Source organism: Choloepus didactylus, chromosome 4, assembly GCF_015220235.1.
Source record: "Choloepus didactylus isolate mChoDid1 chromosome 4, mChoDid1.pri, whole genome shotgun sequence".
NCBI classification, from domain to species: Eukaryota; Metazoa; Chordata; class Mammalia; order Pilosa; family Megalonychidae; genus Choloepus; species Choloepus didactylus.
Genome location: NC_051310.1, coordinates 40,337,065 through 40,409,153, shown reverse-complemented (window position 1 = coordinate 40,409,153; position 72,089 = coordinate 40,337,065). Strand labels below are relative to the sequence as shown.

The 72,089-nt window shown below is 37.9% G+C and overlaps 1 protein-coding gene across 1 annotated transcript; it reads right to left on the bottom strand.

Annotated features, from left to right (window-relative positions):
- Nucleotides 1–31,821: 31,821 nt before the first annotated feature.
- Nucleotides 31,822–71,873, bottom strand: LOC119531292 (cytochrome c oxidase assembly protein COX16 homolog, mitochondrial). The gene is made up of 4 exons (XM_037832411.1): nt 71,689–71,873; nt 69,391–69,462; nt 34,824–34,886; nt 31,822–32,183 (listed from the first exon to the last, which is right to left on the bottom strand). Exons 1-4 carry the CDS (start codon nt 71,755–71,757, stop codon nt 32,067–32,069), a joined length of 321 nt encoding a protein of 106 aa, XP_037688339.1. The 5' UTR covers nt 71,758–71,873; the 3' UTR covers nt 31,822–32,066.
- Nucleotides 71,874–72,089: the final 216 nt, after the last annotated feature.

Sequence of the window (72,089 nt, the reverse complement as noted above, 5' to 3'; positions counted from 1 at the left end):
TGATGAGGCTACTTCAGTTAAGGTGTGATCTACCTCAATTAGGATGGGTCTTAATCCTATTACTGGAATCTTTTATCAAGAAATTCAGAAAAGAAAGAGAAAGCCACAGAAGCAAGACACTGAAATCAAAAAAACCTGGAAGAGAAGGGAGAGACCAGCTGATACCACCATGTGCTTTACCATGTGGAGGAGCCAAGGATTGCAGCTGCCAGTCTTTAGGAAGATGATGACTTGACTGGACATTTTCTCAGCCTCAAAACCATGGGCAAATAAATTCCCACTGTTTAACCCAACCCACTTCATGGTATTTGCTTTGAGTAGCCTAGGAAACTAAAACAGAAAAACCACATTCAGGCATGAGGAATAGTGCTGTTGGCTATGTGTTCAATGTTAATGAATCAACACTTTATTTAATGAGCTCCAATTATTTGCCCCTCAATCTTAAATTTTAACTTACTTAAATTTATTTTCAGAGGCTTTATTTAAATATTGCTTGTGCCAGTTTGAATGTATTATGTCCCCCCAAACACCATTATCTTTGATGTAATCTTCTGTGGGCAAACCTATCAGTGTTAATTAGACTATAATTCTTTGAGTGTTTCCATGGAGATATGCCCCATCCAACTGTGGGTGATGACTGACTGGATAATTTCCATGGAGGTGTTGGCCCGCCCATTCAGGGTGGGTCTGAATTAAATTTCTGAAGCACTGTATAAGATCAGACAGAAGGAACAAGCTGCTACAGCCAAGAGGTACACTTGGAAGAAAGCACAGGAGCTGCAGATGAGAGACATTTTGAAGACGGCCGTTGAAATCAGACTCTTGCTCCAGAGAAGCTAAGAGAGGACAAATATCCCAAGTGCAACTAAGAGTGACATTTTTGAGGAACTGCAGCCTAGAGAGGAATGTCCTGGGAGAAAGCCATTTTGAAACCAGAACTCTGGAGCAGACGCCATCCACGTGCCTTCCCAGCTAACAGGTTTTCCAGACACCATTGGCCATTGTCCAGTGAAGGTATCTGATTGCTGATGTGTTACCTTGGACATTTTATGGGCTTAAGACTGTAACTCTGTAACCAAATAAACCCCCTTTTACAAAAGCCAATCCATTTCTGGTGTTTTGCATTCCGGCAGCATTAGCAAACTAGAACATTGCTCTATAATGTTCTGAAGACAAAGATACTGTTTTTAGATGGAGTTAAATGGATGCAGTCTCTAAAAGGCTAGTGAAACAAAGAACTTCATAGAGAATCAATTTCTTCCTAGGAAGTTATGCAGATTTAAGGAGGAAGCAAAAGATATAAAGTGTCTTTAAAAAGAAATACCCATAAAACAAAGTTATGTATTAATCAGGTGATGCAAAAGTTGTGAACAGAGGCTCGTGGAAACCTAACATTGTATTTGCCCTAGGAGCAATGGTTCAGTATCTGTTAATTCAGTGCTTTCATTGACTTTATAGGCCATAATTACTGCAAATAAAAAAGAGCCAACTGGGGTGATGTCATCAACATGGTGACATAAGACAGCTACTGAAAACCTCTCCCCAGAGATTCAGCAAAAAAAGGACAAATCTCACTTGTTCAGAACTCTGGAGGAAGGTAAAGACTGGAGAAGGATCCCACAAATGCTGAATCAAAGAAAGAGAAAAATATCAGACAGGAAACTTCCATCCCAAACTGACTGGTCCTCTCCCCTGCCCTTCATTCAATATCATACAGCTCGGGAACTGCTCAAAGGCAGCATCCAGGATCCCTCCCACCTCCACTGGGGACACAGACTATAAAATCTCTCACAGCAGTGAGTCAGATACCCACATACAAACAGACACAGAGAAACAAGGCCACGTGGACCCACGGCAGGAGTCAAACTGCTGGGGAGGGCAGAATACAAAAGGGCAGCAAGGAAGAACTTCCAAACAGAGGATTAGAGAAGAAATTGCAGAATCTTCCCCCAAAGCAGCAAGTAGCCAGGCAGAAGCTGTCTGAATCAGCTGGGGATCTGGGGGACAGGAGGAGGCATTTCAAGGCCCAGGCCAGTGAGGGATGAAGAGTCTGAGAAAATGACAGAGACTGTAACTCCTGGTGCCCACCCCCCACCCTCGAGGGAAAGAGCAATGGGTGGCCCAATCCTTTAGCCTGGGGGACAGCTGCAGACTGGGACAGCTGTGGGAGTCCTCCACCCCAAGTACAGTGAGGGGACAGCCCCACACTGAGCTAGATTTTGGCAGTCTAAGTGAGAGCACAGGAACTGAGCAGTGTCAGCCCCACCTGTTCAATACTGTGGGGCTCCAGGAGGTAAACAGCTTGTGAGCATGAATAAGTACCTGAAGAGAACCATCTACTGGGAAGGCTGGAAAGTGAAGGAATAAACAGCAGGGCTTTTCAGAGCCTCTCCAGACCCTGTCCCTGGCCCATCAGAGCTGGTCTTCACCACATGCATGGGTACCTGGCCCTGTTTGGGCTGAGAAATACTGACAACCCAACTGTCAAAGCAGTGGATTTTTGTCAAATGCTTTTTATACAGTTATTGCCTTTTATTCTATTAATACATTGTATCACATTAATTCATTTTTGGATATTAAACCACACCCTTATGTGCCTGGATAAATTTTATTTGGTCCTAGTGCATAATCCTTTTTGTATGTTGTTGGATTGTGTTTACTAGCAATTTGCTTAGAATTTTTGCAACTATAGTCTTAAGGAAAATTGTTTGGGACTTTTCTTTTCTGGTGATGTCTTTGGTTTTGGTATCGGGGAAATATTGGCCTCATATAATGAGTTGGGAAGTGTTCCCTCCTCTACTATTTTCTAAAAGAGTTTGTGAAGTATTGGTATTAATTATTTTTCAAGTATTTGGTAGAACTCACCAATTAAGCTAGCTGGTCCTGAGCCTTTCTTTGGGAGAAATTTTTTGATTACTAATTCAATCTCTTTACTTGTTGCTGGTCTATTCAGATTTTCTGTTTCTTCTTGAGTCAATTTAAAAATTTTTCTCTTTTTATAGGAATTCGTCCATTTAAGGTAAGCTACTTTTTTGGCATATAGCTTTTCACAGTACTCACTTATTATCTTTTACACTTCTGTAAGGTCAGTAATGATGTCCCTTCTTTCATTCTTTATTTTAGTACCTTTAGTCTTCTTTCTTTTCTTCTTGGTCAATCTTGCTAAACCCTCATCAATTTGTTGATCCTTTCAAAGAACCAACTTTTGATTCTGTTGATTTTGTTTGCTTTAAAAAACACTCCCTATTTCTACACTAATTGTTATTATTTCCTTCCCACTGCTTATTGTAGGTTTAGTTTAGTATTTTTTTTTCTGGTTTCTTAATATAAAATGTTTGATTATTGAGATCTTTATTCCTTTTTAACATAGGAATTCACAACTATAAATTTCCCTCGAAGTACTGCTTTATCTACATCCCTTAAGTTTGGCATGTGGTGTTTTAATAAATTTCACTCACCTTAAAATATTTCTGATTTCTCTGACAAGTTGGATGTTTAGGACTGGGTTGTTTATTTTTCACATATTTGTGAAATTTCCAAAATTTCCTCTACCTTGATTTCTAATTTACTTCCATTATGTTCACAGAGCATGCTTTGCCTTATTGCCATTATTTTAAATTTACTTAGGCTTGTTTTTAGCCTAGGATAGGACTTATCCTGGAGAATGTTCTGTGTACACTTGAGAAGGATGTGTATTCTGTTATTGTTGGGTGGTGTATTCTATACATGTCTGTTAGGTCTAGTTGTTTTATAATGTTGTTCCTTTTTCTAGTTCCTTGTTGAACTTCTGCCTAGTTGTTCTATCCTTTATTGAAAGTGGGGTATTGAAGTCTCCAATTCTTACTGTTGAATTGTCTAGTTCTCAATCACTTTTTGTTCCCATATTTTTGCACTCTATGGTTAGTTGCCTATTGTTGTATATTGTTATATCTTCTTGAAGGACTGACACTTTTAATCATTATAAAATATTCTTCTTTTTCTCTAGTAACATCATTTGCCTTAAAGCCTATTTATTCTTTATATTAGTATAACCATCCCAGCTGTCCTTTGGCTACTGTTTGCATATTATTTTCATCTTTTCCTTTCAACAAATTTATGTCTTTGAATCTAAAGTGAGTTTCATAGACAGCATATAGTTGGATCACATTTTTATCTATTTTCTCAATCCCTGCCTTTTAATTAGAGAATTTAATCCATTTGTGTTTAATGTAATTATTGATAAGTTAAGACTTCTGCTATTTTACTATTTGTTTTCTATGTGTCTTATGTACTTTTTGTTTTTTCTTCCTTTGCAAACTATGTTGTATTAAATGGGTATTTTCTAGTGTAACATTTAATTCCTTTTATGATATTTAACCATATTTTGCATTTTTAAGGATTGCTCTAGAGCTTGTGATATTATCAGAATCTACTTCATATATATACTAACTTAATTTCAATAAGAGATAGAAAAGTTTCTCTATTAAGTTTAAGTTCCTTATCCTTTTAGGGAGACTGCTATTGTAAAATATATTACATCTATATATGTTTCAAATCCAATAATACAGTTATAATTATTGCTTTAGGCAATATTATGTATTTTAAAGAAGCTAACAGAAGAAAAGATAAAAACATATTTATAGACTTTTTATAACAGCATTTTATTTACTGTTTTTGATTTGTTTCATTTCCTATATGAATTCAAGTTACCATGTGGTGTCAATTCCTTATTCAAATAAAGCTTCATTCTCACCCCTTTCTTTTTCTTTTCTTTTGACTTTTCCCCCCTTTATTACAGAAGTTGTGGGTCTACAAAACAATCATGCATAAAATACAGGATTCCCGTATACCATCCTATTGTCAACACCTGGCACTAGTATGGAAAATTTGTTACAATTCATTTGTTACAATTGAAAACATGTTCTTATAATTGTACTTATACAACCTAACATCTCCATTTTTACCACATATATATTTCACTGCTATTAAATGTGTTCACAATACTGGGCTACCTTTACCACCATCCGTTACCAAAACATTTCCGTTGATCCAAATAGGAAACCCTATACATTTAAAATTTTAACTTCCCATTCTCTATACTGACCCCATCCCCTGGTAAGCTATATTCTGAATTCTGACTTTGCGAGTTCGCTTATTCTAATTATTTCATGTCAGTGAGATCATATAATATATGTCCTTTTCTGTCTGGCTTATTTCAGACAACATGATGGCTTTCAAGTTCCTCCATGTTGTCATCTTTATCAGAACTTCATTCCTTTCATGGCTGAAACATATTCCATTGTATGTATATACCACATTTTATTTCTCCATTCATCAGCTGATAGACACTTGGTTGCTTCCATAATTTCATAATTGTGAAAACTGTTGCTGTGAACTTCAGTGTACAAATATATCTTTGAGTCCCTGCTTTCAATTCTTTTGAGTAAATATCTAGTGGTCATATTTGTGGGCCATATGGTGTGCCTGTTTGAAACTGTTATGAACCCCAGAAGAGCCATGATCTTTTAACCCAATCTTGTTGTGTGGAACCTTTTGATTTAGTATTCCATGGAGATGTGACTCACCCAACTGTGGGTGAGATCTTCAATTAAATTATTTTCATGGAAATATAACCCTGCCCATTCCATGTTGGTCTTGATTAGTTAGCTGGAGTACTTAAGAGAAGCTAAGAGCTGACACAGACCGGATGCTTGGAGATGCTTGGGGATACAGACAGAAAGAAGCTTGGAGATGCTAAGCTAAGAGTTGAAGCCCAGAGTTTGCCATGGAGAAGCTAAGAGAGGACTACCAGACCCTTAAAGAAAGACACCATGGGGGTACAAGCAAAGATGCACAGGAGCTGAGAGAGAGAAGCTAAGAGAGACAGAAGCCAAAGCAAGGATGTACAGAGGCTGAGAAGAGAGAAGCTAAGAGAGACAGAAGTCCAGAGACATTTTGGAGAAATCTATTTTGAAATGCAACCCAGGAGCAAAGGACCAGCAGATGGCATCCATGTGTCTTCCTAGCTGACAGAGATGTTCCAGACACCATTGGCCTTCCTTCGGTGAAGGCTTAAACTTCGGTGAAGTCTCTTGTTGATGCCTGAGTTTGGATGCTTTTATGGCCTTAGAACTTAGGTTATTTGTAACTGTTCAGTTTGCTAATGCTGCTGTTATGCAAAATACCAGAAATGGATTGACTTTTTTAAAGGGCAGTTATTTGGTTACAAATTTATAGTCCTAAGGCATAAAAGTGTCCAAACTAAGACATTAACAATAGGATACCTTAACTGAAGAATGGCCAATGGTATCCCCAAAACCGCTGATAGCTGGGAAGTCACATGGCTGGCGTCTGCTGATTGGGGTTCCAGTTTCAAAATGGCTTTCTCCAAAATGTCTCTGGGCTTGTCTCTCTTAGCTTCTTCAGATCCTGTGCATCTAAGCATCAGGGGTCCTCTCTTAGCTTCTCCAGAGCAAACTCTAGACTAGCATTTCCAAATGTCTCCAGGCTCTAAGCTCTCCAAAATGTCCCACTCAGCTACCTCTGAGCTCCTTCTGTTTGTGAGCTCTTTTAAAGGACACCAGTGATTAAATCAAGACCCACCCTGAATGAGTGGGGTCCATACCTCCATGGAAATAATTTAATCAAATGTTTAACTCACAGTTGATTGAGCCACATCTCCATGGAAACAGCCAATCAGGAGATTCCAACCTAATCAACACTAATACATCTGCCCCTACAAGATTGCATTAAAGAACATGGCTTCTGGATGAAATAATACATCCAAACTGGCACAGTAACCTAATAAATCCCCTTTACAAAAGCCAATCCATTTCTGCTATTTTGTATAATGACAGCATTAGCAAACTGGAACATATGGTAATTCTATACTTAACTTTCTGAGGGATGGCCAAACTTTCATAGTGGCTGAACCATTTTACATTGCCACCAGCAATGATGGAGTGTTTCTATTTCTCCATAACCTCTCCAACACTTATACTGTTCAGTTTTTTAAATAGCAGTCATTGTAATGAATGAGAAATGGTATATCATTGTGGTTTTGATTTGCATTTTCCTGATGATGAATGATGTGCATCTTTTCATGTGCTTTTTGGCCATTTGTATATCATGTCTTTTGCCCATTTTTAAATTGGGTTGTTTTCATTTTGTTTTTAAGTTGAAGGATTTCTTTATGTATTTGGATGTTTAACCTTTATTGGATATATGGTTTCCAAATATTTTTCCCATTTTGTAGATTGCTGTTTTACTTTCATGATAAAGTCCTTTGAGGTGCAAAAGTTATAATTTTAAACATGCTCAATTTATCTACTTTTTCCTTTTTTGCTTGAGCTTTCGGTGTATAAACTAAGAAACATTACCTAACACATGGTCCTGAAGATGCTTCATTATGTTTTCCTCTCGGATTTTGTAGTTCTGGCTCTTATATTTAGGTCCTTGATCCATTTTTAGTTGATTTTTGTAGGAAGTGTGTGGTAGGGGTCCTCCTCCTTTTTTTGGCAAATGGAGATCCAGTATTCTCAGCAACATTGGTTGAAGAAACTATTCTTTCCCAATTGAGTGGTCTTGGCCATCTTGTCAAGAATCAGCTGGCCATAAATGTGCGGGGTGATTTCTGAACTCTCAATTCAATTCCATTGATCTTTATGTCTGTCTTAGTCCCAGTACCTTTCTGTTTTGATTACTATGGCTTTGTAATAAGTTTTAAGATTGTGCAATGTGAGTCCTTCAACTTTTTCTTTGTAAAGAAGGCTTTGTTTCTTCTGGGCCCCTTACCTTCCATATAAATTTGATGATTGGCTTTTCCATTTCTGCAAAGAAGGTTGTTAGAATTTTGATTGGGGTTGCAATCAATCCATATATTGCTTTAGGTAGGATTGACATCTTAACAATATTTATTGTTCTAATCCATGAACATAGAATGTCCTTCATTTATTTAAGTCTTCTTTGATTTATTTAGCAATGTTTAGTACTTTTCTCTATACAAGTCCTTTACATCCTTGATTCTTTTAGTTGCTATTGTAAATGGAATTTTTGTCTTGATTTCTTCTTCTGATTGTTAATTGATAGTATATATAAACACCATTGATTTGTGGGTGTTGATCTTGTACCCCACCAATTGGCTGAATTCATTTATTAGCCTTTGGAGATCTGCTGTGGCTTTTTCATTATTTTCTCTATATAGGATCATGTCATCTGCAAATAGGGGAAGTTTTATTTCTTCCTTCCCAATTTGGATGCAACAGCACATTGAAAGAATTATACACTATGATCAAGTAGGTTTTATCCCAGGTATATGCAAGGTGGTTCAACATAAAATCAATTAATGTAATACACCTTATTAACAAAATGAAGGGGAAAAACCTACATGATCATCTCTATTGACACAGGAAAGTCATTTGACAAAAGCCAGCATCCCTTCTTGATAAAAACTTTTAGAACACTAGGAATAGAAGGAAACTTTCTCAACAGATTGAAGGGCATGTATGAAAAACCCACAGCTAACATTATGCTCAATGGGGAAAGAATGAAAGCTTCCTCTCTAAGATATGGAAAAAGACAAGGATACCCACTATCATCTCTGTTATTCAATATTATACTGGAAGCTCCAGGTACAAAAATTCAGCCAGAAGAAGAAATAAAAGGGCCTCTTTTCCAGCTGGAACCGTGGAGGGTGTCGAAGAGAAGAAGAAAATTCTGGCTATGCTGGAAACCCTTAAGAAAAAGCAAAGGGATTTTGCTGAACTGAAGATCAAATGCTTGAGAAAGTTTACCCAAAAGATGCTTCAGAAGGCAAGGAGGAAGCTTATCTATGAAAAAGCCAAGCATTTTCACAAGGAATATAGGCAGATTTACAGAACCAAGATTCGAATGGCTAGAATGGCAAGAAAAGCTGGCAATGTCTATGTACCTGTGGAACCCAAATTGGCATTTGTCATAAGGATCAGAGGTATCAACAGAGTGAGCCCAAAGGGCTAAAAAGTGTTGCAGCTTCTTTGCCTTCACCAAATCTTCAATTGCACCTTTGCTGAGCTCAACTAGGCCTCAATTAACATACTGAGAATTGTGGAAGCATATATTGCATGGGATACCTGAACCTGAAGTCAGTGAATGAACTGATCTGTAAGCATGGTTTGGCAAAATCAATAAGAAGTGGGTTGCCTTGACAGAAAGCTCTTTGATTGTACAATCTCTTGGTAAATATGGCATCATCTGCATGAACGACCTGATTCATAAAATCTATACTGTTGGGAAATGCTTCAAAGAAACAAACAAGTTCCTGTGGCCCTTCAAATTATCTTCTCCATGTGTGTGTGTGTGTGTGTGTGTGAAAAAAAGACCACTCAGTTTGTAGAAGGAGTAGATGCTGGCAACAGGGAAGACCAGATCAATAGGTTTATTAATAGGATGAACTGAGGTGTCTACTATGATTATTGTTATAATCTGATCAGTTAATAAACAGTGACTGCTTTAAAATTATATAAAAAAGAAATAAAAGGTATCCAAATTTGAAAGGAGAAAGCAAAATTTTCACTATTTACAGATGACATGATCCTATATGGAGAAAGTCCTGAATGAGCTACAACAAAGCTACTAGAGCTACTAAATGAATTCAGCAAAATGGCGGCATACAAGATCAACATGCAAAAATAAGTAGGGTTTCTATACACTAGTAATGAGCACTCTGAGGAGGAAATTATGAATAAAATTCCATTTATAATAGCAACTAAAAGAATCAAGTATCTAATAATAAATTTAGCCAAGGGTGTAAAGGATTTGTATACAGAAAAGTATAAAACATTGCTAAATTATCAAAGAAGATCTAAATAAATGAAAGGACATTCCATGTTCATTGATTGGAAGACTAAATATTGTTAATATGTCAATTCTACCCAAAATGATTTACAGATTCCATGCAATCCCAATCAAATTCCAACATCCTACTTTGCACAAATGGCAAACTCAATTATCAAATTTACTGGGAAGGGTAAGGGCCCCCAAATAGCCAAAGGCAACCTGAAAAAAGAAAAATGAAGTGGGAGGACTCAAACCTTTGATTTTAAACCATATTACAAAGCTACGGTGGTCAAAACAACATAGTATAGGCACAGGATAGATATATTTACCTATGAAATAATATTTAGAGTTCAGAAATAGACCCTCATATCTATGGCCAATTGATTTCTTTAATTAAATTCAGTATTGAGATACATTCACACACCATACAATCATCTGTTGTGTACAACCAACTGTTCACAGTACCATCATATAGTTATGCATTCATAATTATTTTTGACCACAGTCTATTTTTGACCACTTTTCTTACACAAGAAAGAATCAGAATAAGAATAAGAAATAGAAGTAAAAAAGAACACCCAAATAATCCCCCATCCCACCCTATTTTTCATTCAGTCTTTGTCCCCATTCTTCTATTCATCCATCGATACACTGAATAAAAGGAGTACGATCCACAAGGTTTTCACAATCACACTGCCACCCCTTGTAAGCTACACTGTTATAAAATCATCTTCAAGAGTCAAGGCTACTGGGTTGGAGTTTGATAATTTCAGGTATATATTTCTAGCTATCCCAATACATTAAAACCTAAAAAGTGTTGTCTATATGGTGTGTACTATGGCCAATTGATTTTTGGCAAGACTGCCAAGTCCTCTCAATTGGGAAAGAATAGTCTCTTCAACAAATGGTGCTGGAAGAATTGGTTATCCATATGCAAAAGAAGGAAAGAGGACCCCTAATTCACACCGTATACAAAAATTAACTCAAAATGGCTCAAAGACCTAACTATAAGAACCAGAACTTAAATTCCTAGAAGAAATTGTGGGGAAGCATCTTCATGATCTTATATTAGGCATGGTTTCTTGGACTTTACACCCAAAGCACAAGCAATAAAAGATAAAATAGAAAAATGTATCCTCCTCAAAATTAACTATTTTGCGCAAAAAAAAAAAAAAAAAAAGACTTTGTCATGAAAAAAAAAAAAAACAAACCCTACTCAATGGGAGAAACTATTTGCAAAACACCTATCTGATAAGGGTTTAATATCCAGAATATATAAATAAATACTACTACTCAACAATAAAAAGAAAACAACACAATTTAAAAATGGACAAAAGACTTGAATAGACATTTCTCTGAGGATGATAAACAAATTGCTAAAAAGCACATGAAAAGATGTTCAACGTTAGCTATTAGGGAAATGCATGTCAAAATCACAATGAGATATCATTTCACATCCACTAGAATGGCTACTCTTAAAGAAAATACAGAAAACTAAAAGTGTTGGAGAGGATGTGGATAAATGGGAACAACCATTCACTGCTGGTGGATATGTAAAATGGTGCAGCCACTGTTGAAGAGAGTTTGGCAGTTCCAAAGAAAGCTAACTATAGAATTACCATATGTGCTGGTTTGGATCCATTATGTACCCCAGAAAAGACTATGTTCTTTTAATCCAATCTTGTGGGGGCAGACCTATTGTGGGTGGGAACTTTTGATTAGGTTGATTCCATGGAAATGTGACCCCACCCATTCAAGGTAGGTCTTAATCCACTTGCTGGAGTCCTCTATGAGAGGATAAAAGGCAGAGACACTTAGGAGAGAGTTCAGAGAAGCTAAGATATGTAACCCAGAGTTTGCCCATGGGAGGCAAAGTTTGCCTTCCAGGAGAAGCTAAGAGAGAAGCTAAGACAGAAGCTCAGAGACATTTTCAAGAAAGCCATGGAAACCAGAAGCTAAACTCAAGAGAGGACCAGCAGACTTTGGCCTTGTTCCTTCTCATGTGACAGAGGAACCCCAGATGCCATCGGCCTTTCTTCAGAGAAGGTATCGTTCTGTTGATGCCTTAATTGGGACATTTTCATGGCCTTAGATCTGTAAATTTGTGAACTAATAAACTACTATTGTAAGAGCCAATACATTTCTGATATATTGCACTTCAGCAGCTTTAGTAAACCAAAACATCATATGACCCAGCCATCCTGATACTAGGTATGTACCCAGAAGAACTGAAAGCAGGGACTTGAACAAATACTTGCACACCAATGTTCATAGCAACATTATTCACAATTGCCAAAAGATGGAGGCAACCCAAGTGTCCATCAACAGAAGAATGGATAAACAAAATGTGGTATATCCATACAATGGAATATTATTCAGCTGAAAATACAAATAAAGTCCCGGTGCATGTGAAAACATGGATGAACTTTGAGGACATTATGTGAATGAAATATGCCAGACATAAAAGGACAAATATTTTATGATGTCACTGATATGGACTAATTATAATAAATAAACTCATAGAGTTAGAATCTAGAATATACATTACCCAGGGGATAGACTGGGGTTAGAGAATGTGGAGTGAATGCTTAATGTGAACAGAGTTTCTGTTTAGGTTGATTGTACAAGTTTGGAAATGGATGGTGGTGATGATAGCACATTATTGTGGGTGTTTTTAATAGCACTGAATTATATAGGTGAATGTGGTTAAAGGTGAAACTTTAGGTCATATATGTTACTAGAATAAAAATTAAAAGATAAAGCACAGGAATGTAAAACACAGTGAATCCTAGTGTAGACAATGGACTATAATTTATAGTACAAGTATAAGAATCTTCTCTCATGAATCATAACAAATGTATGGCACTAGTAGAAGGTGTTAATAATAGGGTGGTTTATGGAAAAAATACACCTAATGAAAACTATGTGTGATAGTTAATAGTACTATTTTAATAATGTTTCATCAATCATAGTAAAGGTAAATACTGTTAAAAAGAATCAGTACAATTACAAAAAATGTGCTATCATCAATTGTAACAAACGTTCCACACCAATGCAAGGTGTTGGGTGGGATGGTGTATGGGAATCCTGTATTTTGTGCATGATTGGTCTGTAAACCCACAACTTCTCTAATAAAAAAATTTTTAACAAAAGAAGGGGTGCTGTATTTTGCCAAATGTCTTTTCTGAATCAATTGTGATGACCATGTGGTTTTTCCCCTTCATTCTGTTAACGAGGTGTATTACATTAATTGATTTTATGTTGAACCACCCTTGCATACCAGGGATGAATACCACTTGAATATGGTGTATAATTCTTTTAATGTGCCGTTGGATTTTATTTGCTGGTATTTTGTTGAGGACTCTTGCATCTACATTCATAAGAGATATTTGTCTGTGATTTTCTTGTGGTGTCTTTATCTGGCTTTGGTATGAGGGTGATGTTTGCCTCACAGAATGAATTGGATTACATTTGTGCCTCTTCAGTTTTCTAGAAGAGATTGAGCAGAATTGGAGTTAAGTCTTTTTGGAATGTTTGGTAAAATTCCCCTGTAAAGGTATCTGGTCCTGGACTTTTCTTTGTTGGGAGGTTTTTGATGACTGATTCAGTTTCTTTACTAGCATTGGTTTGTTGAGATCTTGTATTTCTTCCTGAGTCACTGCAGGTATTTTGTGTGTTTCTAAGAGTTTGTCCATTTCATCCAGATTATCTAATTTATTGGCATATAGTTGTTCTTAGTATCCTCTTATAGTCCTTTTTATTTCAGCAGGATTGGTAGTAATGTCCCCATTTTCATTTCTGTTTTTTGTTATTTGTATCCTCCTTCTTTCTCAATTTAGCTAAAAGTTTGTCAATTTTATTGATCTTTTCAAAAAACCAACTTTTTGTTTTGTTGATTCTCTTTACTGTTTTTTTTTTAAATATTTTATTTCATTTACTCTACTGTAGCCTTTGTTATTTTTCTGCTCACTTTGGGTTTGGTTTGCTCTTCCCTTTCTAATTCTTCCAGTTTTGTGGTTAGGCATCTGATTTGAAGTTTTTCTTCTTTTTTAAAGTAAGCATTTAAAGCTTACATTTCCCTTTCAGCACTGCCTTCACTGAATACTATAAGTTTTGGTATGTTGTATTTTCATTTTTATTCACCTCAAGATATTTCCTAATTTTTCTTGTTGTTTCCTCTTTAACCCCTTGGTTGTTTAAGAGTATGTTGTTTAAATTCCATATATTTGTGAATTTTCCATGTCTACCTCTGATGTTGACTCTAGCTTCATTCTATAGTTGTCTGAGAATATATATTGTATGATTTTAATATTTTCAAATTTATCAGGACTTGTTTTGTAACCTAACGTATGGTCTATCTTGAGGAATAATCCATGTGCATTCAAGAAAAGTATATTCTGTTTTTGTTGGGTGAAGTGTTCTATACATGCCTGTTAGGTCTAGTTGGTTTAGAGTATTGTTCAAGTTTTATATTTCCCTATTGATTTTCTGACTAGATATTCTGTCCATATTGAAAGTGTTGTATTAAAGTCACCTACTATTAATGTAGAACCATCAATTTCTCCCAATATTTGCTTCATATTTTGGGGGCTCTGTTGTTAGATGCATATATATTTATAAGTGTTGCATTTTCTTGTTGAATTGACCCCTTTATCAATATATAATGACCATTTTCATCCCTTATAACTGTTTTTGACTTAGTTTATTTTGTCTGATGTATAGCTACCCCAGTTCTCTTTCGGTTACTACTTGCATGGTATTTTTTTCCATTCTTTCACTTTCAACCTACTTGTACCATTTAATTTAAGGTTAGTCTTATAGAGAGTATATATTTGGGTCATGCCTTTTTATCCATTCTGCCAACCTATGCCTTTTGACTGGTGAGTTTAATCCCTTTATGTTTAAAGTCACTATTGATAATGCAGGACTTTTTCTGCCTTTTGCTATATAGCCTTGTAAGTCTTATAACTTTTTGTCCTGAAATTCTTCAGTAAATGCCTACTTTCACATTTATTTGATTTTGTGTGTTGTACCATATTGAGTGCCTTCTCTTTTCTGCTTGGATACATTTTACATCTATTTTCCTTGTGGTTACCATAGGGTTAAAATTTAACGTCCTAAATATAGAATAATCATATTTGATTTGATACCAACTTGACTTCAATAGTACACCCATATACTTTTCCTTTAACCCTCTATCCCACCTTTTATTTGTACTCATTACCATTTTTATCTTTATACATTGTATGTTCAAAACCAAACATTTATCATTATTTTATGCATTTGCATTTTAGCACCTGTAGGAAGTAAGATTGGCATTACATAACAAACAATACACTACATAATACTGGCATTTATAATTACCCAGATGGTTACCTTTACCATAGGTCTTTATTTCTTTATGCTGCTATGAACCGCTGTCTAGTATCCTTTCCTTTCAGTCTGAAGAATTCCCTTTAGCATTGCTTGTAGGGCAGGTTTAGTGGTAAGGAACTCCCTCAGCTTTTGTTTAACTGGGAATGTCTTAATCTCTCCCTCATCTTTGAAACATGGTCTTGTCGGATATAAAATTCTTGGCTAGCAGTTTTTCTTCAGCACTTTAAGTATTTCATCACACTGCCTTCTTGACTCCATGGTTTGTTATGAGCAATTGAAACTCAATCTAATGAGGACTCCCTTGTATGTAACACATTGTTTTCCTCTTGTAGCTTTCAGAACTCCCTCCTTGTCCTTTGCATTTGATAATGTAATCAATATATGATGAGGTGTATTTTTTTTTTATGTGTATCCTGTTTGGCATTCTCTGAGCTTCTTGAATGTGCATGTTTATGTCTTTTGCTGAGTTTGGGAAGTTCTCCCTCATTATTTCTTTGACTATTCCTTCTGCCCCTTTCTGTCTTACTTTTCCTGTTGGGACTTCCCATAATGCATGTGTTGGTACACTTGATGGTATCTCAAAGGTGTCTTATCCTATTGTTGCTTTTCATGATTCTTTTTTTTTTTTTTTTTTTTCTGCTCTTCAGCCTGACTCATTTCAGTTTGCTTGTCTTTGGGTTCACTGATTCTTTCTCTTGCCAGCTCCAATCTGCTCTTGAAACTCTCCTGGGAATTTCTCATTTCATTTATTGTAGTCTTCAACTCCAGTAGTTCTGTTTGGTTCCTTATTAGAACTTCTAACTCTTTACTAAGATTCTCATATTTCTTATTCATTGTTTTTCTCACATCCTTTAGTGCTTTCTCTGAGTTTTCCTTCTTTCACATTTTTAAGATCTTTTATTTAAAGTCTTTATTTGATATGTTCACATTCTGGTCTTTCTCACTGGTATTTTCTGGATTTTTATCCTCTTCCTCTGGATAGGCCATTATTTCCTGTTTCTTTGACTTGTTCCCCTTTGTCACACACCTTACATTTTAATATTCTAAAATGTAAATCTGTTAAATGAAGTCTGTTTCTTGATTTTGTAACTAGCTAGTGATAAGACAGAGATTTTCTTGAGCTTCAGCCCTCCTATCTGGAAGGTCTACTCAAGGCAAATGCAGTGTGCAGGGTCCTGGACCCTGTCTTTTCTGATCCTGTATCTTATCCTGTGCTTGTGCTTGTTAGTTATTTTGGAGTTCCCCTTTTACAGGGGTCTTTCTCCTGGGTGTTTAAAGCAGACAAGCCTTTGCCCCAGACAGTGGGCCTCTATAGATTCTTGCATTCCTTTTGTTTTGTCAATCAGCTTTCACTTGGAGGGAAAATCCTGAGATGATAGAGCATGCCAAGAGGAGTTTCCCACCTCAGTCTTTGTTAGCTGAAACGGCCAGGAACCCACAAAGGAGGCACAGACAGACTCCAAAGTGCCCTGAGTAGGGGATCAGAAAAGTCACCAAGAGTTTCTTCTACAGCTCACCAAAACTGAGCTTTCTTGACTTGCCCAGCAAATGCAGCCCTTCAACTAATTCTCCCCTGCAACCCTAAAGAAATGTGGTATCTTTAAGTCTGCTGTGCCACTGCCTTTGTCCCAGAGCCCAGTGGTTTTCTCCTTAAGTTCTTGGATTGACCTTTTCTCTTTGTCTGAATCCAGCTACAGCAGATTGTATTAGTATTTGCACAGATTCTACCTAAGCCAACAAGGAAGGAGCTAAGGCAATTATATCTTTCATAACAATAACACATTAAATTGCCCAAAGATTCCTACTCACAGGATCTTATTAGCTTTACCTTTCTATTGTGAAGCCTGCCCAAACCTATTCCCTGTAGCTGAATGTCTTTGCCTTCCACAAGTTTGTGTACAATAATTATTTGGGCACTTGTATCCAACTGAGCCATAAATATTTGAATCCCTAAGTTTTTCAAAATTCCCCAGTAAACTTGAACATGTAATATGGTATTCACTCTCCTTTGTGGACAGGGAGATCTTGTCCCCACCTCTAAATAACTTTCTTCTTATAGCAGCTAAGGTCAAGGTATAGAAGGAGGGAGGGGTCATAGAGCATGGAGGAAAAGAGTGGCTCCATATCCTTAAACAAGACTTCACATTTACTTTTGGTTTTGAATGGCATTACAGTGGCTCATAGCTCAATCAAACTAATTTCAAATATTTTCATCCCACCCATTGCTCTATATTGATTTGAGAGGTCCTCATGGCTGACATCATCTATTTTGATTCAGCAGTCATGGCTACACTGCCTTCTGGATGGGTCCCTGGGGTTAATGCCCTCTGGCTGGCTCAATCTTGGCTCATACAGCAGCAATCTTCTTTTAGGTGTTGTACAACTTAATCTAGGACATCTGCTTCCCCATTTCCAAGATAACATCTCTTAAGTTCTTTCTCAATATCAACATAAGGGATAGGTGAGTTTACCAGGGTAGCTGAGCTAACTACAAGAATTTATATAAATTTCTTTGGGCCAGATTTGTTATTTTCCAGTAGGTCACCTTGATCAGTGTGTAAACCTAGTGTGGAATCGTAAAAGCCTAAATACTAGTCAATGCTTCACCAGTGGTTTTCCATAAGAGTTTGTGTGTCACAGGGAGATCTTCCTAAGAGTAAAAAAGCTCACTTGTGGCAGCCAAGAGCCACTGTAAAAAAAATTCCTGGACCGTTTACTGACATATCCATATAGATCTAAGTTTGGAATGATAGATTCAGGAAGGGTTGAGTCATAAGATAGCCCAGCTGTAGTCATTCTTCCTTAACAAGTATAATGCCCCCTGCCCCCTCATTTCCCAAGAGAACTAACAAATTTCTACAATTCACCTGGTTTCTGCTCATAGCACTTCTGAATTTCCCTCTTTCACCTAAGTGTATATATGTATCTCTGCAACTGCTGTCTGAAATGTGGCAAACTTCCTGCTGCCAGGAATCTTAGTAGCAGTTATTATAATGGAGCAGACATAGGCCTGACCTCCAGAATAGCAAGAAAATGCCTCTCCCAGAGGAAAGTTAACAATGAGAACCTACTTTCCAGTACTTGGCTTGCAACCATTCTCTCAACTGTTCCTCATTAACAGGCAAGAAGTGGAGGGCATTTACTGATCAGTTGACTATACATTTCAATCAACACATTTGAAATCAATTACTATGGACTCTCTTCAGTATTGTTAATCAGCCCACAAGGCTCTCAATTATTACTCTTTCAGATAGCTATATCTCAGCATAACACTCTCATCATCAAAATTGTCAAGAACTGTTAAGGGTCTGAGATTTTACCCTACTTTAAAGGTAACTTTAAAGCATCCTGGTTTCATGGATGCTTGTAGAAGACATGAGACTCCTGAATCAGATATGGACAGTTTTTTACTCACAGCAATAGCAGTAGCCAAGAGTATCAACATTTCTGCATTGGTTCCCTGAGCCCCAATTCCCACAGGGCAATGTGAAGAGAGTCATATAATATCTGCACATTTGGTAGGTGGTATTACAGAAGAAAAACCCTGAGCTTAGGGAACCCAAGTATTTCATATTAGGCAGAAAGCATGCCTGCTCTTTGCTCTGGATGGAGACATTATCTTTATTATTTCTACCTCCAAGGCTGTTTGCTATTCAAACATCCTTGAAAAAATAGTCCAGAACGAGGGACGGTCAGTGCCTTATTCACAAGATGTACCAAAATGTAAGTGATGCATGAAAAATTATTTCCTGATAACATAAGGTCCAATTTATTTTTTAAGAGAATCTTACACTGGACTTAGCAACATGGTCAGTGATAATGACTTTGCCAAGAGCAATATGGAGGTCATTGCTGTGATATTGCCAAGAGCTCTCTGGGATGCCGCATGCCTCAGGCCACCACCATATAGACTAGGCCAGATATACATGCTCCCAGCATGTGCATGAGTATCACTCTGTTCCCTCTGGAACAGGGACTGGAGATCTGCATGAAATCATGGGCTGGCTCCACATTAAGCCAGTGAGGAGATGGGAATGGGGCCAGCCAGGGCACCAAGAGCCTACTTCTTTTCAGAATTCTCTTTCTTCATTTGGTGTTCACTTTGTTACTGTTGTCCTTTAACTGCTTTTTGGAACCTTGAGAAAGACGTTTCTACTAGTTCTTGCTGGTTGTTCAAAGCTTCTGTGGGAGAATGGAGCCCTGCCATCCTGATCGGGGAAGGTAAGGGTGTAGTCTTGAGGTAGAATTTCTCTTCCTTGGAATTCTCAGTTCCAACTAATTTTATGAGACCAACCCACATTATTGAGGGTAATCTCCTTCACTTAAAGTCAACTGATTGTGGATACTAATCCCATCTACAAAATACCTTCATTGCAACATCTAGGCCAGTGTTTGACCAAACAACTGGACACCATAACCTAGACAAGTTGAAACATAAATTAACTTTTATAGAGTATTGGATAACCTAAATGCCTAACAGAAAGGATTTGGGATATATAAATTATGATAATCCATATAATATAATATCCAGCCTTTTAAAAATATAAAATTTATCTAAGGGTATTATATTGCTGAACTGAAAAATGTCAAATTACAAAACAGTATGATACCATTAAAAGTTTACTGGTCTTTTCTGTGTTAAGGTGGAGGAACAGGATTTTCACTTTTTTCTTTATAAAGTTTAAAAAGATTTTTCTCTTTTGAGTATGAGGAGGTAATTTTTTTTAAAACTTTTACCTTTTTTGTGGAACATTTGTGAGCTGAGTCCTGGGCATCTCAGGGTCTTGGGCTGGGGAAGGGAAGGGAATTCATATATATATTTTAAAATATTTGTTTAATTAATTGGTAATTGAAGTATACTGCTAAAAAGGGTAAAGTAGGAATCAAGCTTTATTTTTTTTCCATATGGGTAGCTTGTTGCAGCTTTAGGATGAGAGTCTAAAGCTCAATAAATTGCTGATAGAGAAGCTAAAGCCTTTTTCCTTAAGTAGCTGAACACTTTTCTTTTAGTGAACGAGCCATAATGTGTGGCTCTTTTAATGATTATCACATACTGAGATGTTTGGCATATTTCATAAGTTGTTATTTTCTTTTTCTTTTTAATTTGGTAAGAAAAGAAAAAATTCTAATTGCCTTGTTTCGCAGATAATAAAATTGAAACTTACGAACTTGAAGAAAGATGGCCAAAGTGTTATTCTTGGCTTTACCCAGTGCAAACTTGGTTGGGCAAGTCACTTAATTCTTGCTCTTCAATTTCCTCCTCTGTTGAAAGGAGATTTTATTTGCTTGACTCACAGGGTTTTCATGAAGACCATCTAAAAGAATGCTTTGTCCACTTGGTCTAGTTTATGGACGGATGAGTAGAAAAATAGGGGAAGGAAACAGGCAGACAAAGGTACCCAGTGTTCTTTTTTGCTTCAATTGCTCTTTTTCACTCTAATTGTTATTCTTGTTGTTTTTGTGTATGTAAAAAATAAATAAATAAATAAATAAATAAAAGAATGCTTTGTAAAAATGCCATGTGAGGTCATGTATAGGTATGAAGTTGTTGTAGTATTTGGTAAAGATGATAATGGTTGTGGCAGTAACCACGTAAGGATAAGTGGTAATGATGTGCTAGATTGTTTCCTGGGGACTGGGTAAACTGCAAAACAGATTTCTGTACATTCAGTATGTGCAAAAGGGGTTAAATAGCAGGCCTGAGGCTGCTGTCTTTGGAAAGGTCTGCTGGCCAGATTGACCCTTGGCTGGCATCTAGGAACGTGGATTTCATTCCCTGACTGATAGAGGTGACTCATTATGCCTAGACTGGGCAGAGTGTGGCTTATGCTGAGCATCTACTTTCCTTCCGGGAGTCTGAAATTTTGGTATGTGCTGATCAGAGGAAGTTTACATTATCAGCCACCAATAAAACCCTTGGGCAATAAGTCTCTGTAGTGGGCTCTCCTGGGCCCAACATGGTGCTGCATTTTCATTGTTGGGGGAGGAAGGCATTCTGTGGGAACCCTCAAGGGGAGAACATAAGGAAGCCTATATTGGATTCCCCCAGACTCTACTGGTATCCCTTTTCCTTACAATTTGCTACTTATCCTTACTATGTTACTGTAATAAATCTTAGCCATGAGTACAAGTATATGTTGACTCCTGTGAGTTCTTCTAGTGATTCTCCCCGGGCTAATCTTGGGGACCTCTGACACAGAGTGCATGTTTGGGTTTACTTTGAAAAGATGAATGATAATAATCTATGGGATCCTGTATTTCTTTCACCACATATATCATATATCTGGTGCTTTCTTGTCTATCTAGTGACTCTGTCTAAATTGGTGTTCATGTAAGGACACCATAGATGTACTGTTTTTGCTATTCTGTTTGGACTGTTTCCTTTCTTTGCTTCTGATGCTGGATCAGAAAGTTCTTTTGGTTTGTCTGGGTTTTCACAAATCTGATTTGATGTTGTGAAGCTTAAAGAATTGTAATTGGAGTATGTTTCCGTTTGCTAAAGTTGCTGGAATGCAATATACCAGAAATAGAGATTTATTAGTTTACAAATTTGCAGTTCTAAGGCCATGAAAATGTCCCAATTAAGGCACCAACAGGATGATTCCTGAACTCTGAAGGCAGGCCACTGCCATCCAGGACACCTGTGTCACATGGGAAGGCACATGGCTGGTGTCTGCTGGTCCTTCTCTCTCATGTTTCATTGCTTCCAGTTTCTGGCTTCAGTGGCTTCCTCTTAGCTTCTCTGGGGTTTCTCTGAGCTCTCTGGGTTTTTTCACTGTGTCCTTTATCCTCTCATAAAGGACTCCAGTAAAAGGATTAAGACTCACCTTGAATAGGATGGGTCACATCTCCATTGAAACAACCTAACCAAAAGGTCCCACCCATAATAATTGGTCTACACCAAAAGGAATGGATTAAAAGAACATAGCTTTTTCTGGGGTATATAATGGCTTCAAACTAACACAGAATATAACATGATAAACATGAGGAAATGTGTACATAGTATTCTGAGGCAGCCTGATTTTGGACATTCTTTTTTTTTTTCAGTGCTAATTTATCTTTGGTCCAATTCTTAATCTTTAAAATGAGGTTAATTACATAAAAGGGAATTCTGAAATGTAAAGAATTTAGCCATTTTCTCTCTATTCACTAGAAAATTTGAGTATGATTTAATTTAATGATCCTAATAAAACAGTGCAATTGTTCCCTATAGGACAATTTTTTTCCATTATGAATAATGAAAACTATCTTTTTTGTATTTATTATATGATAAAACATTCTTTTACATATAGTATTATTTCCATTCAACAGAAAAGAAATCTGAGGCACAGAGAGTCTAAATTATTTGCCTAAGGTCACATAAGTATTTGGGAAAAGTTATGATTCTCATCCAGGAAATACTGACTCTTATGTCCATTCTCTTTACCCTAGTTTACTGAGCTTCTACGATTTCGCACTTATTGCCAAATTAAGGTTAAGTTTTGTACAAGAACTCTTTGGTTTATTCAACTAAAAGCATGCCTTTTTGTTTTTTGTTTTTGCCTGTGGCAACATAAGTGATTTTTGTATTTTTTTTTCAAGTGATATGTTGTTACCTTAGCAGATCTCATTAGTATGTGGAAAAGTAAAGAGTGTCAAAGGCCAATTAAATTTTCATAGAAACAGTGTCCTGGACCAAGTGGGACTTTGCTGCTGAGAGACCAAAGAAGATGCCAGGCATGTTCAGAGGCATGAACTTTTTATTCGGGGCTTACTTACAAGGAAAAATGGAAGTTGAGTCACGTTGCCGTGAATTCAGGAGCTTCTCTGAATGGATTCAGGAGCTGCTCTGAATGGCAGTGGGTTCAGAGCTCAATGTGAGGGTACTCTGCCCTTTGGGGGGGCTGAATGAGCTGGTTCTAAAGGCTTGATATTCTAATGGGTATGAGAGCGTAAGGTGGGAGCAGGGGACTTGCAACGTATGGCGGGATTGATTGTAATCAACAGTGAGGAGGGGAGGATTATAGATTATCTTGTAGATAACAGTATCTCAGGGAGTCTCAGGGAGGAGGTAATTATAGATTACATTTCCTGATTTTACTAGGAAAATAGGTCAAACCTTAACTGACCTAGGTCACGCAAGCTGCTGTGTGCAGTCTTCAAGGCCCTTGGGGAAGGCCCTGGGCCCGGGGTTCCCACGAACAGTAAATGTTTAATAGTATACACAATTCATATGAGGGAAAAGAACAACTCTCAGATGTTTTAAGAGGATTATGTTAGCATTTCAGATTGAGCACAGATTCTTAGATTTCTTCCTTGCTTTATCTAGCATTTTCTGTTGTCTATATGTAAAATCAAATTTAAAATAATCTGATTCTTGAAGTGTGATAAACTATGTGTTCATATTAGAAAGTAGAGATTAAACTGATCCTTAAGAGGTTTATACTGAATTAAAGGTGGGAAGCAAGTAATATAAAAATCATATCCAATAACGTATCAGAAAGATTTCAGATAGCTGATTGTTCCTTTTCAGTTTTGCTTTATGTTGGTTTCAGAGTCTAGAATAATGGGGAAAAATGTAAATTATGAACTATGGGTAAGTTAATAAAGTATAAATTTGCTCAGAAGCTTTGCTGACTGTACATACTTCATTTCCCATGATCTCCGTGAAGTCCTGCTGGCCTAATGACAATTCCAATTTTAGTGCTGCTAAGAATCTGTATTTCTAGTCCAACTGCATCATTTTATAGATTTCTAGCAGAAAATATGGCATTGTGATTAAGAATCACATATGTAAGTTCAAATCCACCTGTCTCACATATTTGCCTTGTGATATTGGGCAAGTTAATTAATCAGTGGCTTAACATCCTTATGTTTTCTGGGAATAGGGCTAAAAAGTGATGAACAAAAAAAACCTTTACCACTGATTTAAAAAATATGTACTTGACCTTCAAAAGTCATGTTAATTTTTCATGTAAATAAAAAGTTTACATAAAAATTATGAATAAAGCAAGTATTAAGGACTATTTTTCTATTCAGTTATTTAAAGTTTTAGCTGTTTTAGGGAACGAAAAGATTAGATGTGCAAAAACACTGAGCGAGAGCAGTTTGTCCCTCTAGCAAAGTCCATACTAAAATAATCTCTAATGACATGGCAGGAATAGATAATTGGAATAGTCAATTTTACAGTCATTTTTTTTTAATTGAAGCATTATTCCATATACATTTAATGCTATTTTCATGTTTTTGGATTTAAATATACCATTTTTCTGTGTGATTTCTTTATTTCTCAATTATTTTATGTTCCCCATTTGCTCCTTTCTTGTCTTCTTTTGGATTATTTATGTTGTGCTAGTTTGGAGCTATTATTTACCCCAGAAAAGGCCATGTTCCTTTTTTTTTTTTTTTTTTTTTTTTTGAAATAAATTCAAAGTTATATGAACAGTTGCAAAAACAATACTAGCCCCATACACAGAATTCCATCATACACTCACCCCCCCTCCCCCCGGTAGCGCAATCCACCAACTTCAACTTGCTGTCACATTGCTATTTCTTTCCCTCCCTCCCTATCATCCATCATCTATTGCTCTGTCGTCTGAACATATGAGAGCTAGCTGCACACATCCTTGAGCATTCACTATAATTCACGTATACACTTCCCATGAACAAGAACATCCTTTCATGCAATCCCATTAAGCGCAGCTAAGAAGTACAATAGATTCAACAATGATAAAAAGCTTACATTCTATATTTCCTTTTCCATATGTCTCAACTGTGTCCCTTTGAGCCACCTGTCCTCTATCCTCTTGGCCCATCCAAGTTCATCCTTAGTATTCAATTGTCATCTAGTTAGACTGACTTTTTTTTTTTCTTTTTTCAGTTGTGGAAACATACATACAGCCTAAATCTTCCCATTCCACTCCCTCCCTAGCCTTTCATTAGTGGGATTAATCACATTTAGAATGTTGTAATGCTCTTTCCCACCATCCATTACTAGAAATTTCCCTACACCTCAAACAGCAACCCTACACTCATTTCTTAACTCCCCATTGCCCCTTCCCCCATTTCTCTTAACCCAAACTCTACTTTTCATCTCTATGGTTATATTCTCTGATAATTTCTTTGTGTTTACTGTGGGGCTTAAAATTAACCTCTTAAATCCATATCAATCTTGTTTTTCTTTGATAACACCTTCACTTCAATAGGGCACATAAACTATGTTCCTATAGTCCTTCATTCCCCCACCTTTATATAGTTGTCTAAAATTACGTATTTTACATTGAGTTCAAAACCACTGATTTGTCCTTAGAGTTTGTGTATTTTATATCATGTAGGAAGTAAATAGTGGAATTACAGTTCAAAAATTATTGACTTCTATTTGTATTCCATTGTGGTTGGAGAATGTGCTTTGAGTATATTCAATGTTGTTTTTTTTTTTAATTTCTTGAGGCTTGTTTTGTGACCCAGCTTATGGTCCCTTCTCGAGAAAGATCTGTGATCACTAGAGAAAAGTGAGTGTCCTGGTGATTTGGGATGTAAGGCACTATATATGTCTGTTAAAATTCTCTATATCTCTTTCTCCTTTCCCTGTCTTTCCTCCAGCAGGGCTCCCCTCAGAATCTGAAGTAGGGCAGGTCTTTCGTTGGCAAAGTCTCTCAGCATTTGTTTGTCTGTGAAAAATTTAAGCTCTCCCTCAAATTTGAAGGAGAGTTTTGCTGGATAAAGTATTCTTGGTTGGAAATTTTTCTCTCTCACAGTTTTAAATATGTCATGCCACTGCCTTCTCGCCTCCATGGTTGCTGCTGAGTAGTCACAACTTAGTCTTATGTTGTTTCCTTTGTATGTGGTGAATTGCTTTTCTCTTGCTGCTTTCAGAACTTGCTCCTTCTCTTCAGTATTTGACGGTCTGATCAGAATATGTCTTGGAGTGGGTTTATTTGGATTTATTCTATTTGGAGTTTGCTGGGCATTTATGCTTTGTGTATTTATATTGTGTAGAAGGTTGGGGAAGTTTTCCCCAACAATTTCTTTGAATACTCTTTCTAGACCTTTATCCTTCTCTTCCCCTTCAGGGACACCAATGAGTCTTAAGTTTGGACATTTTATTTTATCTATCATATCCCTGAGATCCATTTCGATTTTTTTGATTTTTTTTCCCCATTCTTTCTTTTGTTCTTCCATTTTCTGTTCTGTGGGCTTCTAGGACACTGAGATGTTGTTCAGCTTTCTCTAGTCTTGTATTGTGAATATCCAGAGTCTTTTTAATTTGGCCAACAGTTTCTTTTATTTCCATAAGATCTATTTTTTTTATTTACTCTTGCAATGTCTTCTTTATGCTCTTCTAGGGTCTTCTTTATGTAGCTTATATCCTGGGCCATGGTCTTCTTGATGTCCTTTAAATCCTTTGCCATGTTTTCGTTCCTCGATTGTAGATCTTTGATTAACTTTGCGAGGTATACTGTATCTTCCGATATTTTGATTTGTGTGTTTGGAGTTGGATTCTCCATATCTTCTGGTTTTATCATATGCATTAAGGTTTTCTGTTGTTTCTGGCCTCTTGGCATTTGTTTTGCTTGATAGGGCTCTTTCAAGTTGTAAAGAAAAAGGGATATTGATCTAATTTTTCAGGAGCACAGTTTGGTGATGTACACTTTCTCTAACTAACCAGCAGATGGCGTCTGTGAGTCACCAATATCCCTCGAGTCAGTTCTCAACCTTTTTTCCACCTTGTGTGGGGAAATGATTTTTGTGGGTTCAGTTGGAGAATGCAGTTTGGGTGTGTTGCTGGAGCTGTCTGCCCTGAATGTGGGGCATGTGTATGGGTAGCCAGGGAGGAAGGGCAGATCTAATGTTCAAATCCCCCAGGATCCCGGAGATTCAAGGCCGCCGCACAAGTCTAAGCCTTCATTTCAGTTCAGCCCCAGCCTCTCACTCTCACTGATCCATAAACCACTGACTTGGCGTAGCGTCCCTGGGTTCTCCGAGCAGATCCCCCCTCCCAGCTGCGCTCCTCCAGTAGCTCAGCCAAGGGAAGGCTGTGCTACGTCATCAGTGTGCGCCGTCCCACAAGGGAAGCCCCGGGCCTCCAGGCCGTGTGGCAGTGCACTCCCAGCCCGAAGCAAAAATGGCCAAGCAAGGCGTCTCAGCCCCCTCCTCCTCACACTGTTCCTCCTTCCCAGCTCTGGGACAACTGGCGGGGCTTTGGGCTGTGGGCATGGTCCTGGGCAGGAGTTTATCCAGCCCTCCGGGGGCTACCTGCTAGCCGCAGGGTTTCTTTCTGCTTCCGGTTCTCCCCTCCGTTCCCCCGAACCCAAGGGTATCTGCTGTGGGTTATCTTCCCAGCCAGACAGCAAGAGGCAGCCCGGCCCCCTCTTGCTGTGTTTTTCTGCGTGGTTCCCATAATTGCTACTGGAGCCGCTCCTTTTTTTTTTTTTTTTAAAACAGCCAGCTGGTCTCCATACGCTGAACCCTGGCTTCCCCAGCCTGCCGCGCGGCTGTGGGTCTTCCAGCCAGCTTACTCACTCGTTTCAGAATGCCGACTCCCAGTTTCACCAAGTATATGGCCCCTGTGGAGCTAGGAGCCCTCATCCAGTTGGTGCATCGCTGTAACTGGGATTATAGGTCACTTTCTGGTTTTTAGCTAGTGTTTTTCAAGGAGGCGTTTTCTTCGCCCTGTCTCAGCTAGCCTCCATCTTAGTTCCTCCGCCATGTTCTTTTAATCCATTCCTGTGGTTGCAGACCTATTGTGGGTGGTACCTTTTGGTTAGGTTATTTCAATTGAGATGTGACCCACCCCATTCAAGGTGGGTCTTAATCATTTTACTGGAGTCCTTTATGAGAGGATAAAAGACAGAAAAAGCCAAGAGCTGAGAGAGAAAAGCCCGGGAGAAGCAAGCAAGGACTCACAGAAGCTAAAAGAGCCACTGAAGCCAGAACCTGAAAGCAGTGAAACCCAGGAGAGAGGGACCAGCAGGTGCTGGCCATGTGCCTTCCCATGTGACAGTGTCCCAGATGCCAGCAGTCTTTCTCCAGAGAAGGTGTCATCCTGTTGATGCCTTAATTTGGACATTTTCACAGCCTTAGAATTGTAACTTGTAAGCTAATAAACCTCCATTAAATCAGTCTGTTTCTGGTATATTGCATTTTGGCCGCTTTAGCAAACCAAAAGCTTATGTTTTAATATTGCTTTTTTTGTTCTGTTAGTTTGGAGGGTGTTCTTTTACTGCTCTTTTGTTAGTTACCCTAGAAATGACATGTATCCTTGATTTATTAAATCTAATATAAATGATACTTTATCCTTCTTCTGGAGTGAGCTAATGTAAGATTGAGGGCAAGACAGCTCAAGACAGCAGGCAGAGAGAGCAGGGCTAGGTGTGACCTGGCCCAGGAGCAGGGCATGAGAAGGGGTGTTCATTTGCTAATGCTGCCATTTTGTAAAATACCAGAAATGGATTGGTATTTGGTTATAAAGATACAATCTTAAAGCCATAAAATGTCCAAGGTAAGGTCTCAACAATAGGCTACCTTCACTGAAGGATGGCCGATGACATCAGGAAAACCTCTGTTATCTGAGAAGGCACGTGGCTGGCGTCTGCTTGCTCCCAGGTTGAGTTTCAAAATGGCGTTCTCCAAAATGTCAGTGTCAGCTTTCAACAGTCATCTTCAAAATGTCTCTCTTGGCTGTGGCAACTCCTGTCTGTGAACACTTTCATATGACTCCAGTGATTCAATTTAAGACCCATCCTGAATGAGTGCGGTAACACCTCCATGGAAATTATCCAATCAAAGGTCTTGCCCACAGTTGATTGAGTCACATCTCCATAGAAGCTACCCAATCCAAAGGTTCCAACCTAACCAAGACTAAATATGTCTGCCTCCACAAGATTGCATCAAAGAACATGGCATTTTGGGGGATATAATACTTCCAAACTGGCACAAGGGGGAAATTTAAATAGAGAGCAAGCAATTAGGAGAGTTCTAGAGCTAGAGCAAAATGGAAGTTAAAATCATGGCAGTGAGTTGGTTCTTTCTGGGAGTGCCATTGTAAAAGAAAAGAGGGCCAAGGAAAATAAGCTCTCAAAAGATGAGCTGAAGAAAAAGCAGCAGTAGAAGAGTAAGATAAAATAATTTTTAAACATTTAGAATTTTTCTGTAGCTGATTTTATTTTCATTTCACATTTGGAAGAATTATGAACAACATGATTCTACCACCATACCAAGGTGGTCAAATGAGGCAGTATACTTTAAAGTGCCCCCTTAAAAGCCTTTTTATGTAAAAACCTTTCTTCTTTACCAGGAGAAAATGTCCTGAAGCTGCTGGGAAATTCACACAGTTGAGATTTGAGGTGTGTCTTTCTAAATGGGGTAAGTTAATAAACAAAATCTTGTGTCAAAGCTAAAAAAAAAAAAAAAAAAAAAAAAAGGAGGAGGGGTACTTTTTCTTTTCCTGTAGGGTTCATAATTTTTCATTTTGGAAAAATAAGTATTAGAGCATATTCCATGCTAACTTTTTCCTATCCTCCCATTATCTTTTTCCTCCTACTTTCTCTTATGGAATATTTTAAACACATGCAGAAGGAAACAGATTCATATCATATTATGAATCTCATGTACCCATCACTAGCTTCAACATTTACAAAGATTCAGCCTATCTAATTTATATTTTTGCCTCCAATATCTATTACATTCATTTTAAAACTTTTTAAATTTTAAAACAATTATGGATTCATAGAAAGTTGCAAAGATGGTGAGAGGTCCTACATACTCTTCAGTTTCCCACAATGATACCTCATGTATCAAAACCAGAAAATTGATTTTCGTATGTGTGCACAGTTCTGTCATTTTATCCAATGTATAGATTTGTGTATCTATCACTGCAATCAAGATAAAAACTTCCATCACCACAAACTTCTTTATAGTTACAGCCACCTCTCTAATCCCTGGCAGCCACTTATCTATTCTCCATTTCTATAATTTTTTCATTTTGAGAATGTTATGTAAATGGAACCATACAGTATATGACATGGTATTGATGTTTTTAGCTACTACAAATAAAACTATCAACATTTGTATACATTTTTATGGATATATGTTTCTCTGATATAAATGACCGGGAATGCAATTGCTGAGTTTCATGGTAAATATATGCTTCGTTTTTTTAAGAAACTGCCAAATAATTTTCCAGACTGGCCAGACCATTTTACATTACATGAGCAATGTCTGAGAGCTCTAGTTTCTCCACCTTTCTTTTTCACTTAAAATAATGACTTAGAGTGCTTTCCGTATCAGTACAGAGTTGCCTCATTTTTAACTTATTTTTCATAGTATGTGTATACAGATTAGTTAACCATTTCCTTATTAATGGGCATTTTGGGTTGTTACTATAAATAGTACTGCACAAGTGTCCTTGTAGCTGTTTCCTTGACAACTCCTTCTACAGGGATGAAATAAGATATTCCCATTTAAACTTTCAATACATTTTGCCAAATAGCCATCCAAAGCGTCAGTAACAGTTTACTTACCATCAGTAGTAATTGGACTATTACTATCATTAAATACTTTGCGATAGGATTATGCATTTCTTAACTACCAGTAAGCTTGAACATTATTTTATATGTTTTAGTCTTTCCCTACAAAAAAAAATCAAAAGGTATTATTAACCTCATTTAACTATTGAGGAACATAAAGATCATCATTTGTTACTTGCCAAAGATCACGTATCAGTGGGAGGGCAGCAAGGAGGCTCATCCTAAGTCTGTCTACATAGTCTTTTTAAAACAAAACCCTCTCTGATTCTTTGGTGAATATGAAGAGCAGGAGCAAGCTAGGGACACATAAAAAAATGTCCCTCTGTTCACAACAGAATCTACTGTCTAGCATTCAACTGGTTTAATAAGTTCCTTTTTAAAATTTGAGTGTTCCCTCAGAAAACTAACTCTTATGAATCATCTGTATCAAAATTATGGCCGTTAGATAATCAACTTGGCTTCCTTTCTGGTAAAATTAATAGGCTGAAAAGAATAGGGATTTTGATTGGGGGAGAGATGGGTGAATTTATAATCCTATAGCAATTATAGGAGAAGTATTTCAGTTGAGAGGCTTTAGCATCTAGAATTTGGCATAAAAGACCAGAAAGTGGGAGAACAAGGCTGCCCAAGATGGGAAGAAAGGAAAAGAGTTTTAAAAAATCAACTTCCCTCAACTCTGTTTACCTAGAGATCAGAATATAGCAAATCCAAAGTTAAAAAACAAAAAAATCTACAGGGTCTATTTGCATGCAAATTATGCCAAAGGCCTAAAACATACCTTAAATCAGCATTTCTCAAACTGTAGTCATTTGTGGATTACCATTTGGGGAAATGTACTATTTCATGGTTTTTGCTTTACCCAGGAACAACAATTTCCTTAACATGTTTGCTCAAATAAATTAAATTGATATCAGTTAATTTAATGGTATCAATACAATCATCAGATGATCCTTTAGGGACTGATTAGCACTATTATTTCCTTATATAGGTGTCACAAAAAAATCACTGCTTGATTTGACTGTGAAAATTTAGATCTGGACTACTATTCTTATCAGGAATCCGACTGAGGTATTAAGATGTTGCTCTAAGGGCTGGTGGAAAAGGAATATGGGTAGGTAATTGTGGAGTGGAATAAATAACAGTATTTATTATCAGTAGTCACATTTTTATTGAGAGGTGTAAAATATATGTGATCAATGATAATATTTCCATTTGTAAATGTAATAGCTGGGAAGTATGAAGACCTTTATTCAATTTTTCATCAAGATTGCCATCAAGTTAGTCATACATAGGCCTCTGCATGTCTGGAATTTTCTTTCTATTGGATAGGAGTATACAGTAGAAAGTCAGGTGATAATATTTTTATTAAAAAAAAAAAAAGCAGCAAACTCAGTTCTTCTTAGTCTTAAGGATTTCTGGATTTCGTCCTTGGAGGAGGTCAGGATCTTCCCAAGGCCTAGGTCCTCTAATATTCTTCCAGTCATCAAAAGTAGAGTCCTTTATTTTCTATAGAACCACAAACATTAAAGTATACATATTAGTGTAGGTTCTCTGTGGTTTTGATCAGGACATCACTGACTGAATGAATAAATAAGTGAATGGAAAGAATCCAAGAAGGTCTCAATTAAAATTTTAGCAAATAAATTAACTACACACAAAGAATAATAATTAAAGATATGTTTCTTAGTATTTGGAACTTTCTTGCTTGCTACTGATGTTAGTGCCTACCTTTTCCCCTATAAGAATAAAACTAAATCAGAAAAAGATCAATGTGCTTTACTTTTGAGAGCATAAAAAGGCAAGAAGCTGGGAAAACAAAAGTCCAAATCTCAAGGCAAATCCAGCAAAATGACTAAAAGTAAGCAGTTAGTATGGGAGGTAGTAGTCAATGAGAGGAAGAAAACAAAGGTAGGAAATCCTAAAATCTGCTTCAAGAAAGAAAAGAGATGAAGATGATCTGTTTTGGGCCTGAGAAATGAGTCTGGGCTTAAGAATTAAAAGGCATCCCCCACAGCTGCCATGAGCAAAACCATTTTGGGCATTCAGACCTAATTTCAACTACAATTTGGGTAGTCTGAATTAATCTTCCAAGCACAGAAATGAACGTAGGATAAACAGGGAAGACCATAAATATTTCATCCTTCTGATCACCATTCCAACAAAAAAAGTTATATATCTGCTGCTTGACAGTTAAGGAAAAATTGAATGAATAAGATAGAAAAAGGCTAAGAGAACACAGAATTCCTTATATTCATTCAGAAATAGGGAACATGGTGTAAATTAACCTTAAAACTTGGGAACTAAGCATTGCTTTCTTACAACTAGCTGTTTAACTTTAGACAAGTGTTTAGGCCGTCTAGGCCCTAATTCCTCATAAATAATATGAAAAGTCTAGACCAAATGGTCGACATGGTTTCTTCAGTTCTCAAATTCTATGGTTTCTAAAAGAACTAAAAGGAAATTTCCCAGACAAATCCTTCACAGCATCATTACTGGCATAGTGCTAGGTTATCTACAAGTAATAAGTTACAGTTTTTGGCCATATAAATGGGGAAACAGTGAATGAAACCATTCTCTAAATTTCACTTGCAGTTTTACCAGGGGTCTTTATTAATATACATGGATGAACAAAATTCCATTGATTTAGGGTGCAAGAAGAAGGTCAAGTGTTTTTGAGCACAGTTATGAAATGATCTAAAGTACGAAAAGGTTTTTAAAAAGAATAATGACCATCACCCAGACAACATAAACTATATAAGCTCATAAGAATTTAAGATATTTCTTAAATGGGATGCAAGATTGGCAGAACAACTTCATGTAAAAGTGGACTGCCTTTCAGAAGTCTTTCATGAAGGAAAGATTCCCTGTGGAATTCTGCAAAACATGTAGAGTGCTAGGCAAGACCACCTAAGGCTTACCACTTAACAGCCAGCAACTATAGGATCGAGTGTGGAAGAGAGATACTAAAAGTCAAGAAGTGCTGGGGAAAAGCAGTGTCAAGAATCCTCAATACCTTGTCGCCACCCTGAGACACCAAAACGGAGTAAGGACTACTCAAGATCCATCCAAACAAAGCTTGAAGCCAAGCTCTGAAACAATCCTCTGGGGAGATTGTTTGGAGATTGAGCTGAGTCCCACCAGCTCAAGGAATTAAGAAACACCAAGACTTTCCAAGATTCTTCCTACCAAAGTTCAAAACCAAGTATACACCAGTTCGAGATGACCAGCCAATAAATGAACTGCCTGCTAAACTGAGAATCAATATTTTTCAAAGAGTCTTCAATGTATTGTTCATTCACAATGTCCACCTTTCAATAAAAAATGAACAGACATACCAAGAAACAGGAAAATAAGATCCATGATCAAGAAAGTACATGAAAGCAAACCTCCCTCAGCATACCAAAGTATAAGAGATGGAGAACATCCTCCCTTCTCCATACCCTATAATAATACAAAGTGCTATTAAACTCCTTGATATCTGGTAATCAGATGGGTGGAAAAAGGCACCTGATTATAATTTTAATTGATGTTCCTATTATAATGAGTGCAGTTGAGCATTTCTTCCTATGTTTAAGAATGATATATATTTCCTTTCCTCTGATCTCTTTACATGCTTTGCCTATGTTCCTACTGACCAACTGAGCTGATGGCTTTTTCAAATGGATTTGTATGTGCTCTTCATATTTAAATAAATTAATTAATCATGATAAGACAACATATTTTTAATTTCTCATTTAACATATGATTTAATTTACATTATTTTTTCTAGGCTTAATTTGAATTTTTATAAGTGAATTTATAAATCTTTACTTTTATGGTTTCTGGATTCTTTATCATTTAAATAGGCTTTTCTGACTTGAGACCACATTAAAAAAAACTCCATTTTTTTTTCTCCTAGTACTTAGTATTTTGTTTTTTTATCTTTAAATTTTTGATCCATCTAGAATTTTATTATTTGTCGTATATGAAGGATGGAACCATTGCTATTTTCTTTTCAAATGACTACTTAGCTATCCCATTACCATGGACTAAACATCATTTTTTTCTACAGTGGCAATAATTTAAGTTTATCTTAAGGCAGACAGAACCAGTCACTGGCTAGAAAGACTGTTTACTGTTAAAAAAGAGTATGTTAACATACTGTACCTCATACTCTGACTCCAGTGATACTTGATTCATTTTCAGTTTTTTTTCCAACTCAGGATCAATCTGTAGAAAAGAAAGAGGTGCCACATAACTTAAAATCTGTTAGACTAAATTTTATAAACTACAGAAGATATGGCTGGGACAGTACAACGCAACAGATTATAAACACATGGTAAAATCTCTATCCATTCCAATTATATAATGATAACTAACATACTACTGCCACCACTACTACAACTAAGAGCATCTAACATTTACTGAGCATGTGTTATGTCAGACATTTTGATATGTATTATATCGTTTAATCTTCACAACAACCCAGGAAATAGTTATTATTATCCCTACTATCCCAAATAAGGAAATGAGATACAGGAGTCTGGATAACATGTCAAGAGGCAAGGCTTGGATTTGAACATTGGCTCTCTGTCTCCAGAGGCCATGCTATTAACCACTGGCCTAAATTATGTTAAAAAAAAATGATATAAAAATAACATGCTGCTATTGAAAATAAGAAAGAACACCTTCCATAGGCCAGAAACAAAGAGCTATCAATCAAGGAATTAGACAGGATTCCATATTGGTAAACAAGAGCAAAGGCCATGCTACCTGTGTATGGCAAAGTCTGAAGGAAAGAAGACTGTAAAATACCGAAATTAAAATAAACAACAAAAAATAAATTGAATAGCTGAATAGTGACTGGATATAGCTTAAGAGCAAATTAATAAACTAAAAGTACAATATGAGGATTCCAGATTCCACTAGAAGGATGCACAAAGTGATAAAGATGACTTGAATGAGAGAAAAGTTCTGTTTGAAACTAGATCCAAAAGTTCCCACATAAGTCTTTTAGGAATTCCAGAATTAGCGTATGAAGAGAATGGAGAAAGGGCAGTAATTAAAAGAATAATAGCAAAGTATACCACATTATATAGAAAAGACATGTCCTTAGACTGAAAGAACACAATTAAAAAAAAAAAAAAAAAACCCAAAATAAAACAAAAAGAATTCACTTAGTCGAGGAATGGTAAAACTTCAGAATATTAGGGATAAAAAGAAAATCTCAAAAATGAAGAGTATAAAGACAGTGTAAAGGAATGAGAATTAGAAAAAAAAAAAACCTGCTTCTCAGCAACTCGGAATGCTAAAAGAAGATGAAATTATATCTTTAATATTAATACACTGTGAGAGGATTACTGAACCTCAGTTCTATTTTCACTATTTTTCTCCTTTCTTCTTTTCTGGCTTCTACTTGAGTTTTCTCAACCACTGTTTTGAGTGGTAGACATACATACAATTATATGTACACAGAATCCCAATAATTCTGAACTCATATATTAACTAATAGAGATTTTATGCCTGAAATATTAAAAATAGCTATGGTACTTATAAGAAATGCACATTAAGAAAAGAATAAATGCACAAGGTTGAAGGGAGACGGTTGCAAAAGAGATTAATACCCCACCTCCCATGCACACACACACATACACACACACACATGATGGATGGGGGTGGAGGAGGGAATCAACACATAATAATATTTATAATGGTCAAAACAGAATTTAAGCCAAACAAACCAAAAAGGAACCCTTTATATTAACAGAACAATTCTTCAACAAGACATTGGAATTGCAGAGTATTAGGTGACTACCTTGTTTTGAGATTTGTATAGTAGAGATAGATAAAAATACAAGGAGAAATTAATAAATACAAAAAGCAGTGGAAGAGTTTTAACATCATCTCTCTCAGAAACTAATAGATCAAGCAGATGACAAATATGATTACTAAAGGCATGAGTAAAATAATTAGCAGGCTTTTCTAATAGGTATATATAGAATCTTACAACCAACAAACTTAAGATTGCCATTGTTTTCTCCCAAATACACAACAGACATATTTTATACCAGGGCATAAAGGAAATAGAGGCAAATTCATATGTACAAATTATTGCCATATAGTTTTAGCTTCCTGGCTGCTAAAACAAATACCATACAATGGGTTGTATTAAACAACAGGAATTTACTGGCTCACAGTTTTGAAGCTAGAAGTCCAAAATCGAGGCATCATCAAGGCAATGCTTTCTTTCCAAAGACTGTGGCATTTTGAGGCTGGCTGCCAGTGACCCTTGGTCCTTGGCTTTTCTGTCACATGGCAATGCACATCATGGAGGCCTCTCCTGGATTCTCTTCCGGGTTCTGTTGACTTCTAGCTGCCCTGTCTTCTTTGTGGTCTTCTCTATAAGGCCTCCAGTAAGAGGATTAAAACCCTTCCTGATTCAGTTGGCCACACCTTAACTGAAGTTACCTCATCAAAGTAGAGTAGAGAGTAGAGAGTCAAGAGATTCTATCTTCGTGGATGCAATGCCAAAAGGATGTTTCAGGATATTATTATTCTGAATTATTCAGATAATCAGAATAATTCAGTTCAGAAACATCATCAAAGGGTTTGCAACCGTAAGAATGGATTAAAATAAAGAACTTGTTTTCCTGGGGTACACAGCTCCAAACTACATACATACCATATTCACTGACTACAATCAATAAAATTTAAAATCAAATAACAAAAAGAAAATTGCAGGAGGAACCCATATATTTGTTGAGGTTTTTTCTTTTGCCCTCTGAAATTGCTCAACCAGTATTCCAAGTTGATCAGCAGACTCTGGTAGCATGGTGTTTCTGTATTATCTGAAACTTCTGAATACTTACAGAAACTTCATCTTGGATATGGATTCAGATTTATGTTTAGGTTCTTTTTTTTTCATACCACGACTCCTTCCAGAAAACAGCATTATTAGCAATCTTCTATCATAAACCACTGTAACTTCAGTATTTTCACTGTAACTTAAAATCATATCCTGAAACATCCTTTTGGTGTTGCATCCACGAAGATAGAATCTCTTGACTCTCTACTCTGAACGATGAGGATTCACTCCCTCCAATTCTTCTCTCCCCTTTTATCTCCCAACTTTTCTCAACCTGTGTTTTCACTTGCAATTGTGGGGATGCACGAGTCTTCTAGGGCAGGCCATGAGTTGGTAACTCTGATAAAGGTCTTTGATGAACTCCCCAGAAGAGGCTGGCTGGCTGAAGCAGGGAACCCATATATTTGGAAGCTAAACATGTTTTTTAAAAGTATATTCACATTTTAAAGAGGAAATCATACTGGAAATTATGAAGTATTAAGAAGCAAAGGGCCACCTTGTTGAATGTCTTTTTTACTTGAATACATTTTAGTTTATCTTTTTGGGTTTTCTTGGCAGACATTTAATCTGTGCATGACATTTCCATCTCTTTTATTCCACTTATTTAAAAAAAAAAAAGCAAGTGTATAGGATAGGACCTTCCAGGATAGTGCTAAAAAGTAACTATGATAGTAGATATTTTTTCTCTTGTTCCTAGGTTTAATGGGACTACTTCTAATGTTCCCTTACTAAGAATGATATTTCTTATGATTACAGTTTTTAAAGAAAAGTAGCTAGATCAACACACAAAAATCAAAAGTGCATGGTTCCACATACAAAATCCCAACCTCATTAGTTGTCATGGGAAATTCAAATTTACTACATAATTAGAAGTCAGTTTAGAACACACCCACCAAAAATATATTTAAAAACAAAATGGAAAACAAACAAACAAAAAATACCCAGTATTGGCAACTCTCTGGAATCTTGAAAAACTGACACAATCACTCAAAAAAACAAAACAAAACAAAACAAAAAAACAAAAAAAAAACAAAAAACACAGTTTGGAATTATAAACAAATTTGAAGTATGATACACAAACCCTATGTCCTGGTTTGCTTAGCTGCTGTTATGCAAATACCAGAAATGGATTGGCTTTTATAAAGTGGATTTATTAGGTTACAAATTTACAGTTGTAAGACCATAAAAGTGTCCAAATTAGGGTATCAACAAGAAGATACCTTCACTGAAGAAAGGCTGATGATGTCCGGAACACCTCTAGCAGCTGGGAAGGCACGTGGCTAGCGTATGCTGGTCCTTTGCTCCCGGGTTGCGTTTCAAAATGGCTTTCTCCAAAATGTCTCTGGGCTCCTATCTTTGCTCCATGCTTCTTATCTCCTGCCACATATTTATTTGTTTCCTGTCTATCTTCCTCCACTGGAATTTTAAGTTCCATAAGCAAAGGAAGTTCAATTATTTAGTTTTGTTTACTGCTGTGTCCCAGGAAACAATATATGTCTCAATAAATTTGTTTTCAATAAACATTTGTGGAAAGACAACTGGATGAATGAATGAGTGAATGACTAAGTGAATACTGAACTTTTTTAATGACTTCAGATAAGCTCTAGAGAAAACAGACTTTCCCCTTTGGTCTATTTTAAAATATAATAGATTTTCTATGACTGAACCATCAATAAATGGAAAATCACTGACTGGAATGTGAAGGTATCAAACCAAGCATAACTTCGGTGACATTAATTCTAGCTTTTAATCAAGAAGATAAATGGCTTTATGGTAGAGTACACAATCAGCATATTTAACTTACTAGAATTCATGCATATGGGCTACACCCAAACATACACCCACATATCTATCTATATATTATACACACAAATGTATTCCCCAATATTTAGCATATGATTTTACCTAATTTAGAGATAAATATCCAACCATAGCCTACAGAGATGGTTAACCATCACATATATGTAGGTGCCATACATTTACATGTACATATATATAGATATGTCTAACGTGCACACATATATATATGTGCTTAATTTACCTACATATATCCATCTAAAATATATCTAAAACCAAGTGTATATATACATATACATGCATTAACACACACACAAGAGAGGTAAAGACATACAAAATGAGAACAACTGTTAAACTGAGTATGTGATTCTACTTGCCATTTCATTTGATGTATGTATGTCCCAGAAGAAAGACGAGATGTCTCTAGTCGAGAATATCATACCCTCAGGAAGGTCTTTCTTTGGGATCCTGCCTAGAATAGCCTCTTGCTCCATTTCTATCCAATTACAATGCTTTTAAAAATTTATGACTCAACTTTTGATGTTTGACTGATGCCAGCCTTCAAGTCCCCAACCCTCCCCATTCTCCTTTGCTCTATATATGGGCAATCTGATAAGAAAGCCCAGGTATGCTGTCTGTCCCTTGGCACTATCAGAAATTAAGGGAGATTTTAAAGGTATTTTCAGTACTAATTTGTGTACAATTTCTGCCTTACCAGCATAAATTAAAACCAAACCCCTAAATAAGAATACCACTCTATTGTATATTTGTTAAAACATCTTCATGTGCCTTTATTTTTTGTACAGGAACCTAAGATAGCGGCTAGGTGAGACAGGGCAAAAAAACACCTCAGTGAAAAATACAAGATAAAAAACAGAAAGTGACCCAGAACACCAGTTTCAGTGATGCACCAGCTGGACAAGGTCCGCTAAAACCACAGGGACTGTCCACTTGGTGAAACCAGTAGTCTGCATTCTGAAACAAGTGAGTAAGCTGGCTGAAAGTCCCGCGGCCACGCTGCAGTGTGGGGAAACCAGGAGTTGGCGCTTGGAGACAGACTAGTTCTTTTTTTAAAAAAAAAAAAAACAGAAAACCCAGGAGCGGCTGCAGTTATGATGGTGAGAACCACGCAGTGAAGCACGGCAGGACGGGCTGTGCCAAACTCTTGGTGTCTGGCATGGAGGACAGACCGCTGCTGATTCCCTCAGGGCCTAGGGGCAGAGGGGAGAGCCAAAAGGAGAAAGAAACCATGCTGCTTTCAGCTGGCTCACCGTTGAGCCGGAGACACTCCTGCCTGGGGCTGTACCCACAGACCAGAGCCATGCCAGGAAACCCAGTCTGATGGGGAGTGTATCCCATGGCACCGCACACATGCCATGCTATCGGCCGTGGACAGTGGCCTTGGGTGCATACACAGCTAGTTGTGCCGGAGCTGGGAAGGCGGAGCTGTGTGAAAAGGGAGGGGGTTGAGATGTCCCTTCACTCATCTTTGCATCAGGCTGGGAGCGCCCCTGCATGACCCGGCAACCCGGGGCTTCCCTTGAGGGACGGCGTGCACTTGTGACATAGCATAGCCTTCCTTCAGCAGAGGTTCTGGAAGAGCACAGCTGAGAAGGGGGGCCCACTCAGAAAACCCAGGGATTCTACGTCAATGCCAGGGAATTGTGGCTCAGTGGCAGAGAAAATCTGAGGCAAAACTGAAATGAAGGCTTAGACTCTTGCAACAGCCTTGAATCTCCGGGAACACCTGGGAGGTTTGATTATTAAAGTTGCCCTGCCTCCCTAACCACCCAGATACACACCCCACATTCAGGGTGGACAGCACCAACAACTTACCCAAACTGAGGTCACCAATTGAACCCCACAAGAATCATTTCCCCACACACCACAAAGACAAAGTTGAGGAGAACTGACTTGAGGGGAGTAGGTGACTTGCAGATGCCATCTGCTGGTTAGTTAAAGAAAGTGTACGCCACCAAGTTGTAAATCTGAAAAATTAGATTGTTTTTTTTTTTACAACTTGAAAGAACCCTACAAGCAAAGCAAATGCCAACAGGCCAAAAACAACAGAAAATCTTAAAGCATATGATAAAACCAGAGGACACAGAGAACTCAATCCCAAACACCCAAATCAAAATATCAGAAGAGACACAGTACTTGGCGCAATTAATCAAGGGACTACAATCAAAGAATGAGAGCATGGCACAGGATACAAAGGACATGAAGAAGAACATGGCACAGGATATAAAGGACATAAAGAAGACCCTAGAAGAGCATAAAGAAGACATTGCAAGAGTAAATTAAAAAATAGAAGATCTTATGGAAATAAAAGAAACTGCTGGCCAAATTAAAAAGACTCTGAATACTCATAATACAAGATTAGAGGAAGCTGAACATGACTCAGTGTCCTAGAGGGCCACAGAACAGAAAATAAAAGAACAAAAGAAAGAATGGAGAAAAAAATCGAAAAAATCGAAACAGATCTCAGGGATACGATAGATAAAATAAAACGTCGAAATTTAAGACTCATTGGTGTCCCAGAAGGAGAAGAGAAGGGTTAAGGTCTAGAAAGAGTATTCAAAGAAATTGTTGGGGAAAACTTCCCCAACCTTCTACACAATATAAATACACAAAGCATAAATGTCCAGCAAACTCCAAATAGAATAAATCCAAATAAACCCACTCCAAGACATATTCTGATCAGACTGTCAAATACTGAAGAGAAGGAGCAAGTTCTGAAAGCAGCAAGAGAAAAGCAATTCACCACATACAAAGGAAACAACATAAGACTAAGTAGTGACTACTCAGTGGCCACCATGGAGGCGAGAAGGCAGTGGCATGACATATTTAAAATTCTGAGAGAGGCAGGCCGCTTCTCAGCAGGACTGAAAGGGCTCGTGTAACCGGCCTTTTCGGCTCAGTAGGCGGCCTGGCCCCAGCTCTCCTTGCCTGGCCACGCGAAGGTAGCGGCTCTTCTCTCTCATCGGCCCTCCCAGGATCCGCTTCCTTCCTCTTCCGGAAGCTGGGCCCTCAGGGCCACCGCCGCGGAGCCTGCGGCCGCAGTGAAACCCAATTCCAAATTTCCAGAGTAACTGGAAGTGCCATCTCCAGCCGGAGGACAGGCCGAGGGGCGGTGCCGGCGGCTGCCGGGGAGAGGGAAAAATTGAGTGCTGTGAATGGTTCTAGACTCATTACCTTTTCGAGCCAAAAGGAAAACAGTCTTGAGTCTTTCTTTTTATGGGTTGGAAATACTAAGTGAGAAATTAGTGTATATGATGCTGGAAACTTGTAGAGGTGAACTGCTCCTGACTGAAAGGCCTGAAACAGATGTATCTTCCAAGTTCGCATCAAGACAATGACTAGTAAGACAATGATGGGTCAAGAAGACCAGTGGAAAACTCCCTAGGAGAGAGCCATAGAAAATGTACACTTCAGACGAGAGATGTAATCAGAGAACTCAGAAAAGAAAAATATATCATGTATGCCCTCAGAAGGCTAAAAAGATTTTTATTCATATGCATAAGATCACTCAAATAGATGATCAAATATACCAGTGCCTTGAATGCGAGCAAAGCTTCTGTGAAAACTTAGCTCTTATTATGTGTGAGAGAATCTATACTGGGGAGAAACCTTATAGATGTGATATGTGTGAGAAAACCTTCATCCAAAGCTCAGATCTTATATCACACCAGAGGATCCACACTTATGAGAAACCTTACAAATGTAGCAAATGTGAAAAGAGCTTTTGGCACCACTTAGCCCTATCAGGACACCAGAGAACACATGCAGGTAAAAAATTTTATACGTGTGACATTTGTGACAAGAATTTTGGTCAGAGCTCTGATCTGCTTGTCCACCAGAGAAGCCATACAGGCTAGAAACCTTATCTATGTAGTGAATGTGATAAATGCTTTAGTCGAAGTACAAACCTCATAAGGCACCGAAGAACTCACACAGGGGAGAAACCATTTAAGTGTCTAGAATGTGAAAAAGCTTTTAGTGGGAAATCAGATCTTATTAGCCACCAGAGAACTCATACGGGTGAAAGGCCCTACAAATGTAATAAGTGTGAGAAGAGTTACCGACACCATTCAGCCTTCATTGTACATAAAAGAGTTCATACTGGGGAGAAGCCCTATAAGTGTGGTGCCTGTGAGAAATGCTTTGGCCAGAAATCAGACCTTATTGTGCATCAGAGAGTCCACACAGGTGAGAAGCCGTATAAATGCTTAGAATGTATGAGAAGTTTTACCCGGAGTGCCAACTTAATCAGGCACCAAGCAACTCACACTCACACTTTTAAATGCCTTGAATTTGAGAAGAGTTTCAACTGTAACTCAGACCTTATTGTGCATCAGAGAATTCATATGGAAGAGAAGCCACATCAGTGGTCTACATGTGAGAATGGCTTCCTCCTAGGCATGGACTTTGTTACACAGCAGAAAATGAGAACTCAGAGGAGCTACATTATAAATACAGTTTGTGTGATAAAAACTTTCACCAGACCTCAGCCCTTCTTCAACACCAGACAATCCACACTGGTGAAAAACCATATACCTGTAATGTGGGTGAGAAAGGCCTTGACCTCAGCCCTCCCCATGCATCAGAATCCTCACAAATGTCTTCACTAGCTGAGAAGTTATAATACCATAAAAAATGTATTTACATGTCAGAGGACTTACTAAGAAGAGAAACCATAGGAAAATCTCAGACTTTCCCCATAGCTCAGACTTCATTGGGGACCAGAGAACCTGCACTTGTAAGAAGTGTGAGAAACATTTTGCCCAGAGAGCTGTCCTGGCAAGACCTCATCGGTTTTTCTACTGAGACACCCTACAAATTCCCTAAGTTTTGGAAAACCTTTAGTCCAAGCTCGAATCTGATCACACACAAGAGGATTTACACAGGTGGAAAACCTCACAAATGTAGTGAGTGTGTGAGAGCTTTCTAGCAATGCTCAGTTCTCTTTGTTTTGAGAGAGTCCACACAGGAAAACAACCATGTAAATGCCCTCAGTGTCAGCAGTGCTTCAGGCTGTGTGCATTTCTCGTTAGACTTCAGAAAACCCACACTGGGGAGAAACCTCAAGTGTGATGAAAGTATCTAACAGAACTCTGACTTTCAAAATTCTATATGTGTCTTATGTGTGGCAAAAGCATCAGAGCGTCAGTTGGAGAGCCCCCTTGCATTTGCACACCCACAAAAGAATCTAGACGGAGGAAAAAACCTTACAAGTATTGGAATGGATAAAGCTTCTGTCAATGATCAGCTCTTGTGGTACACCAGGGAACTCACATAAGTGAAAAACCCTATAAACATAAATACCTTGAGGCTGAAAAAAATTTTGTTAGAAGTTTCTACCTTATTGGGCCCTAAAGAACTCACTCTGCAGAGGATTGTGCTCTAATGAGAGATCTAATTGTCGGTGAGAATCTGTGTACATATAATATGTATGAGAACTGTTCTCATAGTTGACCCATATGGTAAAAATGACTTTAAATAGAGTCAATATGGAAACACTTTTTTAGGTACCTGGAAGCTCTTTCTGGGAGTTGTTAGGGCAGGTCAGAGTAGGCCTGATGGGTAACTCAGGTAAAGATGCTTTTTTTTATCTGAACTACTTAATGGTTGCTTTACTTTCATTTTTTTTTTTTTTTTTTTTTTGAATTCAGAAATCCAATAAAGGCAAGGACTATAACCATGAAAAAAAAAAAAAATTCTGAGAGAGAAAAATTTCCAACCAAGAATACTTTATCCAGCAAAACTCTCCTTCAAATTTGAGGGAGAGCTTAAATTTCTCACAGACAAATGCTGAGAGATTTTGCCAATAAAAGACCTGCCCTACTTCAGATACTAAAGGGACCCTACCGATGGAGAAACAATGAAAGAAGAAAGAGATATAGAGAATTTTAACAGACATATATAGAACCTTACATCCCAAATCACTAGGACACACATTTTTCTCTAGTGATCATGGATCTTTCTCCAGAATAGACCATATGCTGGGACATAAAACAAGCCTCAATAAATTAAAAACAAAAACAAAAACAAAAAAACAATTGAATATATTCAAAGCACATTCTCTGACCACAATGGAATACAAATAGAAGTCAATAATTTTTTATTTGTAACACCACTATTTACTTCCTACATGATATAAAATACACAAACTCTAATGACAAATCAGTGGTTTTGGACTCAATGTAAAATACGTAATTTTTGACAAGAACTATATAAAGGTGGGGGAATGGAGGAGTATAAGAACATAGTTTACGTGTCCTATTGAAGTTAAGTTGGTACCAAAGAAAAACAAGATTGTTACGGATTTAAGAGGTTAATTTTAAGCCCCACAGTAGACACAAAGAAATTATCAGAGAATATGACCATAGAGATTAAAAGTAGAGTATAGGTTACAAGAAGTGGGTGAAGGGGCAATAGGCAGTTAAGAAATGAGTGTAGAGTTGCTGTTTGAGGTGAAGGGAAATATCTAGTAATGGATTGTGGGAAGGTGACAGCATTACAACATTCTAAATGTGGTTAATCCCACTAATGGAATGCTAGGGAGGGGGTGGAATGGGAAGATTTAGGCTGTATATATGTTTCCACAATTGAAAAAAAAAAAAAAAAACGACAATCTAAATAGATGACAATTGAATGTCAAAGATGATCCAGGATGGGATCTGAGGATGGAGGACAAAGAGGCTCAAAGGGACACAGTTGAGACATAAGAAGAAGAAGAAAAAAAGGAAATATAGAATGTAAGCTTTGTATCAATGTTGAATTTCTTAGCTGCACTTAATGGGATTACATAAAAGAATGTTCTTGTTCATGGGAATTGTGTATGTGAATTATAGTGTTTGTTCAAGGATGTGTGCAGCTAACTCTCATATATTCAGAAGACAGAGCAATAGATGATGGATGATAGGGAGGGAGGGAGGGAAGGAGAAATGGTGGTGTGACAGCATGTTAAAGTTGGTGGATCGGGGTATGCTGGAGTTCTGTGTATGGGGTTTGTATTGTTTTGGCGACCGTTCCTATAACTTTGAATTTATTTCAAAATAAAATTTAAAAAAAAATGAGGTTGAGGCAAAAGTGCAGAGTCCTCTTCCTTTTCTTAGTGTGTGTCTTGTCCTGGGCATACACTTATAGCCTTAGGAATTTCCCGATTTACAGGGATCCAAACACCCCCTATGTTCCATATGAAATACTTTACCCTCCTCCTGGGTGCTCTATTGTATGTCTTTTAAATCAAATTCATTTATCAGATTGTTTAGGTTTTCAGTTTCCTTATTGGTCTTGTCTGGTTGATCTATCCATAGAAGGGAGTGATGTGTTGAAGTCTCCCACTATTATTGTGGAAACATCAATTGCTTCCTTTAGTTTTGCCGGTGTTTGTCTCCTGTATTTTGTGGCACCTTGATTGGGCGCATAAACATTTATAATTGTTATTTCTTCTTGTTGAATTGCCCCTTTTATTAGTATGCAGTGTCTCCCATAACATCCTTGCATTTAAAGCCTATTTTATCTGAGATTAATATTGCTACTCCTGCTTCCTTTTGGATGTAGCTTGCATGAAATATTTTTTCCATTCTTTCACTTCCAATTTCTTTGTGTCCCTGTATCTAAGAGGAGTCTCTTGTATGCAACATATTGGTGGTTTATTATTTTTTTTGATCCATTCTGCCAATCTATATCAGTTAATTGTAGAGTTTAATCCATTTACATTCAATGTTATTACTGTGAAGGGATTTCTTGAATCAGCCATCCTATCCTTTGGCTTATGTTGTCAGATATATTTTTCCCTCTCTCTCTTAATGTCCTTTAACATACCCATACTGAATCTCTTTAGTACTGAACCTTTCTCCTTTTCTCTCTCCTTTCTGTTTCTCTGCCAGTAGGGCTCCCTTTAGTATCTCAAGTAGGGCAGGTCTCTTGTTAGAAAATTCTCTGAGCATTTGTGAAAAATTTAAGCTCTCCCTCAAATTTGAAGGAGAGCTTTGCTGGATAAAAAACTCTTGGTTGGGAATTTTTCTCTCAGAGGTTTTTTTTTTTTTTTTTTTTTTTTAATTAAATTCAGTTTTATTGAAATACATTCACACACCATACAATCATCCATGATATACAATCCACTGTCCACAGTATAACTAGTTATGCATTCATCACCACAATCTATCTCTGAACATTTTCCGTACATCAGAAAGAACCAGAACAAGAAGAAAAAATAAAAGTGAAAAAAGAACATCCAAATCATTCCCCATCCCACCCCATTTGTCCTTTAGTTTTTATCCCCATTCCTCCACTCATCCATACACTAGATAAAGGGGGTGTGATCCACAAGGTCTTCACAATCACACTGTCACCCCTTGTAATCTACATTATTATATAATTGTCTTCAGGAGTCCAGACTGCTGGGTTGGAGTTTGGTAGTTTCAGGTATTTACTTCTAGCTATTCCAATACATTAAAGCCTAAGAGGTGTTATCTATATAATGCATAAGAATGTCCACCAGAGTGACCTCTCGACTCCATTTGCAATCTCTCAGCCACTGAAACTATTTCGTCTCATTTTGAATCCCCCTATTGGTCAAGAAGATACTCTCAGTCCCACGATGCCAGGTCCACATTCATCCCCGGGAGTCATACTCTGAGTTGCCAGGGAGATTTACACCCCTGGGAGTCGGGTCCCACGTAGCGGGGAGGGCAGCGACTTCACCTGTCGAGATGGCTCAGTTAGAGAGAGAGAGGGCCACATCTGAGCAACAAAGAGGTACTCAGGGGGAGACTCTTAGGCACCATTACATACAACTTTAGACTCTCCTTTGTAGTAATGAGCTTCATAAGGGCAAGTCCCATGCTCGAGGGCTCAGCACATCAAACCGCCAGTCCCAATGTTTGTGACAATATCAACACCAGTCCAGGTAAGGATGTCCAACACATCTGCACCTTTCTCCAGATCCTCGGGGCTGGGGAGGGGGAGGCTGTAAATATAATTTTTATTATCTGCCCAAATTACTCTAGGATGTGTCACTATTTCACTCCAGCCTATACTAACCTACCGTATCTCACTTCCTATTCAAAGTTCCATGCAATTGTGGTGTTTGAACAAATCGACTGTAGAGTTGTACCGTTTAGAAAATTTAGATCCTGTACCAAATAGATATCTATTCCCTTGGTCTCATATGAAAGTTGAAGTTTTAAAACACAATCAGTTTCAACCTTTATCCTTTGGCCTGGCTTGCCCTGGTCTTAACCAGACCTGCTTCATTCATATCACTAATTGAAGTCTGGGCTCTTTTTCAGCTTTTTTTTTTTTTTTTTTTTGACAGTGGCTGTATGCACTACTACTGACATTCATATCTGCTGAGCTCTAGCTCTGAGTTTCAGGTGTCTCAGAGATATGCATTGTTCCAGAGACCAATCAGGTTATACACTAGGGGATCAGCATCTCAAAGTTTAGAGATAGGCCTTACAATTCAGGGACAGAGTTAACTGCTGTAGAGCTTACAATCTAGGGACTATTACAATTATTGTGTCCACATTAGGCTATGTTCTAAGATTCAATTCTGAGTTTACACATTGTAGTTAGTCCATATTGGTGAGGGATCATCCCTCTCACCATGTTTTCTCCAACACTTTTACATCTATATATATATTTTCCTACAATTTTATAGAGTTATATTCACATACCATACATTTATCCACAGTGTACAATCAGTTGTTCATGGTATCATCATAAAGTTGTACATTTATCACCACAATCAGCACTTGAACATACTGATTACTACAAGAAAAATTTTTTTTTTTTTTTTTAGCAATAAGAAAAAAATGATAAAAAGAAAAATAACATGTCATACAATACAATATACTACTAAGGACAGCAAATAACACCACTACCAAGAATCCCATATTACTCCCCTATATCCCCCTCTCATATACATTTAGCGTTGGCATATTGCCTTTGCTACATTTAATGGAGGTATATTACAATGTTACTGTTGACCATAGACTCTAGTTTGCTTTGATTATGTTTTTTTCCTGAATACCATCCCTTTTTCAAATTTCTACATGGTTGACATTCATTTGCTTTCCCACATGCAAAAACATTTTTATATTTGTATATTTAGTAACAGTCATTGGCCACTCCAGTTTTTGCCACGTTATACAGTCCCAGTCTTTATCATCTATCTTTACCTCTGGTGTCATACATTCTACCATCCCACCTCTTTCAGCTTTACTCACAGACATCTTTGTTCAGTGTACTTACAATACCGTGCTACCATCACACAGTATTATGCTATCTATTTCTGGATCTATGCAATCAATCCTAAACATTCTGTAGTCCTTCAGCATCAAATGGCTGATCTCTGCCCTCTTTCTATCTCCTGGTCGCCTGTGTTGTCAGCTTTTAACTCCCAAAGTTTGTTGATTAATGTCTGTTCATATTAGTGAGACCATACAGAATCTGTCCTTTTGTTTCTGGCTAACTTCACTCAACATAATGTCCTCAAGGTTCATCCACATTATTACATGACCCATGTCTTTGTTCTGTCTTACAGCTGCATAATAGTCCATCATGTGTAAATACCAGTTTGTTTATCCACTCGTCCTTTGATGGACATTTGGGCTGTTTCCATCTCTTGGCAATTGTGAATAATGCTGCAATAAACATTGGTTTACAAATGTCTGTTTGTGTCTTAAGTTTCAGTTCCTCTGAGTATATACCCAGCAATGGAATAGCTGGGTCATATGGCAAATCTATATTTAGCTTCTGAGGAACCTCCATACTGTCTTCCAGAGTGGTTGCACCATTCTACATTCCCACCAACAATGAGTAAGTGTGCCTCTTTTTCCACATCCTCTCCAGCACTTGTCATTTTCTGTTTTTTGGATAATGGCCATTCTGGTAGGTGTGAGATGATATCTCATTGTGGTTTTGATTTGCATTTCCTTAATAGCCAGTGAAGTTGAGCATTTTTTCATATGCTTTTGAGCCATTTGTATTTCCTCTTCAGAAAAATGTCTGTTCATGTCTTTTGCCCATTTTTTAATTGGATTGTTTGTCTTTCTGTTCTTGAGATGCAGGATTCCTTTATATATTCGGGATATTAAACCCTTATCTGATATGTGGTTTCCAAATATCATCTCCCATTGTGTAGGCTGCCTTTTTACTTTTCTGACAAACTCCTTTGATGTACAAAAGTGTTTAATTTTGAGGACATCCCATTTGTCTTTGTTCTTTGGTTGCTCATGCCTTGGGTGTGAGGTCTAAGAAACCATCTCCTTTCACAAGATCTTTAAGATATTGCCCTACATTTTCTTCTAAGAGTTTTATGGTTGTGGTGCTAATGTTTAGGTCTTTGATCCACTTTGAGATAATTCTGGTATAAGGTGTGAGATGGACATCCTCTTTCATTCTTTTGGAAATGGATATCCAGTTTTCCAAACACCATTTATTGAACAAGCTGCTCTTTCCCAGTTGCTTTGGCTTCACTGCCTTATCAAAGATCAGTTGTTCATAGATGTGAGGGTCTAGTTCTGAACACTCAATTCGATTCCATCGATCAGTATATCTGTCCTTATGCCAGTACCATACTGTTTTGAGCACTGTAGCTTTGTAATATGCTTCAAAGTCAGGTAGTGTGAGACCTCCCACTTCATTCCTCTTTCTCAAGACATTTTTGGCTATTCGGGGCACCTTATCCTTCCAAATAAATTTAGTTGTTGGTTTTTCTATTTCTGTAAAGTAAGTTGTTGGGATTTGAATTGGTATTGCATTGAATCTGTAAATCAGTTTAGGTAAAATTGCCATCTTAACTATATTTAGTCTTCCAATCCATGAACATGTTATGTTCTTCCATTTTTTCAGGTCTTGTTCAATTCCTTTTAGCAGTTTCTTACAGTTTTCTACGTAAAGGTCTTTTGTGTCCTTGGTTAAGTGTATTCCTAAGTACGTGAATCTTTTGGTTGCTATTGTAAATGGGATTTTTTTCTTGATTGCCTCCTCTTGTTGCACATTACTTGTGTATAGGAACACTACAGATTTTTGCGTGTTGATCTTGTAGCCTGCTACTTTGCTGTATTCATTGACTAGTTCTAGTAGCTTTGCTGTAGATTTTTCTGGATTTCCTACATATAGTATCACGTCATCTGCAAATAGTGAAAGTTTTACTTCTTCCTCTCCAATTTGGATGCCTTTTATTTCTTTTTCTTGCCTAATTGCTCTAGCTAGAACTTCCAGCACAATGTTGAATAACAATGGTGATAGTGGGCATCCCTGTCTTGTTCCTGATCTTAGAGGAAAAGCTTTCAGTCTCTCCCCATTGAGTGCGATGTTAGCTGTGGGTTTTTCATATATTGCCTTTATCATATTGAAAAAGTTCCCTTCTATTCCTATCCTTTGAAGTGTTTTCATCAGGAAAGGATGTTGAATTTTGTCAAATGCCTTTTCTGCATCAATTGAGATGATCATGTGGTTCTTCTGCTTTGATTTATTGATGTGGTGTATTACACTCATTGATTTTTTTGTGTTGAACCAGCCTTGCATACCTGGAATAAATCCCGCCTGGTCGTGGTGCATAATTCTTTTAATGTGCTGCTGGATTCGATTTGCGAGTATTTTGTTGAGGATTTTTGCGTCTATATTCATTAAAGAAATTGGTCTATAATTTTCTTTTTTTGTAGTATCTTTGCCTGGTTTTGGTATTAGGGTGATGATGGCTTCATAGAAAGAGTTAGGTAGCTTTCCCTCTTCTTCAATTTTTTTGAAGAGATTGAGCAGGATTGGTACTAATTCGTTCTTGAATGCTTGGTAGAATTCACATGTGAAACCATCTGGACCTGGGCTTTTCCTTTTTGGGAGCTTTTTGATGACTGACTCAATCTCTTTACCTGTGATTGGTTTGTTGAGGTCATCTATTTCTTGAGTTAATGTTGGTTGTTTATGCTTTTCTAGGAAGTTGTCCATTTCATCTAAGTTGTCTAGTTTATTAGCATATAGTTGCTCATAATATCTTCTCATTATCTCCTTAATTTCTGCAGGTTCGGTAGTTATATTTCCTTTCCCATATCTGATTGCATTTATTTGCATCTGCTCTCTCTTTTTTTTTGTTAGCCTAGCCAGTGGTCCATTGATTTTACTGATTTTCTCAAAGAACCAACTTCTGGTTTTGTTGATTCTCTCTACTGTTTTCCTGTTCTCAATTGCATTTATTTCTGCTCTAATCTTTGTTATTTCTTCCCTTCTGCTTGCTTTGGGGTTAGTTTGCTGTTCTTTCTCTAATTCCTCCAAGTGAGCAGTTAACTCTTCAATTTTTGCTCTCTCTTCTCTTTTAATATAGGCATTTAGGGCAATAAATTTCCCTCTCAGCACCGCCTTTGCTGCATCCCATAAGTTTTGATAAGTTGTGTTTTCATTGTCATTTGCCTCGAGGTATTTACTAATTTCTCTTGTAATTTCTTCCTTTACCCACTGGTTTTCTAAGAGGGTGTTGTTTAGCCTCCATATGTTTGTGAATTTTATGACCTTCTGCCTTTTATTTATTTCCAACTTCATTCCATTGTGGTCTGAGAAAGTGTTTTGTATAATATCAATATTTTTAAATTTGTTGAGACTTGCTTTGTGACCCAACATGTGGTCTATCCTAGAGAATGTTCCATGAGCACTTGAGAAAAAAGTGTATCCTGCTGTTGTTGGATGTAGTGTTCTACAAATGTCTGTCAAGTCTAGTTCATTTATCATACAATTCAACATCTCTTTCTTTAGTGATCCTCTGTCTAGATGTTCTATCCATTGATGAGAGTGGTGTACTGAAGTCTCCAACTATTATTGTAGAGGTATCTATTTCTCCTTTCAGTGATTGCAGTGTTTGCCTCATGAATTTTGGGGCATTCTGGTTTGGTGCATAAATATTTATGACTGTTAAGTTTTCTTGATGAATTGACCCTTTTATTAATATATAGTGTCCTTCTTTGTCTCTTTTAATTGTTTTGCTTTTGAAGTCTCACTTGTCTGATATTAATATAGCTACTCCCGCTTTTTTCTGGTTGTTGTTTGCATGAAATATCTTTTTCCAACCTTTCACTTTCAGTCTATGTTTGTCCTTGTGTCTAAAGTGAGTTTCTTGTAGACAGCATATAGATGGGTCCTGTTTTTTAATCCATTCTGCCAGTCTGTGTCTTTTTATTGGGGAGTTTAATCCATTTACATTTAGTGTTATTACTGTAAGGGCAGTACTTTCTACTACCATTTTGTTTTTTGGAATTTATATGTCATATCTTATTTTTTCCTCTCCTTTTACCTTTCCTGATAATCTTCATTTCTGCACTCTTCTCCAACTCTCTCCCTCCTGTCTTTTCCTATCAGCCTGTAGCACTCCCTTTAGTATTTCTTGTACTGCCAGTCTCTTATTCACAAACTCTCTCAGTGTCTGTTTGTCTGAAAATGTTTTAATCTCTCCCTCATTTTTGAAGGAAAGTTTTGCTGGATATAGAATTCTTGGTTGGCAGTTTTTCTCTTTCAGTATCTTAATTATATCATGCCACTGTCTTCTTGCCTCCATGGTTTCTGCAGAGAAATCTGTACATAATCTTATTGACCTTCCCTTGTATGTGATGGATTGCTTTTCTCTTGCTGCTTTCAGAATCCTCTCTTTGTCTTTGACATTGGACAATCTGACCAGTAAGTGTCTTGGAGTAGGTCTATTGGGATCTACTCTATTTGGGGTACGTTGTACTTCTTGAATCTCTAATTTTCTGTCTTTTATAAGAGTTGGGAAATTTTCAGTGAATATATCTTCTATTACTCTTTCTGCCCCCTTTCCCCTCTCTTCTCCTTCTGGGATACCCATAACATGTATACTTGTTTGTTTCATGTTGTCACTCAGCTCCCTAAGACCCTGCTCATATTTTTCCATTTTTTTTTCACCATGTTCTTTTGTGTGTATGAATTCGAATGACCTGTCTTCCAGTTCACTGATCCTTTCTTCTGCCTGTTCAAATCTACTGTTGCGTCCCTCCGTTGTGTTTTTCATCTCCTCCATTGTGGCCTTCATTCCCATGAGTTCTGCCATTTGTTTTTTTAAGTTTATGAATTCTTCTTTATGGTCAGTCAGTGTCTTCTTCACATGCTTCAGCTCTTTTGCTATATCTTCCTTCATTTCATCAAATTTATTTAGCATTAGTTGCCTCCACTCCTGTGTCTCAGCTGAGCTATTAGTTTGTTCCTTTGGCTGGTCCATGTTTTCGTGTTTCCTGGTATGGCTTGTTATCTTAAGTTGTCTAGGCATCTGATTTTCTTGATTAGTTTATTTTGGAGCTTGTTTTCTGTCTTTTACCTAGTGGTTTTCTTGTTGGTTGGCTTTGTTCTCTGGCCTCTGTTATTCAGTTCAACTTATTCTAGACTTCTAACTTAGGTTCTATTTAGTAGATCAGAATTTTTCCCCTCTTGTTTTTTCTGTTTCTTGCTCTGCCTCTATGTAACCTTTTTGTGAGTGGGTCTCATCAGATATGGTCGACCCTAGTCAGATTTTCCCAGTCTAGTGAGGCCCAGGTCTCATTGGGAGGGTATGGAGTTTTCCTGAGAATGAGGCCCTCCTATGAGGCCTTTAGAATTGGTGCTTTTCCTCTCCTGTCCAGCAGGTGGCGCTGGCCAGCCCGCAGCTCCCCCACCAGCGTAAGGCGGTGTGGAGACTTTAGTTCTCCTGGTGACTCTGATCCTGTCAGGGGCGTGGCTGACTGAAGCCAGAATCTGAATTCCAGCCCCTGGGGTCTGAATTCCCAGGAGGACTGCCAGTTGAGCTGGACCTCCCTCCACTCTCCCAATCCTCAGAACTCCAGTTGTCTCTCAGGGGCACTATTCCCTTCTTCTCTCTCCTCTTTGGGGCCTCTCCAGGTAGATTCCTTGGTCAGCCTGAGTTGCCAATTAAAGACGGGGGTGGAGGCCTTCAGTAGTGAATACGGAATTCAAAGACACTGTGGGTAATCTGTCTCCCACAAGCCCAGCCTAGTCCTTCAACCTGGGCTTTCCGATAGAAAATAACCACATATATTACTTTTAGATTTAAAAAAAAAAAAAAGTAGACAAGAAATCAAGAAAAAGACAAAAGGAAAAAAAAAGAGTCTCTTTTAAAAGTCTTTCCCCAGCCTGGAAGTTTTGTCAGTGTCAGAATAGAGCATTTAAAGATATGCTTTGGGCTATTGTCTGATAATTACTCTCCAACCACTTCAGTTCCATCCCTGCCGGGGGCTATTGAAATGCAAAAAGATAAGGGATCAGTGAGAAGCCAGAAGGGACAAAATGTAGGGGAAAGAAAAACGGCTTTTTTGGAGTCTGGGAATGGGTGCCCGCTTTTACGTGCCCCCACTTCTCGGAGCCCAACCCTTCTTTAGCACCCCAGCTCCCAAAGTTAGTTAATTAATTTGTTAATTAATTCTGCAGTTGAGGCTGGGTTGAGCTTCCCTTCTTGCCCTCAGCAGACTGCTGTTTGGTTTTTTTTTCCCCCCTTTCAAGGAGCCGGCAGCAAGACAGTCTGTGAGGTCTGGGTGGGGAGGGGCGCCAGACCCCTGGTCCGGGGAACTTACAATGTTCACTGCGATCTCAGCTTTTCCTCCGATTCCAAACTTGTGTCCAATGTGTGACTGGTTACTGTAGACCCCGAAAACACTGTTTCATATAGTTCTTGGGTAATTGCCAGCTGCTCTAGGGGAGATACGAAATTCTGCTCCTCACCACTCCGCCATCTTGCCCCGCCTCTCTCTCAGAGTTTTAAACCTGTCATGCCACTACCTTTTCGCCTTCATGGTGGCCGCTGAGTAGTCACTACTTAGTCTTATGCTGTTTCCTTTGTATGTGGTGAATTGCTTTTCTCTTGCTGCTTTCAGAACTTGCTCCTTCTCTTCAGCATTTGACAATCTGATTAGAATATATCTCGGAGTGCGTTTATTTGGATTTATTCTATTTGGAGTTCGCTGGGCATCTATGATTTTTGTATTAATGGTGTTTAGAAGGTTTGGAAAGTTTTCCCCAAGAATTTCTTTGAATACTTTTCTTAGACTTTTACCCTTCTCTTCCCTTTCTGGAACACCAATGAGTCTGATATTTGAATGTTTCATATTATCTATCATATCCCTGAAGTCCATTTTGATTTTTTCGATTTTCCCCCCATTCTTTCTTTTGTACTTCCATTTTCCATTCTGTTATCCTCAAGGTCACTGAATCGTTGTTCAGCTTCCTCTAGTCTTGTACTATGAGTATCCAGAATCTTTTCAAATTGGTCGACAGTTTCTTTTATTTCCATAAGATCATCTATTTTTTTATTTACTCTTGCAATTTCTTCTTTATGTTCTTCTAGGGTCGTCTTCATGTCCTTTATATCCTGTGCCATGGTCTCGTTGTTTGTCTTTAGTTCTTTGATTAATTGCTCCAAGTACTGTGCCTCCTCTGTTCTTTTAATTTGGTGCTTGAGTTTGGGTTATCCATACTGTCTGTTTTTTTCATTCATATGCTTTAAATTTTTCTGTTGTTTTTGGCCTCTTGGCATTTGCTTAACTTGATAGGGTTCTTTTAGGATATGTAGACTTATCCAAGCACTCATCTCTAATTTCTCAGATCTACAGCTTCGTGGTGTACAATTTGTCTAACTAACCAGCATGTGGTGTCCGCGAGCCACCTATTCCCCTTGAGCCAGTTCTCACCAACTTGTCTTTATGGTGAATGGGAGTGTGAGTCTTGTGGGGGTCCAAGTGGTGCACCAAGTTTGCATGGGGTAGTTGGTGCTGCCTGCCCGGAATGTAGGGCATGTGTCTGTGCAGTTAAGGAGGTAGGGCAGCTTTAATAATCAAATCTCCCAGGTGTTCCTGGAGATTTAAAGCTGTCGCAAGAGTTTAAATCTTCAGTTCAGTTTTGCCATAGTTGTCTCTGCCATTGACCCACAAGTCCTTGGTATTGGCGTATGGTCCCTGGGACTTGCAAGTGGGTCCCTCTTCCAAGCCATGCCCTCCTAGCACCTCTGCTGAGGGAAGGCTGCTACGTCACAAGTGAGCGCTGTCCCCCAAGGGAAGTTCTGGGCTGCAGGGCCATGTAGGGGCATTTCCAGCCTGCTGAAAGGATGGCTGTATGGGGCGTGTTAATTTCCTCCTTTTCGCACAGCTCTGCCTTCCCAGCTCTGGGACAATTAGCTGCGGGTACGCAAAAGTCTATTGTCCACACCAGATATTGTGGCATGTGTGTGTTGCTGGAAACACTTCTCGTCACACTGGGTTGTTTGGCACAGCTCATTTCACCAAATGTACGGTCCCTGGGGATTTAGCAGACCTCGTCCAGCTGGTGCATCACTGGAATTGGTGTTCTGGGTCACTTTCTGTCTTTTATCTAGTATTTTTCAAGGTTTTTTTTTGCCCTGTCTCTCCTAATCGCCATCGTCTGGAACCTCTATTGTATGTCTTGAAGCCAATAATCATTTGCCTCAGGCTGCTTCAGCTGTCTGCAAGTTGTTTCTATTTGCAGGGTAAGTTCTGGGACAGTGAGCTAGAAGGAAGTATTCTGGTAGATTGGCACTGACAACATAGCTACCCCTGTATGTGCACAGCAGTTACCCTGCTCCCTCCGGGAACAAGGCCAGGGACCTAAAACGAGAACAGAGGCCAGTTCCACACAGTGCTGAGGAGGGATTTGGGTGGTACCTGCCAGGAAGTCATGAGCATCTCCTACCATTTTTAAGTTGTTCTCTCTTGATTTGGTGCTCACCTAGTTATTGCAATCCTTTAACTGTTTTCAGGAGCACTGAGGAAGATGGCTCTGCCAGTTTTTGCTTGTTGTTTAAGGATTCTATGGAGAAACAGAACTCTGGAGCACCTTATGCCACCATTTGATTGACCAGAAGTGTATAATTAATTTTTATATACTTTTCGTTTACATGAAAAATTAATGTCTTTTGGAGGGCTAATGTTTGTCTTTGAAATCAATGGATATGGCTGCCTTTAAACCTTTTAGGTTCAATTCCCATGTTTTACAAAAAAAATTAAGGGTATCAAGCAAAGGATTTAAACAGATGAAGCATATCAGGATTAAAATGGTTAAGTTACTTACCCAGGATAGCAAGGTAAGTATAAGGTAGTGACTCTTAATCTAAAGCTTGTATCTTCTGACTAGAAATCTGTGAAGTGAAGGAGTTGTACTAACAAAGTTCTTTGATTCCTCAAAGCACTAAAATTGGAACTGCCAGTGGCAAGCAGGCCTTCACAGAGAACAAGGGAAATGAAGCATCTGAACAATTTTTACTTTACTAACCAACTTATCAACTTTATTAAAGAAGTTGTGGGTTTTACAGAACAATCATACATAAAATATAAGATTCCCATATACCACCCAATTATTAACACCTTGCATTGGTGGGAAACATTTGCTACAACTGATGATAGCACATTTTAATAATTGTACTATTAACTACAGTCCATGGTTTAACTTAAGGGGATCACTGTTTAATTTAGGGTATATATAGTTCCATGGATTTTTTTAAATTTATACTGCTACTAGATATACATTCTAACATTTTCCCTTTTAATCATATTCAGATATACACTTTACTGCTTTTAATTACACGCACAATGTTGTGCTACCATCACCACTATCCATTACCAAAACATTTCCATCATTTAATAGGAACCCTGTTAAGTTAGCCTTAACTTCCCACTCCCTATCCCCACCCCATCCCTTGGTAACCTTTATTCTAGATTCTGACTCTATGAGTTTGCTTATACTAATTATTTCAGATCAGTAAGATCATGGATATTTGTCCTTTTGTGTCTGGCTTTTTTCACTCAATACGATGTCTTTTAGATTGTTTCATGTTATCAGGACTTCATTTCTTTTTACTTCTGAATAACAGTCCATTGTACATATACTCCACATTTAGTTTATCCATGCATAAGCTGACGGACACTTGGGTTCCTTACATCTTTTGGCAATTGTGAATAATGCTGCTATGAACATCCATGTGAAATATTTTTTTGAGTCCCTGCTTTCAATTCTTTGTAGTATATACCTAGTTGTGGGACTGCTAGGTCATATAGCAGTTCTATATTTGAGGAGCCAATAAACTGTATTCCACAGCAACTGCAACATTTTACATTGCCACCAGCAGTGACTGAATGTTTTTATTTCTCCATGAACTCTCCAACATTTCTAATAATGTTTTTTAATAGCAGTCATTTTAATGGGTGTGAAGTGGTATCACATTGTGATTTTGATTTGCATTTCCCTGATGGCTAATGATGTTGAGCATCTTTTCATGTGTTTTTTTGGCTATTTACATATCTTTTTTGAAGAGATAGCTATTCAAGTCTTTTGCCCATTTTTTAACTGGGTTGCTTGGGGTTTTTTGCTGTTAAGATGAAGGATTTCTTCATATTCTGGATATTAACCTTTATCAGATATGTGGTTTCCAAATATTTTCTCCCACTGTGTAGGCAGTCGTTTTACTTTCATGATAAAGTTCTTTGAGGCACAAAAGCTTTTAATTTTGATGAAGTCCTCTTTATTTTTGTGGTTGTTGTTGTTGCCTGTGCTTTGGGTGTAAAGTCTAAGAAACAATTGCCCAGAAAAGGTCCTAAAGATGCTACCCTAAATTTTCTTCTAAAAGTTTGATAGTACTGGCTCTTATATTTAGGTCTTTGATCCATTTTTAGTTGATTTTTGTATGAGGTATGAGATACAGGTCCTCCTTTTTTTTTTTTTTCCTAGCACCATTTGTTGAAGAGCATATTCTTTCCCAATTGAGTGGTCTTTGCCCTCTTGTCAAAAATCAGTTGACCATAAACATGAGGGGTGATTTCTGAACTCACAATTCAATTCTTTTGGTTTACATGTCTGTCCTTGTGCTAGTATCATGCTGTTTTGATTACTGTGGCTTTCTAATAAGTTTTGTTATCGGGCAGTGTGAGTCCTTCAAGTTCTTTCTTCTTTTCCAAGATGGCTTTGTCTATTTGGGGCCCCTCACCCTTCCATATAAACTTGATGACTGATATTTCCATTTCTGCAAAGAAAATTATTGGAATTTTGATTGTTATTGTGTTGAATCTATAAATTGCTTTGGATACGCTGACATCTTAATGATATTTAGTCTTCCAGCCCATGAACATGGAATGTCCTTCTATTTATTCAGGGGTTCTTTAATTTCTTTTAGCAATGTTTTATAGTTTTCTGTTTTCAAATCCTTCAGATCTATTCCTAGATTTGTTTTATTATTTTGCTATTAGTTGCTATTGTAACTGGAATACATCATTTCTCCTTCTGTTACTGATTTCTAGCTTCGTTCCATTATGCTCAGAGAGTATACATTATATGATTTCAATACTTTTGAACTTCCCATTTCCATACAGAGAAATTAGAAGGAAAACAGTTACTAAAACCTGCAGGGCATACCTCATTAGATTTCCAGGTCTGAAAGTCATCTATAGAATGATGTTTTATCCTTGGGGCTTGAGAAGGTGGCAGCCCCACCCTATCCAAGGGCTTATACAGTGGTCCTGTTCTCTCCAAACATTGGGGTGAAGGCTCCAAATTCTCTAAGCACTAGGGAGACGGCCAAATTCTAGGCCCCAACCTCCTCAAGCATCAGGGTGGCAGCCAAATTCTCCCCAAGCTCTGGGGCATAGGCTCAACACCCTCAGAACACTGAGGTGGTGGCCATGCTCTCCCCAATCCCTGGGGAATGTGCTCCACCCTCTTAAAGCCTGGGGCAGCAGCATTCTTCCTGACCAATGGGGTGCAAGGCCTACCGTCTGCAAACTCTGAGGCAAACTCACCCTTTCCACATGCATGGGTAGATCTATTCTCCTGGCCTGAGGTTTTCATGGCTCCAGACCTTGGTTTCCATGGTTCAGCCCTTGAAGTCATTTTTTTTTTCAATCTGTCCCTTTTAGTCCAGGCTGTCAGTGGTTTTGTTCATATAGATCTCGCAAAAAACTCGTTGGTTTTGCATGTAGCAATACAGGGGTCCCAACTATCAAACAATAGGAGTTTCCACAAATCCTTTCTGGATAGCTGCATTTACAATCCTGACTGGATTTTTTTTTTGTTTGTTTGTTTTTGTTTTGTACTAAAATGGCTGACTGGTTCCATGTTTACTAAAATAGTCACATGAGGCACTATTCTCTAGGGACGCATTTTCCGAAAGCTCAGAATTTTCCAAATTATCAATTTCTGGTTTCTTTGTACCCAAGAGTTCAGTTGTCAGCTTATCCCTTTCCTCTTACATTTTACCATAAGCTGCAAGGAGAAACCAGGCATTTCCACATTTAATTTGAAAATCTTTTCAGCTCATCAATTTCAAATTCTGCCTTCCATCCAACATCAAGTCTCAATTTTGCCAAATTCTCTGCTACTTTAAAACAAGGATCACCTTTCTTCCAATTTGCAATGGCACATTCATCATTTCTGTCTAAGGCCTCATCAGAAGTACCTTTAGTATCCATATTTCTACCAACAGTCTCTTCAATGCAGTCTAGGCTTTTTCTTTCAAATATCTCACAATTCTTCCAGAATCTTTCCCTTATCCATTTATAAAGCTGTTATAGCATTTTTGGTATTTGCAAACTCAGCACCCCACTACTCGATACCAAAATCTGTTTCAGTTTGCTAAAGCTCATGAAATGCAATATACCAGAAATGGATCTGCTTTTACACTGGGGATTTATTAACTTACAATTTACAGTTGTTAGGATGTGAAAATGTCCAACTCAAGGCATCAACAGGACAATACCTGGTCTCTGAAGACAGGCTGCTGGCCTCTGGGACACCTCTATCACATGGGAAGGCACATGGCTGCATCTGTGGGTCCTTCTCTCCTAGGTTTCATTGCTTTCAGCTTCTGGTTCCAGTGGCTTCCTATTTCTGTGCTTCTGTGGATTCTCTCTTAGCCTCTCTGGGGCTTTTCTCTACAAACTTCTCTTGGTTTTATTTCTCTGCTTCTATGTATTTTATCCTCTTATAAAGGAGTAAGTAAAAGGACTAAAACCCACCTTGACTGGAATGGGTCACATATCAATTGAAATAATTTAACCTTAAGGTCCCACCCGCAATAGGTCTGCACTCACAGGAATGGATTAAAAGAACATGGCCTTTTCCTGGGGTACATAACAGCTCCAAACCAACACGCACCTGTAGGAAGTAAGAAATGGACTTACATACCAAACAATACACTACAACAATACTGGCATTTATGATTATCCAAATGGTTACCATTATCACAGGTCTTTATTTCTTTATGTCCCTTTGAACCACTGTCTAGGGTCCTTGACTTTCAGCCTGAAGAACTCCCTCTGCTTGTATGGCAGGTCTAGTGATGCTGTATCTCTCCCTCATTTATTTTTTTTTTAATTTTATTGAGATTGTTCACGTACCATACAATCATCCAAAGATCCAAAATGCATAATCAATTGCCCACAGTACCATCATACAGCTGTGCATCCATCACCACAATAATTTCTTTTTTTCAATTTTAGAACATTTTCATTACTCCAGAAAAGAAATCAAGAAAAAAAGGAGAACTCGAATCCGCCAATACCCCTAACCACCCCCACTCCACTATTAACTGATAGTATTAGTATAGTACATTTGTTACTGTTGATGAAAGAATGTTAAAATACTAACTGTAGTACATAGTTTGCAATAGGTATATTTTTCCCTATATACCCCTCTATTATTAACTTCTAGTAATAGTGTCATATATTTGTTCTAGTTCATGAAAGAGATTTCTAATATTTGTAAGTTAATCACAGACATTGTACACCACAAGATTCATTGTTTTATACATTCCCATATTTTAACTTCCAGCTTTCCTTCTGGTGACATACGTGGCTCTAAGCTTCCCCTTTTCACCACATTGACACACCATTCAGCACTGTTAGTTATTCTCACAATAATGGACCTCTGTCCATTTCCAAACACTTAAGTTCAACCTAGTTAAACATTCTGCTCATAACAAGCAACCGCTCCCCATTCTTTAATCTCATTCTATATCTTGGTAACTTATATTTCATTTCGATGAGTTTACATATTATAATTAGTTCATATCAGTGAGACCAAACAATATTTGTTCTTACGTGTCTGACTTATTTCACTCAATACAATGCCTTCAAGGATTCTTCATTAACCCATTTTTAAGAAGGTTTTGTTCATCCACTATACATTCCTTCCTAAGTAAACAATTGATGGTTCCCTGTATAATCATGTATTTATACATTCACCACCATCACCACCATCTACATAAGGACATCTCCATTTCTTCCACAAAGAAGGAAGAAGATTCAAAGAGGGTAGAGAGACAAAAGAAAAAGAAGAAAGAAAGAAAGAAAGGGAAAGAAAGAAAGAAAGGGAAAGAAAGAAAAAAAATGACAGCTAAAAAGCACAAAAGGCAAGATAGAATTAAACTAAAGTACAATAAAAGAGGCAGACAAGATCACCAATGCCAAGAGTTGCTTACCATTCCCTTATGTCCCCCTATTACAGGCATTTAGCTTTGGTTTACTGCCTTTGTTACACTAAAGGAAGCGTAATACAATGTTTCTGTTAACCATAGTTTCTAGTTCATTGATTGCATTTTTTCCCCAATACCACCCCATTTTTAACACCTTGCAAGGCTGACATTCATTTGTTCTCCCTCATGTAAAAACATATTTGTATATTTTATCACAATTGTTGAGCACTCTAGGTTTCACTGAGTTATACAGTCCCAGTCTTTATCTTTCTTCTTTCCTTCTGGTGTCCCACATGCTCCTAACTTTCCTTTCAACCATACTCACATTCATCTTTGTTCAGTGTACTTACATTGTTGTGCTACCATCACCCAAAATTGCATTCCAAACCTCTCACTCCTGTTTTTTCCTGTCTGTCTGTAGTGTTCCCTGTAGTATTTCCTGTAGAGCAGGCACCTTGTTCACAAACTCTTCCATTGTCTGTTTGTCCGAGAATATTTTACACTCTCCCTCATATTTGAAGGACAGATTTACCGGATATAGGATTCTTGGTTGGCGGTTTTTCTTTTTCAGTATCTTAAATATATCACACCACTTTCTTCTTGCCTCTGTGGTTTCTACTGAGAAATCGCCACATAGTCTTATCAAGCTTCTTTTGTATGCGATGGATCGTTTTTCTCTTGCTGCTTTCGGGATTCTCACTTTGTCTTTGACGTTTGATAATCTGATTATTAAGTATCTTGGCATAGGTCTATTCAGATCTATTCTGTTTGGGGTATGCTGTGCTTCTTGGATCTGTAATTTTATGTCTTTCATAAGAGATGGGAAATTTTCATTGATTATTTCCTCTATTATTGCTTCTGCCCCCTTTCCCTTCTCTTCTTCTTCTGGGACACCCATGTGTTTCATGTTGTCATTCAATTCCCTGAGATGCTGCTCATATTTTTCCATTCTTTTCCCTATCTGTTCTTTTGTGTGTAGGATTTCAGGTGTCTTGTTGTCCAGTTCCTGAGTGTTTTCTTCTGCCTCTTGAGATCTGCTATTGTATGTCTTCATTGTGTTTTTCATCTCATGTGGTATGCCTTTCATTTCCATACATTCTGCCAGTTGTTTTTCCAAACTTGATTTCTACCTTATGTTTGCCCAGTGTTTTCTTTATATCCTCCATCTCTTTTGTCGTATCTTCCCTGAACTCGTTGATTTAGTTTTTGAGTTGATTTAGCATATTTCTTTGAAAATCTTTCATTGTTTTGTTAAAGTGAAACAATATCTCAACTCTATCTTAATTGAGGTTAAGTGTGTTCCTTTGACTCGGCCATATCTTCGTTTTTCCTAGTATAATTTGTAGTTTTCTGTTGTCTAAACATCTGGTTTCCTACATTACCCCTGATTTTTCCAGGCCAGAATGGGTTCAGGTCTCAGAATGGGGTTATATTCAGTTTTGAGTTTCCCTGAGGGTATATCTTAGAAGACTGATAGACTTTCCTGTGAGGCCTCTAGCTGCTGTGCTTTTCCTAACCTGCCCAGCAGGTGGCACCCATCAGCCTGTTGCTCCTGATTGGTGTAAGGAAGTGTGGCCCCTTTAGTTTCTGTTTTGGCTGTTTCCCCCAGGCTCTGGGGCCTGAGTTCTGAAGGGAATGCCGACACTAGAGCTGGGCCCCAACTCCTTCCTCTTAGGGAAGACACACCCTCTAGGGAGTTATCATCTGCATTTGAATTGCTTTGTCTCTCTGACTCTGTTATTTCCACTCCTGTCTGGGTCAGAGCACTGAGAACTGAAAATGGCTGAGGCTCTCTCCACTGAGCCACTCAGGTTGAGAGAGAGAAAAAGGGAAAGAAAGCCCTCTTTCAGAGCCAGTCCATTCCTCCACCCCCACCCCCACCCCACGTTTCGCCCATCAGTAAGAGAGAGCACCTGATCTTCTGGGTTCCCTTTCCTGGGGCACAGGGGTTTTCTGTCTCTTTAAGGTCAGTCATCTCTAAAAGTCTCTGTCTGCTTGTTAGGGGTTTGTCTATGTTTGTAGCTTGTATTCAACAGTCCACATTTGTTAACTGCAATCCTAGTTGGGGCTGGGCTGAGCAATATTCACTGGCTCTGGGAATGCTCATTTCTCCTACAGCGAGGGCTTGCAGCTCAGCCTGCTGTAGGCGGAGGGGACTCCCAGCGCGGCTCTGAAGTTTTTACTTACAGATTTTATGCAGCCATTCCACCCAATCCAGGTTGTCCCCCAGCAGTAGTTCCAGATTATCTACTAGTTGTTCCTGGTTGTTTATTAGTTGCTCCAGGGGACTAAGTAAATTTCACTCCTCTGTATGCCATCTTGCCCCTCCTGTTCATGTTCTTAATTCTCCTAGTGATCCCACCTCATTTTTGAAAGAGAGCCTTGTCAGATATAAAATTCTTGGTTGGCAGTTGTTTCCTTTCAGCACTATAAGTATTTCAATCCACTGCTTTCTTGCCTCCATAGTTTCTGATAAGAAATTGACACTCAGTCCAAGTGAGACTCCCTTGTACATAACATGTTGCTTTTTTCTTGCTGCTTTCAGAATTCTCTACTTGTCCTATGCATTAATAGTGTGATCAATATTATGATGTGGTGTATTTTTCTTCCTGTTTATCCTGTTTGGTGTTCTCTAGGCTTTGTGGATGTGCATATTTACATCTTTTGCTAAGTTTGGGAAGTTATCTGCCATTATTTCTTTGAATATTCCTTCTGCCTCTTTCTCTTTTTCTTCTCCTTCTGGGCCTCCCATGATGCATATACAGGTATGCTTGATGGTATCCCAAGGTGTTCTTAAGTGATTTTATAATTCTTTTTCCTTTCTGTTCCTCCACCTGACTCATTTCAAGTGTCTTGTTTTTGAGTTCGCTGATTATTTCCTCTGTTGCCTCAGATCTGCTCTTGAAACCCTCTTGGGGATTTTTAATTTCAGTTGTTGTGGACTTCAACTCTAGTAGATCTGTTTAGTTCCTTTTAAAAATATCTCTCTACTATAATTCTCATATTGCTCATTCATTATTTTTCTGATAGCCTTTAGTACTTTCTCCGTAAGAACATTTTTTCTTAGCGCTTTGTTTGGTTGCCCACATTCTGGTCTTCATTGGTATTTTCTGGATTTTTTCCTCTTCCATCATTTCCTGTATCTTTTTTTTTTTTTTTTTTTTTTTGTCTTGTACTCTTTTGTTGTATACTGTACGTTTTAATATTTAAAAATGCCAACTCTGGGATATATTTCCTGAGATTTCTGTTTCTTGATTTTGTAACAGCTGGTGATAAGACAGAGATTTTCTTGAGCTTTAGTCCCCCATGACAGGAAGGTCTGTGCAAGGTGAATGTAGTGTGCAGGGTTTTCCCTGTCTTTTTAGGCCAGTGTCTTATCCTGGGCTTTTGCTTATTAGTTGTTTTGCAGTTCCCTGTTTACTGGAGTTTGGCTGTCCCCTCTGTTTCCCAGGAGAAAGACCTCCCTTTCCTGGGTGTTCGAAGCCTGCAAGACTTTGCCCCCAATTTTTTGCCCCTATAATTTCTTATACTCCTCCTTTCCTTATCTCAAGCCGCTTTTGTCTGGAGGGCAAATTCTGGGTGAAGGGGTACCCCAGAGGGGACTTTCCCAGCCAAGAGAGGTTCAGGGACACACCAAGCTACTGCAGACTGGCTCCAAAGTGCCCTGGGGAGGGGAATCAGGAAAAATGCCAAGAGCTTCTTCCATGGGTCCCCAAAGCTGTGCTTTCCTGGCATGCCTAGCAAATGCAGCCCTTCAACCAAGTGTCCCCCACCGTCCTGAGGAACTACAGTGCCTTTAAGTCTCTTCCCCTGTGGTATTTGTCTAGGGCAGGCTGAAACTATGGCTACCTTTATTGGGGGGTATGAAACAATGGCCACCCTCGGAGGCAGGGTCCCAGCCATCTGAAGTCACTAATCTAAAGCCTTGATTAGTGATCAGCTGTGCCCATGCCTTATCTTGGGGAATAGGATTTTTATGTCTCTTTCTGTCACCAGCAAGCTAGCTATGGTCCAGACCCCACAGTGCCCTGTCGTGAGGGTTGACAGCAGCCCCATGGAGAGAGCAATTTACTGTTCTTTACTATAACTTATCCACCTCTTCCTCCCACTCTTCCCTGTGTGCTGTACAGTCTTCTTCTGCCCTTTGCAGTTTTCAAATAGCTGTTTCACACAGTTACTGCCTGCTTAATAGTTGTTCTGGTAGAAGAACTGAGTCCTGGAGCTCCCTCCTCTACTATCTTCCTACAATCCATCCTTCTCATTCTTCAAGCCTTAATTCAAGGTTGATTCCTGTGGCAAACCTTCTCTGGTTCCCCTGTACCAAGGCTAACCTGTCTGCCTCTCCTTGAATTTTTTGGTAATGTTACATGCATAATTCTAATATAGCATTTTACTGGGCACATTGTTATTTATACATTGAGTACATTTTTATATTAGATGTCTCCCAGTCTCAGTTATGCTAAAAGCTTTGTAAGAACAAGTTTCTTGGATCTTTTTTCTGCAGAACCTAACACATGATTAACACATGAGAAATACTCAACTGTTCTACAAATACATATGGCACCCCTCTTCCCAAGTCAAAATCAAATTACTATAACTTTCATCTTAAATGGAAAGGGTAAAAATTGCTTGACAAAGTCATTGGGATGCTAAACATAAACCTTTTAATACTGCTGAAAATTGCTCTGTTTCTTCATATAAACTAGATATTCTTTAAAATTTAATATTTATTATAATACCTACTGTCTTTAAGACTACCTGGAGATGGTGTTTCTCTCAAACCATAAAATTAACTGAGGAAATTATAAGCCTTTAATACTCTTTAATTTCCCACCAATATTACTGAGGTCTGCTAATGAATTTACATGACGTGGAAAAAAGTTCAAATATCAGATATGTTCCATAAACGAAAAAGTACATGCTTCTGAATGAATGAATCAAAGAATTCTTATGTAACACTTGGCCTGAATTTGACAATAATTGTGTAATCATAGAGGGTGAGAATCCAAACTACCCAAAATAGTCGTGTGACATTAGGCAAGTTACTTAGGCTCTCTGAGCCTCAGTTTCCTCACCTGTAAAATAAACATAACAATGCATATAAAAGAACCATTCCAGTCCTACCACAAAGTAGAAACTATAAAAAGCTATATGTCATTATTCATAATGAAAATAATTTTACTGATAAGTATTAGTTACTAAAGATACATATTAATATAATTTATAAAATTGCTGGCATGCACATGAAATAACTAATTTAAAATAACTTAAGAAACAAAATGAAATGAACTTGCTACACTATGTTCTTTACTTCCTTCCAAATCCTAAAAACAATTGTATCAGCACATATTTTATGGGAGAAATCTAAAGCATATTGCAAATTTTCTAGCAAACAAGAAGAAAGCTTACTAGATTCTTGACATTCCATGATTCACTTTTATGTAATCATTAATGTAATTTTAAAGAATAAGACAGAGCCCAAAGAACATTTGCCTTGAAAAGCATGAAAAAACTCAGACTGCTGAGTATACTGAGTATATACTTCCCCTAAAACAGATACAGATACACAGACACATGTCAGACTCTAATATAGTTCTTACTTTAATCTTCACAGCATCGTATCGGATTTGTGAAAACTCACGGAGACCAAAAGAACCTCCAATAATCAGCAACTGAAACAAAGAAAGGAAACAATCAGAGTGGAATGACAGAAGTTAGCTTAGATTACTTACCTAAACATCAAGAGAGACATATTCTACAAGATCCTAAAGATTAATTTTCCTAGTGAGTTGTCATTCACTTTCCAGTTGATGCAAACAAGTACTATATGTATGATCAGACTATTTCCCATTATATACTATCCCTGAGAAACATTTTAACATATTACGAAATACCGCAATCAGTATCCCATAACTATACTAGACCTTATAATAGTTTAAGTGACATGGTTACAAGCATTATTTTAGCTGATCCATACAATAGGCCTATGAGCCAAGAAAGAAAAAATTCCATTTAACAGATAAGGAAATAAAAACACAAACAATTAAGTGTCTTGGCCATTTTACTGGGTAAAGCCAGGAATAATATTCTAGCAGTGTTTCTTCAAGACCAGAGAATTCAACAATTTTATAATTTTGCAAAATAAATCACAGGGAGAACATTTTTTTTTCCCTTTTCTTAACCAATGAAAAAAGAATCTCATGAATATGCCACATTTCTTAGTATGCCAAAAACTCGGAAATATTCTGACTTGTTATTGCTGCTTTATCAGTTCCTCCAATAATCTAATAGATTTTAGTCCCTCATTCTAAAGCCATTTGGAAAGAAAATAAAGTTTGATCCCTATCTTCTTTTTTATGTCAATAAGTTTATATTAATGGTTAAATAATTAAATATAAAAAGCTGTAAAATATAAAACATAAAATTTTATAATTTTAAAGTTGGGAATACCAATATTTGAATCAAGACCCAATACATCTGATCACCTAAAAATTTAAAACTTCTATCCTGACAAATAAATAAAATAAAAACAACAGAAATCAAAAGACAGCAAATAAAGGAAAAATGTCTAATATATAACAAGCAGCTAATCCCTGCAATATTAACGAATTCTTTGTACAAGTAAAATAACATGTAGTCTCTTAGTTTCAAGAATAAGACACTCTCCTGGTTGTTCTACCTTTCTCTCACTCTCCTTTTATTCATTCATTGTCACCTTTGCAAGCACAAAAAAACACTAAACTCAAGCTGGCTTCTTTTGTGACATGCTAGTGACTTCAACTAAGTGAGAACAATTACAGTGCTTCTGAATTTGGGGTAGAGGAATGTGTAGGGAGAGTGGTTTTTACATATGCCTTTTTATCTACACAAGTATAATCACATTATCTTACAAAGACAAGTACTTACCTTTAATCTCTTAAAAATATATAACGAGTTTCAAAAAGATTTAAAAAAATTAGTTTTCTAAGGTCACTTCTTTTCTTTAGTTCTGCTTTGATGCAAAAGGTGGTGTGCAAAATAATAAACTATTCTGTATTTAAAAGGAAGTGACTTTTGTCCAAATGCTTTACTTAAATTAACCCATTTACAGATGACATAGAGGCTTCTTGAAGGAAAATAACTTGCCCAAGGTCAAACAGCAAATAAAGGAGTTGCCTGGATTCCAACTCTGGTAGGTCTTATGTCAACCTCAACCTGCATCTTAATGACAAAACAAATGGGGTCTTCAGGGAACTCGATGTAGAAGAGGACACAAACATAAACACCAAAACCACTTTCGAAGTGCTTTAGAAATACAAACAGCGACCATTTGAGGACCTCTACAATGTGGGAGACACCATACTAAACACTTTAACCACAAAAATTTATTTAACTCCTAACAACCCTGGAATAATGAAGCCAATTCAGAAACCTAAGAGCCGAAACATGAAGACGCCCGAAACTGTACAGTTAAATAACTACATTTAGTTCTAATGATCCAGAGAAGCCTCATGCCTGTAGTGTAAAAATTAGTAGAAAAATTCAGGCTTTACAATCACTTAGATTTGAGTTAATATGGTTCTCATATTGCTCTCTGACCTTCAGTTCATTCAACTGCGAAAAAGTAATAGCAACAACGACCGCGTTGAAAGATGACGATAGACACCCTTAAAAGCAGACAAGATCCTGGTAGGTACCAGGGAAGGAAAAGGGGGATCCAAGGTCATACTCCGAACGGAAAGAAGAGACTAGAAGCGCTGCCTAAAAGCTCCCAATTTATCGTCGGCCTCTTCTTTGCTAGAGTCCCTCCCCGCCACCTCACGCATTAAAAATTCCACACATTTCTGCGTCCGCCTATCAGGAAGTCCCGCGGCTTCCGGAATCCCGGAACCACGCTTCTTCCTCAGGTCTCCACTCACCAACATGGGGACTCCATAGGAAAGGGTCTTGTTTTTGCGCAAAGCGCGCATCACTGCGGGCGCAAACATGAGAGAACTCTCCGTCCCACCTGCGCACACGGCAACCGGGCCAAACGCGGCCTCCAGAATTTCAAGGAGTCATGCTCCCTCCTCAACTAGGACGTCCTTTCCTCTGCTTCCGGGTGCGCTGTCCTCTCCTTAAGACCCTCCGCTAGGCAAAAGCAATCGATCCACAGTAACTTTCTCGCGCGTCCGCCCGGAAATTCGAGCGTCAGCGGTGTAGTTCTGGCTTGCAATTGGGCTTTGGGAATTCACTTGAATCGCGCTCTTTCACCTTCAAACTGAACTGGAAACCGGTTTCTCCCAGATTCTCTCTTGACTAATGTCTATATTGCAACCAA

Coding starts and splice junctions, on each gene's coding strand:
- LOC119531292 (XM_037832411.1), bottom strand. CDS start 71,757: ATGTTTGCGCCCGCAGTGATGCGCGCTTTGCGCAAAAACAAGACCCTT. Junction 69,463..71,688: donor CCTATGGAGTCCCCATGTTG/GTGAGTGGAGAC, acceptor TCTTTGTTTCAG/TTGCTGATTATTGGAGGTTC. Junction 32,184..34,823: donor CACTGGAGTCAGAGTATGAG/GTACAGTATGTT, acceptor GTGGTTCTATAG/AAAATAAAGGACTCTACTTT.